The 72089-nt window shown below is 49.0% G+C and overlaps 2 protein-coding genes across 3 annotated transcripts; one reads left to right on the top strand and one right to left on the bottom strand.

Moving 5' to 3' along the window:
- Nucleotides 1–2772: 2772 nt before the first annotated feature.
- On the bottom strand, nucleotides 2773–25844 carry LOC146009948 (uncharacterized). Of its 2 annotated transcripts, XM_083150624.1 has the most exons (4): nucleotides 25686–25844; nucleotides 22364–22443; nucleotides 18470–18581; nucleotides 2773–4661 (listed from the first exon to the last, which is right to left on the bottom strand). In XM_083150624.1, the coding sequence occupies exons 2-4, from the start codon at nucleotides 22382–22384 to the stop codon at nucleotides 3139–3141; spliced, it is 1656 nt and encodes a 551-aa protein (XP_083006750.1). In that variant the 5' UTR covers nucleotides 22385–22443; nucleotides 25686–25844; the 3' UTR covers nucleotides 2773–3138. The 2 variants fall into 2 exon arrangements, 1 of the variants encoding a protein (XP_083006750.1); XR_014444703.1 differs by lacking the exons at nucleotides 2773–4661; nucleotides 22364–22443; nucleotides 25686–25844 and adding exons at nucleotides 6252–6886; nucleotides 19504–20185.
- A 7730-nt stretch (nucleotides 25845–33574) lies between these two features.
- LOC146007429 (uncharacterized) lies at nucleotides 33575–56566 on the top strand. Its single transcript, XM_083145779.1, has 5 exons — nucleotides 33575–34744; nucleotides 34847–35088; nucleotides 35235–35511; nucleotides 37377–37488; nucleotides 53219–56566. Exons 1-5 carry the CDS (start codon nucleotides 33575–33577, stop codon nucleotides 54811–54813), a joined length of 3396 nt encoding a protein of 1131 aa, XP_083001905.1. The 3' UTR covers nucleotides 54814–56566.
- The last annotated feature ends 15523 nt before the right edge of the window (nucleotides 56567–72089 follow it).

Genomic DNA, 72089 nt, shown 5'->3' with positions numbered 1-72089 from the left:
TATATATGGGCCCTAAGTAAAACGTCTCTGCCATAATGGTCAATTTGACTATGAACTAATGGAAATTATCCGATTTCTTCACTGAAATGGACACACCGCTGGCATTGTTAGATAAGGTAGAATGCTACAGTAACCTACCCGTGGTTTTGTGCTACTACCTGTAAGATGGGTTTCTGAAAGGCAAGCTATACCTGCCTTACATTTACTGAAGTGTAAGTATTAGTGCTGGTGTCACATGATCAGACCCCGAACATTCCAGCTGAGTATATGAAGCCCGTCACCCCTCACTGCCATGTCAAAAACATATTCGTATGTAATGCAAGAGGGACACAATGTAACCTGTGTACAGAAAGAATGGAAACCAGCATCTATTATAGAACCCGGATATACAGTATACGGCATGCCCACAACTCTTGTATAACAGCACCGCCAAAAAGAATTGTTAGCAAACGGTAAAACAGACACACATTGCGGAAACCACAGAACCGCTAGAAAAACCCAACCATCCCCCCCCCCCCCCCCCCTCCCCACCCTGCACATCCATCAGAACCAGATACAACATAAAAGAAAAACCAAGGGCAACAGGAACCCAGGGGGTGTAGGGATATTAACCCCTAAAACACTATATCCTAGTAATTGCTCCAGGGAAGAGCGGCTGTTTCCGGTGGACATAGGCATATTGCAGGTATTGAAACGTATAATATAATATAAGAACCAGGCGCATATTATAACCATTTACATTTAGAAGATGGATCAACGTGTTGAACTGAGGAATAAAATACCAATGAAGAATTTCACCAACAACAGAACATTAAATGCTTTCCTCTATCAGACAGGAGCCCGAATTCCTCTGGCCAACCAAGCTTCCGCCTTGTGCGCAGAACTGAAGAAATTAGTGGAGTCCTCGTACACCACTGGCAGACAAGCTGGAGACAGCATGGGGGATTGTATTTGGCGGTCTCTTCATTTCTTCTTAACCTGAAGAAACGGCCATTCATTTTTTTGTACATCCAGGGCAAAGTCAGGATAAGCGGAAATGCGTCATGGTCCTTGTAATGCAGAAAGCGGGCTATAAAAGTGGGCGGAGGAGCACCTGGAATGGGAGCCCTGGATGGCATCCGGTGTACTCTCTCCACAGAGGAGTGGGGACCAAAGGCTGCTCGGCTAACGCTTGACGAGCAAGGTCTCTAGAAGTTGTTCGGGGGATGACCCCTCTACTTTCTCTGGCCAACCAACCAGACGCACATTATTGCGTCTCAGCCTCCCTTCGTTGTCAGATAGCTTTGACTTAACCGCCAGCATCTGTGTAGATCAATCAGCAACTGTATTGTCAGGGGAGTGGTGGTATCCCGTATCTCATCCAAGTCAGAGATACGGCGTTCTGCCTCACCAACCCATTCCTGGATTCTCAATCTGTACCTGGCCAATTTTATCTGTAACGTGCTGCTCTGAGGCCGATATAACCAGTAACATCTGCTGTGTTGTTTGTATAGGGACCTCCAGAGGGGTGGCCTCCGAAGATGAATCACTCCCTTGGAGGGGGGGGGGGGGGTCAGAACATTGTGAGCTCTCCAGCCTGGAAGCTGCAGCATGGTGTCCAGGTTTCCCCATGACACCAGATAAGATGTATATAGAGGTAGGTAGTGGACCACTGGAGAGATCCAGTAAGTAAATGTACCGGGGAGCACATTGGGTTAGCAATCAGTCCCGGGCAGAGTACAGGAGAGAGCTATGCATCCCCCACAGCGTGGATGTCTCTGTCCCCACTTACTGATACAGGGCAGTGTAACAGCCGTCTGCAGGACACACTGCCAGATGGAAGAGGGTGCAGGAGGGATTGTCCGACCACTTACTGTAGTTTACAGGAGAGCCACCCCACTAAGAGCCCGGTGACGGGGGTGGTGAGACAGGAGAGCAGCCAGATGGTCTGATCACGTGTCAGGTCCCTCCAAGATGGCGCTTGGTCACAAGCGTGCTGAGGCCAGCGAGACAGCCCAGGGATCCCACCACTGACGCACCAAACGCCTGCTGCGGCCACAGGACACCTCACTACAAACGGGTGAGTACATACAGGTTAGGGGCGCCTATGTCCCTGCTCACAGGATTGTTAAATGGATGTATCACGGAGCACTCTCACCCTGCAGCCTCCTACATGCTCTGCTAAGCCACGCCCCACCCGAGTGATCTGCTGGAGCCTTATTACACCTTTATTATATTACTAGGTGATTCATCGCACCCTACGGGGGCTCTTCACACCGTCGTAAGGGGCTGCGCCCCCTTAATTTGTGAACGTTTGTACATGAGTAATATGGTTAGAATTGTATGAAAGATGCCCTGTATTGCAACTTGGGTGTCCGCGAATCGCGGGTGGGGGGGTCGCGGGGGGTGCCGCGAATTGCAGGAGGGGGGGTCGCGAATTGCGGGAGGGGTGGTTGCGGAGGGTGGTTGCTGCGAATCGCGGGGTTTGTGTGTCTGTGCCGTGAATCGCAAGAGTGGGGGTTGCGGGGGGGGGGGTTTAGTGACGCGAATCGCCACAAGAAAAAATCAACACAGAAAGGTCAACACATGTAAATGTTGACATAAGTGTGGCACTTCATTGGTGTCCATGTCGACACATGAGAATGAATATGAAAACATTAAAAAAATGAAAAATAAATCTTCAAAAACTCATGTCAACCTTTTTCATTGTCGACCATAGCCGTGCCAGTGTTTTGCATGTGCCATTTAATCCTGGGGCTGCTGCGAATTGCGGGGGGGGGGGGGGGGGGGGGTAGCAGTGCTGGGTAACATGGGAAGGCAGAGGGTGTCTGGCACTGTCTGTGGGCTCACTGGGCTGGTTCTCTGTCACATACCTCCCAACATGACCCTCTCCAAGAGGGACACAATGCTCTGTTTCTAGACTTCCCCTTAATATATGATTGCCATCACCTGTTTTAAACAGGTTAATTTATCAGAGAGGTGTTCAGCACAGATGAAGGCAATCACACATTAAGAGGAATGTCCAGGAACAGAGCGTTATACACACACTCACACACTTTGAGTGACAGATGTAGCCAAATATATAAGAGATTACATGTTAAAATATTCTCATGTTTAATTGTCCGTAGTGCCTGAGGATTGCAGCTAGCCTGTATTATGTCACTCATCTCCCAGATTTTCTCTTGTTCTCTTGTGGATTTTCTGGTGTCTAATAAGATGTGATATCTGTGTAAAACATTTCTCACACTCCAGACATTGAAACGGTTTCTCCCCTGTGTGAGTTCTCTGATGTACAACAAGATCTCCTTTCATCACAAAACATTTTCCACACTCAGAACATGAAAATGGCTTCTCCCCTGTGTGAGTTCTCTGATGTATGACAAATTTTGATTTCTGTGTAAAACATTTACCACATTCAGAGCATTTTAGCAGCTTCTGCCCTGTGTGACGTCTCTGATGTAGCACAAACTCTCCTCTAAAAGCAAAACATTTCTCGCACTCAGAACAGGAAAATGGCTTCTCTCCTGTGTGAATTCTTTGATGTCTGGTAAGTTTTGATTTCTGTGTAAAACATTTACCACATTCAGAGCATGTTAGCAGCTTCTCCCCTGTGTGAATTCTCTGATGTACAACAAGATCTCTTTTCACAGCAAAACATTTCTTGCACTCGGAACAGGAAAATGGCTTCTCCCCCGTGTGACGTCTCTGATGGTTTACCAAATCTCCTTTAACGGCAAAACATTTATCACACTCAGAACAGGAAAATGGCTTCTCTCCTGTGTGAATTCTCTGATGTCTGGTAAGTTTTGATTTCTGTGTAAAACATTTACCACATTCAGAGCATGTTAGCAGCTTCCCCCCTGTGTGAATTTTCTGATGTTGTATAAGATATCCTTTCAAAGCAAAACTTTTCTTGCACTCGGAACAGGAAAATGGCTTCTCCCCCGTGTGATGTCTCTGATGGTTTACAAGCTTTCCTTTAACAGAAAAACATTTCTCACACTCAGAACATGAAAATGGCTTCTCCCCTGTGTGAGTTCTTTGATGTAGGACAAGACCTGATTTGTATGTAAAACATTTCCCACACTCAGAGCATGCAAATGGCTTCTCACCCGTGTGATTTCTCTGATGTATAACAAGATTTGCTTTCTGTGCAAAACATTTCCCACATTCAGAGCATGTAAACGGCTTCACCCCTGTGTGAGTTCTCTGATGTATGACAAGTTTTGCTTTCTTTGTAAAACATTTCCCACATTCAGAGCATGTTAGCAGCCTCTCCCCTGTGTGAAGTCTCTGATGTAGTAAAAAATCTCCTCTATAAGCAAAAGATTTCTCGCACTCAGAACAGGAAAATGGCTTCTCTCCTGTGTGAGTTTTCTGATGTCTGACAAGTGATGCTTTCTTTGTAAAACATTTCCCACATTCAGAACATGGAAACGGTCTGTGACTTCTCTGATGTTTAACTAACTTTGACTTCCACAGAAAATACTCATTACATTCACAACAGGCAAATATTTTGGGAGATGTACTAGGTGTACCAACATCACTGTCATCAGTGGCACATTCCTCACTATCGGCGGGAGCAGGCGATGTATCTGCACTGTGATGGACTGAATGTATAGTTAGAGGAATGCGGTTTTCTCCTGGAGAACTTCCTGTGATGTCATCTTCTATTTTCAAATCTGAAAAACAAAATGGGGTTTATCCATCAGAGTGATTCCTTCTTTGGTGTCCGTGTGCTGGGAATACAATATACGCATGGAAATAGATTTCTTCTTTTTACACCAGGGAATATTTCCGGAGACCCCCTCGCACACTGACAATTGGACGCCCCTGCACTGAAGGGGTTAATACCTGTGCTGCAGCGCCATCTTTACATGAAAGTGGGTACTTGACTCTGCCAGCTACCACTGTAGAGGACCTGGTCTGTGTTCAGTGACCAGTTGGTGACAGGGCAGCTGAAAGCCCCAGTAAATAAGGGTGTGTGGCCAGTGGGAGGGGCATGGCCAACTCGAGGGGGCGTGGTTATGCCCCTGTACAAAAACTGAGAGGCTATGCTGCTGCATCAGCCTGTCATCTCTACTCCCACCGCCCAGCTCCCTGAAGCAGGGAGCGAGACCCAGACGCCACATGGTAGGAGTCTGGTGGTGGCAGCAATATACCCACCCACCGCGCAGTGGGTGGAGTCAGAAACCGGCTCTGTTTCTGACATTAAGGGCAGTATTCAATGTGAAATATTCTCCGTGCATGGCGAGAGATTTTTTCTCTCGCCATGCACTCTCCGTGTTCCGGAGCCTCCCGCTCCCCCTATTCAACGTGTTAAAGACTCGCCGCCACTCGCGGCGAGTCTTAACCCCTGCAGCGGACGAGCGTCCGCGGCAGGGAGCTGTCAGGGAGCCGGGGGACGTAGCAGCCAAGAGAGATTAAAGTCTCTCTTGGCTGCTGCAGGGGATATGGGGAGGGGAGCAGGGCTCCCCTGGACCCAGGCAGCACAGGCTGCCCCCCCTATAGCCAGCGGGGGACCCAGTATTCACTGTACCCGAACGTGCATCGGGTGCAGTGAATATATGAATATCTAATGAGCGGCTCGAGCGCTCCGGCCCCCTGCTGGCTGCACTGTGTAAAAAAAAAAAAAAAAAATGTAAAAAAATATATATTTTTAAATTAAATATATATTCATGTGCTATAGGCACATGAATAAAAATAACATGCCCCTTCACAGAAAAAAAAAACCTGATTTTTTGACACCAAAATTAAAAAAAACACCCTTTTAGTTTAAAAGTTCACATTCCTGCTCTCCATCAAAAGATGGAGAATTTCTACACGGAGAGAGACGGCGAGAATCACTTAGAAAGACGGAGAATATTTCACATTGAATAGGGTGGCTCGCCTTTGGAGAAAAAAAACCTCTCTCCACCGCGTGAAAAGCACAAACTCTCCAGAAATCACAGCGAATTTTTCTCATTGAATACTGCCCTAAGAGGGAATCTCTTTTTTCATTGATTGACAGTCAAATGAAAATGTACTAAATGACTGACTAATTACTGATGAATGCTCCGTATATTTTAGATCAAGAAGTCCATTAAAAAGTTATGTTTTAATGAAATAACCAAACCAAATAAATATACAGAATAATGAGTGCGCCCAAAAAGGCACATTTGTCTTTCGGTTTGCTTCTTGCAAACACCCCCTTCTACTCAGTTACAAATACTGAATGTGTTAGCGCACCACCAATCCAAGACTACAATAATTTTTTTTTTAAATAGAATCTTTTTTATTGGACAAAAGAGAGAAAAAACTGTACAGAACACTGTAGTGCATTGATTAATCACATACAAAGATAATTAAGCATATCCGGAACTATGCATGAATATAGTCTGCATACAAATGTATTAAATATATGATGTTATAAAAATATAAAAATAAAGACAATATTAACCACTTAATGTCTGAGTCCTGTACATTCAAAATATCTAGACCATAATATCAATTTTTAACAATTAAAGAAAGATGAAAAGGGAAAGAGAGAAGAAAAGAAAAGAAGAGGGTATCATGCAAATATCAAGTAGGGGATATATCCCACATACAAAAAATAAAATAAAAACATCACATTGAAACAGTATCTCCTAACAAATAGATAAGTATGATCGGCACGAAATAGTAATAAAGCATTCCTATTTCAATTACTAATCCTTAATGTAATTACTAGAATTCGGGCCCAGTAATATTATGAGTGAGACGAAGAGTGTGGGGATTCCAACCATCTGTTCCAGATTTTGTCAAATTTAGCCATGGTACCGCGGGACATGTATACATATTTTTCACTTTGTACAGTAGTGTTTACCAGGGCCTTCCATTCCACCAATGTAGGTCCCAGACTAGCCATCCAGTGCCTAGCTATCACCACCTTAGCAAGAGAACAGAGATTTATCACATACTGACATTCTGTATTGGTAAGAGGGGCATTTTCCCTACTGCCCAGTACACATAGCTTGGGGGTCAGTGCCTGATCAGAGATCCCAGTGGAAACTATAGTCGCTTGAACACCAAACCAGAAGGAGGAGACCAAGGGACAATCCCACAGTAGATGCCAAAAGCACCCCTGCAGGGAGTGGCATTTAGGGCAGTCTGGGGTGGCACGTCCTCCAAAGGTTACAAGTTTTGTTGGGGTCAGGTATGTCCTATGTAATATGAATAGCTGCACCTGTTGGAATCTTGCAGAGACCGTAGCATGTCTGGGGAGTGCCAACGCCTCCTCCCACTCTTCCTCCCCCAGCTGCCCAATATCTACCTCCCACTTGGACTTCAGAGTGGGCAGGGAATCTTTATGTAAATAGGACAGTAAAAGTGAATATGTCAGGGAAATAGCCTTAGTCTGACCCAGGTTGCTTATAAAGGTCCTTATTGGGGAAGGTGTCAATACAGGGGGACTATTGTTAAATTGTGTACCCAGGGCATGGCGCAACTGAAGGTACCTGAAAAAATAAAATTGAGACAGTCCATACTCCTCCTTCAACTGTTGAAACGATTTTAGCTCGCTGGCCTCATAGAGCTGCCCAATAGTCACCACGCCCCGAGACGACCAGAGCCGCCCACCCGACAAGGACGCGGTCTCAGAGAGTTGCATGGAGTGCCAGAGGGGAGCCTCCGGATCAATATCAGTATAACCCATTATCCGCTGGACCTCCTGCCAGATCCTGACTGCCTGGACAACCAGTGGAGGAGCACCTCTGGGCATCTTGCCGCCCAACAATAACTGTAGGGGTGTCACCATGGGGCATATGTGATGTAGGAACACAGCGGGAAGTGATGACCGATCATTATCCTGTACCCAAAGCCTAATATGGGAGAGTTGACAAGCATGATAGTAAAGTCTAAAAGCCCCCATCTGTCCTTGACCTGGTAAGCGTATTAATACTAATCCTAGGGCGTTTGTTCGCCCAAATTAGAGAGGACAGCAAACTATTTAGATGTCTAAAAAAGGAGACCGGGACATAGACTGGTGCCTGCTGTAACACATACATCACCTTAGGTTGTATGATCATTTTAGTCAAACTAACCCTACCAAGAACGTTTAGGGGGAGTCTACTCCAGACTGAGGTTTTGTCTTTAATATAGGATAGAATCGGAGTTAAGTTCTGGGGAATGAAATCACGGCTATTATTAGTGATTAGGATTCCCAAGTATTTAAACTGGGAAACCCAACGAAGTGGAAGAGGGATACCCGGGTCAAAAGGTGGGGACCCACGCAGGGGCATAATGGATGATTTGGCCCAGTTTATGGTAAGGCCTGAGAATCTACCAAATTCCTCCATTATCTGTAAGGCAATTGGCATAGATAACCTGTAGTCCTTTAGAAACAGTAATAAGTCATCTGCATAAAGCACCACAGTATCAGTTCTCTGTCCCAATGTTAGTCCAACTATATCAGAATGGTGTCTGAGCACACATGCCAATGGCTCAATTGCTATGGCAAATAGACCGGGGGAGAGCGGGCATCCCTGCCTAGTACCCCGCCCCAGCTGAAAAGGGAGTGACGTGTGGCCATTGACAGAAATCCTGGCCATCGGGTGAAGGTATAGCAACTGCACCCATTTCAAAAACCGAGGGCCAAACCCCATAAGCTTCATTACCTGCCACAAATAAGGCCACTCGACAGAGTCGAAGGCCTTATTGGCATCGAAAGAGACCACAACTGAGTGCTCCTCCTCTGTATGGATAGCCTGAATATGTGTGTACAGGCGCCTCAGGTTAGCACAGGTGGACATGCCCGGCATAAAGCCGGTCTGGTCTGGATGAATTATGGATAAAATTACACCATTGAGCCGAATAGCCAGGATTTTTGCCAGAATTTTAGCATCTGTCGTAATTAGAGAGATAGGCCTATAAGAATCAGGGTATTCAGGGTCTTTCCCGGGCTTAGGGAGGACTACTATGACCGCTTCTGACATAGAGTCTGGCATGACATTAAGGTCGAAAAGACAATTAAATAAATCTAGCAGTTTGGGGGCAAACAGGTCTAAGTTTGATCTATATAACTCCACCGGTACGCCATCGGTGCCCGGAGCCTTACCCCCGGAAAAGGATCGGACCGCCACCTCAACCTCGGCCACAGTAATAGGGGCATCCAGAGAAGCTCTAGCCTCAGTGGACAGCAGGGACAATTCAATACATCCCAGGTATCCACAGAGGTCCCCCTGTGAACACTTCAATCTAGAACCATATAAATCCTGAAAAAAGTTAAAAAAGACTTTGGCTATATCCACAGTAGAGGTCTGTAGTACACCATCCGGTCTATAGATCTGGGCAACTGAGTTTGCGGGACGGTCCGAATGCACCAAGTGTGACAAAAGACTACTTGTCTTGTCGGCACTCATATATATACGGTGGGATCTAAACAGTAGGTTACGGGCATTTCGATCCTCTAGGTGTGAGACCCACTCAGCCTGCGCCAGGTCCCACTCCACTCTAGTCTCCTCCAGGCCATTGTTTAAATATCTAATTTCCAGGTCCCGACATCTCTCCTCCAGCTCCTCACCCCTAGCCCTAGCAGATGTCTTGAGGGAGGCGATCTTAGATATCAAGGTGCCTCTCATATATGCCTTAAATGATTCCCAAACCATTGGAGCAGAAGCCGAGCCCACATTATCATTAAAATACCCCTCCCATAAATTTTGGAGATCCGAGGTTTCACCGAATTGGAGCAACCATGAGGGATGCAGTTTCCAATGGGACTGTCCCCTCCGGCACTCCATATCTACCGTCAGCATGAGAGGGGAATGGTCCGAGACACCTCTAGCCTTGTAGCATACATCCACAATTCTTGGTAACAGGGACAGGGAAACCAGAGCTAGGTCAATTCGCGAAAACGAGTGGTGAGTCCTGGAGAAGCAAGAGAACTGGGTAGCGTCAGGGTGTTTAACACGCCACACGTCCCTCAGGCCAAGTGACGTAATGTAATTTGCAAAATTAAATTTGATGGGCAGTCATTGAAAGGGACAGAGCCAGGAGGCCTCCACTTATCTAAGCCATGATTCATTAGGTTATTAAAGTCCCCAAGGCATATAACTGGCGTGTCAGGTGACTGGGCAACAAACGCAACCGCATGGCTCAAGACCTCGTAGTTAAAGGGAGGAGGAATATAGACTGCCAAAACAAAAAAGGGTTGGGAATGTAGTTTACAGTGCAGGAAAACGTATCGTCCCAGGGGGTCTGTTTTAACCGAAATTAGTACAAACTGTACCGTTTTTTTAATTAGAATGGAAACCCCCCTGGAGTATGTGGTGTGAGAGGCGTGATAAGCCCAGCCCACCCAAGGCCTACGCAATGAAAGTAACCTATTTCCCTCCAGATGGGTCTCCACCAAGCATGTAACATCTGAGCCATATTGTGTGATCAACTTAAGTATTAGGGAGCGTTTGATCCTGTCATTGATTCCCCGGATATTCCAGGTTAGCACAGTGAGGTGCGTCATCATGGAGGGAAAAACATAACACAGTGATAACAATCGTCACCTCGACAATCCCCTTGAGGCACGAGGTGCAGCACCCTCACCCAACCATGAATTATTGAATCCCCCCGATATAAGCAAAACACAGTAAAATAGAATGCATGATACACTACACAGTAAAGACAAAAAAAGAAGAAATAGAAAGAAAAAGACATAACTAAGAAGATTCCCCAGTAACTCACCCCCTCCCTGTATACCTCCCCGAACAATGGCATACTTGAATCCCTAAACTATGAACTTATCGGAACAGAGTAGAAAGCTCCCCCAATAAACTCTGAGGGCAATTAAGTAATAACTACCAATACAAGCAAGGGAGCCCCCCAGACATATATTAGTAAATGTGAACCTTAAGTAATTCCCCCCTCCCCCCCCCTCCCAGAGCATAGATTATAAAGAGCCCCACAGACCCAACAGGGACCACATTCCTTATATAAGCAAACTGATAACGGCAATATCAAAAATATGTATGGCAACATCCACAGCTACTGATCTTGAAAGTCTCCCCAACCCACTTGCAATAAAGAGGAACCTTTGTGTCATTTTCAAGATGTGTGTAACCACACTTTACCACATAGTCATACGGAGAATCAGTCCGGGGCCAGCTGTCTAGCACCGGGTGCAAAGCGATCCAGCCATGCCGCCGCCTCACGAGGACTGCTGAAGAACTTTGTTTCGCCATCCGCTACCACCCGCAATCTGGCTGGAAATAACATGGAGTACGGGAGGTTCAAATCTCTCAGCCTGTGTTTCACGGGCACAAACAAAGCCCTTTCCTTTTGCACCTCCATTGCGAAGTCGGGAAATGTAGAGATGGTCACGCCATTCCTAGTCATGGGACCCCTGGTGCGGTTCAATCGCAGTACTGTGTCCCGGTCTTTGTAGTGGAGAAATTTCGCAATAAATGTCCTAGGAGGGGCCCCAGGTGGGAGAGGCCGAGTAGTGAAAGATTCTGAGGAGTGAAAGATTCTTTACCATAGGTTGTTAGGAGCCATTCCTCCAGGAACGTCTCAGGTGCTGAGCCCTCCTCCTTCTCTGGTAGGCCGACAAACCGCACGTTGTTTCTCCTCAGGCGGCCCTCCATGTCCATTAACTTGTTCTGGACAGTAGAGACCTGTTGTGTCAGAGTAGTCACCGTGGTTTTCAGGGGATCGATCGCATCCTCAACTGTAGAGACACGAGTCTCGACCTCCCCCACTCGTTCACGGATGCGCTGCACATCCTGTCGGAGCAATGACAGATCACATTGCACTTTTTCGATCTTGTCCGACAGCCTCTTTTCAGTACCGGATATAGCATCTAGGATTTGCTGTAAGGATGCAGGTGCAGGAGGTGCATCAGCACCCAGCTCCTTGGGGTCAACTGGATTTTCAGAATCGGGCGTGTCCTCCACATTAGATGCAGACTGATTCTGCGCCCCAGGGCCCCTCGCATATTTTGCCAGCTTGGCCGCAGGGGTACCATGATTTTGTTTTCCCATTATAAGTGGAGGCAGGAGTATGAAACCTCCCGTATACCCGCTAGGTAGGTTCTGTAGCAGTGGACAGGACGAGGTTAAGTTGCAGTATTATGTAGTGCGGCACAAGGTTAAGTTGCAGTATTATTCAGTGCAGCACAAGGTTAAGTTGCAGTATTATTCAGTGCAGCACAAGGTTAAGTTGCAGTATTATTCAGTGCAGCACAAGGTTAAGTTGCAGTATTATTCAGTGTAGCACAGGGTTAAGTTGCAGTATTATTCAGTGCAGCACAAGGTTAAGTTGCAGTATTATTCAGTGCAGCACCAGGTTAAGTTGCAGTATTATCCAGTGCAGCACAAGGCTGTGTGCTGAGGGACAGTGATCAGAAAGTGTGGCAGACAAGGGGTTAAAGTCAACTAGCTGCATGCAGGTAGACAGTCTGCAGCCACTGGCATTCACCACTCCCCACCCAGTGCATGAATAACTGTGCCTTCGGGCAGAATCACACAGCCCGCCACCTCCAATATGGCCGCCGGAGCTCTAGAACTGAAGGGTGCCTTATTGGCAGCCAGATCTGGGGCCACCACTTGAGTGCTGCAGGGGTAAAGTCTGCCACTTAGCAGGGGGGAAATGCCTGCCCCAGCCCCACCAGCCGCCGCTCACCTCCGCCTCTCCGTCCGCAGCAGCATCCACACACAGCAGCAGAGGTCGCGCCCGGCCAGAAGTGCCGGGGACGCCAAGGAGGACAGGCCACAGACCTCACACCCGGCTCCAGAAACGGCACCCGCGGGTCTCAGTCGGCTCGCCAGGTACAGCGGGGGCTACAACAGGTACGCGGGGGGGTCAGGGGAGCAAACCGCTGGTGCAGGATTTAATTTTCAGGAGAGGTGTCCAGGGAGCCCCAGCACGCCACGTCCTATCCTCTTGCCGCCGTAGCCACGCCCCAAGACTACAATAATTTAACAAAGTAGTCCAACATATTGGTCACTCCGATGTTTATTGTAAAATGCAATAAATTCATGTTTTAAGTCTGTGCGGATCCACACCCCCTCTCTTTGTACCACAGAATCTCTTTTTTGCCAGGTCCTGTCAGACCACAATCCGCTATCTGTGGGCCCAACTGATTGCCTGCGAAAACTCGGTCTCCCGGTGTGGGCATCGTGTCAGGGCCCTGCCAGGGAGAGTTATGTAATAACAGCTGCCAGGTGCTGACAAGAGATGGAGGCGTGTCAGGTGGGCGTCGTGCTCTCCCGCCATTGTAATGTAAGGCTCCGACTTCAGGCTGTAAGTCCGGCACTGGGGGCCATTTGTACTGCAGCCGCCGGGTGCTGAGACATTAGTGGTTTATTGCTATGTGTCTGGCAGTGATCGGCTATTTGTGATCTCTTGTTAATGTGCCGGCAGCGTCTGCACCTGAGAAGAGGAAACGCCAAGTCTCTGACTTGTGATAGTGATTTCTAGCTCCCAGGATAATACTTTCTGTGAGGAACAGCCGGCAGCTGTATCTACTCAGCCTCATCTATTGCATGAGATACTGCAGGCCTGGCCAACCTGTGGCTCTCCAGCTGTTGTGACACTACACATCCCAGCATGCCCTCACACAATTCTAGCATTCCCTAATAGCGATGCTGTGGCAGGGCATGCTGGGAAGTGTAGTTGGAGAGCCACGGGTTGGCTAGGCCTGAGTTAATCGAATGAAGAAATCCTCCGTGTCCCAAGAGAAATGTTTGGAGCTGCAGGACCATAAGAGGTCTGGTTTTAACTATGAAGGTGCGGTTTCTTCAGATGAATTATTGGAAGATGATTGAGAAGAAATCTCCAGTGATCATTCAGGAGAAATTAAGGAGGAGGATAATAGAATGTGTCATATCAATATGGTTGAAAGTTAAAAACCATTTATAAGTCCATGAATTCTAAATATACGGTGGATCCTTCAGAGTCAAGAACTTTTATTTGCAGATAAAGGCAAAAGAGATGTTTTCCCAGAAAAAGGAGATGTTTTCCAATACATAAAGTGAAGGAGTTAATCTCCAAGGACTGGCAACACTTGGGTAAGAGACCAGTAAAATTAGCGAGGGTCGAGCATATGTATCCTATTAGAGATGAACATTTCCTGAACTGGTATACTATACCGAAGGTGGGTGCTGCTGTTGCCTAACGAACGCCAAGAACTAATAACCTTTGTCCTGTAATGACACTATGGATAGAAGAATGGAGAATTCTTTCAATAAACGGAACTTGTGTTTTGCTGTGGCCCTTACATTGGGTGTATCTCTAGCCTCGGTGTCTAGGGCTCTCAGGCTCTGGGGCTCTAATAGGCAGAAGAGGTTCTTTTGGAACATTACGACATTGCTTTCGGCAGTCATATAGGAAGAATCCAAGGCAATGATAACAGCAAGTCCCACAAGGCTGCAGCATAATATTTCTACAGTATCTGAAAGGAAACAGAGTTTTGGAGTAAAAAACAAAGAAGCGTGTAGGAGGATCTGAGGCACCTGAATACATTTCTCAGGGTAAGAAAATTTCGGATGGAGACATTAAAAAAACCAAAGTGGCAGGTCTCAAAAAGAAAGGATTTCCTGAGATCAATAGATCTGAAGGATGCGTACAACCATATACCAGTCAGTCATGAAGACAGGAAGGCCTACGATTCTGTATCCAGGACAGACACTACCAGTTACCGGCCTATCCCCTGTCCTAGGGACATTGCCAAGAGAGCAGCGTATTCCGATGTGGCCATATCTAGATGATATCCTGACGGCAGCCGGCTCAGAAGAGGATGAGAAAGGACCTAAGTTATCTAATACACTTCCTGCAGCTTCACGGATGGATCATAGACTGGGAAAAGCCAGTTACATCCAACACAGAGCATCGATTCCTGGGTTTACAGACAGACACCAACATTTTAAAGGATAGGAAGACCGGTCCTTAGAGCAGTGATTCCCAAACTTTTTTGAATCATGGCACCCTAGAGCATCAAAATATTTTCAAGGCACCCCTAGGCCAAATGCTTCTTATAGAGAAATTCAGAAAAAAAATATTAGATTAAGTGCATTGTGTTTATATGTCACAGTTATGTGGTGAGGGGCAGCATTTGCTTCTGTTTGTCCACATATGTTAAAATTGGCAGCCACAAGCACTGGTTTTGCCTGGTACATTGACCATAAATAATATGAATTGATCTTGATCCACCAACCCAAGGCACCCCTGCAAGTGTCCTGAGGAACCCCAGGGTGCCTAGGCACACAGTTTGGGAACCACTGCCTTAGAGGGAAGTCTAATATGAGCAAACTTAGGAAAGGCAGAGGATGTCTGGGGGAAATAGGTTACTCCAAAGAACAGAACAAAAACTCGTCTCAGGGTCTTATCAGACAATGTTACGGTCATAGCATCAAGGGGGAACCAAAAGTAGGCCAATAATGGAGACAACAGCAAACATTATGTCCTGGGCAGAGGGAAAACGTGAGGTCCTTAGCAGCAGTTTATGTTCTCGGAGGGAAGAAGACATCGGGAGACTTCCTCAGTAGAAGCAGAGTCCTTCCTGGAGAATGGGACTCGAGCTTCAGAGTTTTCTTACGTATTGTAAACAAGTTTGTGCAGCCTCACGTGGATCTGACGGCAACTCATGTCAACACAAATGTAGACATTCAAGATCTCTAGAACGTCGGCAGTGGACATCATCTGAAGTGGACATCTGAAGAGATCACTCAATGACGGCGCAGGCCCTACAATTCTTGTGCAATGGTTTCTCACTAGGACTAGCTGTTTCCACCCTTATGGGATAGATATCGGCATTAAGTGTGGTCCTGGATAGGAGATTAGCGGACAATAACCTAATTAACAAGTTATGCAAGGCCATTAAACAACGCGTCCACCCATCACATCCATTGTGGCTCCTTCAGACTTGAATCCAGTTCTCAGATCATTGATGAAACAACCATTTGAACCGTTACTAGAAACTCCTCCCATATTCCTGACTTGGAAGATCGTATTTCTAGTAGCAGCTACGTCTGTGAGGAGAGCGAGGGGCAGATTTATTAAGATCAGTCAAGAGATAAACTGTCTGTTTTCTATCACCGGCCAATCAGCTCCTACCTGTGAAGTTACAGGCTTGGTTTGAAAAATGACAGGTAGGAGCTGATTGGCCGGTGATAGAAAACAGACAGTTTATCTCTTGACCGAGCTTAATAAATCTGCCCCTGAGTTACTGGCTTTGTGGGTGGAAGAACCATACTTACACGTTTCCGTATATGGTGGTACATAGGACTTGTCCTTACTTTCTACCCGAGGTGGTTGCTGCTTTCCTTCTGAATCAGGAGATATTTCCTGCTTCTTATACTGAACTCAATAACAAGAGGAGGAAGATTGGAAAACATCTAGTCAGAGGTATTAACATTTACCTCAAGAGACTAAAGGACATTCGTCATCCCAGAAGGAAGTCAGAGAGTCGGGTTTGTGGGAGCACAACCTATCTCCAGATGGCTGAGAGACCTGATTACATTCATATACAAGAACAAAGGACGAGATGTTCCGGATGTAATTAATGCAAACTCGACCAGGGCTATGGTGACATCATGGGCTAGGAAGGCACGGGCGTCTATAAAGGACATTAGTGATGCAGCAACCTGGTCGCCTATACATACGTTCTCTAACCGCTACGCTTTATATGTCTCTACTGCCCACTGTGGGGATCACGTCTTGCATCGTGCCCTTGCTAAATAAACCAGATTATATTATTCTGCTTTGGTTTGTCCCATTGTTATGGCCGCCATTAGAATCATAAAAGGAAGCAGCGATAATTCCAGCTCTTCTCAGAGATCCCATGGCAGCCATCACATCGCCCTCTCCTTGTAGAGTTTCTCCAGGGACCTAAATACAGAGGAGGGGGCGGGGTAAGAGATTAGGGCAGTGACAGAGGAGGGGGCGGGATAAGAGATTAGGGCAGTGACAGAGGAGGGGGCGGGATAAGAGATTAGGGCAGTGACAGAGGAGGGGGCGGGATAAGAGATTAGGGCAGTGACAGAGGAGGGGGGCGGGATAAGAGATTAGGGCAGCGACAGAGGTGGGGCGGGATAAGAGATTAGGGCAGTGAAAGAGGAGGGGCGGGATAAGAGATAAGGGGCAGTGACAGAGGAGGGGGCGGGATAAGAGATTAGGGCAGTGAAAGAGGAGGGGGTGGGGATAAGAGATTAGGGCAGTGACAGAGGAGGGGGGGCGGGATAAGAGATTAGGGCAGTGACAGAGGAGGGGGGGCGGGATAAGAGATTAGGGCAGTGAAAGAGGAGGGGGCGGGATAAGAGATTAGGGCAGTGAAAGAGGAGGGGGTGGGGATAAGAGATTAGGGCAGTGACAGAGGAGGGGGCGGGATAAGAGATTAGGGGCAGTGACAGAGGAGGGGACAGGATAAGAGATTAGGGCAGTGACAGAGGAGGGTGGGCGGGATAAGAGATTAGGGCAGTGAAAGAGGAGGGGGCAGGATAAGAGATTAGGGCAGTGAAAGAGGAGGGGGTGGGGATAAGAGATTAGGGCAGTGACAGAGGAGGGGGGGCGGGATAAGAGATTAGGGCAGTGACAGAGGAGGGGGGGCGGGATAAGAGATTAGGGCAGTGAAAGAGGAGGGGGCGGGATAAGAGATTAGGGCAGTGAAAGAGGAGGGGGTGGGGATAAGAGATTAGGGCAGTGACAGAGGAGGGGGCGGGATAAGAGATTAGGGGCAGTGACAGAGGAGGGGACAGGATAAGAGATTAGGGCAGTGACAGAGGAGGGGGGGCGGGATAAGAGATTAGGGCAGTGAAAGAGGAGGGGGCAGGATAAGAGATTAGGGCAGTGAAAGAGGAGGGGGTGGGGATAAGAGATTAGGGCAGTGACAGAGGAGGGGGCGGGATAAGAGATTAGGGGCAGTGACAGAGGAGGGTGACGGGATAAGAGATGAGGGCAGTGTCAGAGGAGGGGGCGGGATAAGAGATTAGGGGCAGTGACAGAGGAGGGGGCGGGATAAGAGATTAGGGGCAGTGACAGAGGAGGGGGCGGGATAAGAGATTAGGGGCAGTGACAGAGGAGGGGGCGGGATAAGAGATTAGGGCAGTGAGAGGAGGGGGCGGGGTAAGAGATTAGGGCAGTGAGAGGAGGGGGCGGGGTAAAAGATTAGGGCAGTGAGAGAGGAGTGGGTGGGATAAGACGTTAGAGGCAGTGACAGAGGAGGGGGCTGGATAAGAGATTAGGGGGAGTGACAGAGGAGGGGGCGGGATAAGAGATTAGGTCAGTGACAGAGGAGGGGGCAGGATAAGAGATTAGGTCAGTGACAGAGGAGGGGGCAGAATAAGATATTAAGGCAGTGACAGAGGAGGGGCGGGATAAGAGACTGATGTAGTGACTGCACATATGCAGCTCTTTGTATACGTAGGGGTAGATGTACTGAGCCTTGGAGAGCAACCAATCAGCTCCTATCATTTATCAAACACAGCCCATAACATGGCAGCTAGGAGCTGATTGGCTGGTACTATACCACTCCCCTTATATTACTCACCTGTGCTGATACCTGTAGGGATCTCCTCCTCCTTACACGGCTGATCTCCCCTCACATACGTCTCCTCTTCTCCTTCTAGGTTCTCCTCTTTAATATTAGTCAGAGCTTCCTCCTATTACCCCACAATACAATGAGATACAGGAGTAATGGTCAGTAATGCAGAATACACAGAAGTCTATCAGTAAGACGCACACAGCCGCTGTACAGCAGGAAGTCACTGGTGTGTGATGGGACCTAATCTCTATCTATGTGATACATGTGCAATGTCATGTATGATCTGTGCACATAACACGGGTCTATGTTACACATAATTACTATGTACAGGCTTTAGTAAAGGGGACATTGGTTTGCAGATTGGGGAAGAGATGGTATTTCCCTGTGTCTGGTTATTACTTAGGCCTAGGTCCTACCTGCTGCCACCCTCGGTCCTATCCCAGCTACAGCACTGGGGATCACATGCCTGTGTTCCCCTGTGGTAGACGCCTGCCCCGGGGAGCGCTGTCACCTCGGGGATTATATTCCCCCGGAGTACGGCCATCGGCGTGGAGGACCTACATGACCGCCATATATCCATCAGCGTGATTCATTGTAAGGGGACCAGTGGCAGTTTTACTACCGGACCTTCCATCATCCACCACCAACAGACCCCGGAGATCCTGACTCTCTGATATGTGATGTCGGGTGGAGTGGACGACGTGTAGCGTGACCTAGATCTAGTGCGTGACCTCCCAACATCGGTCCAGGTCCCAGTGAGCCTTTCATTCAGCCATCTGGGAGGTCTCGTGGGTCCTCTGCTTGCCCCTGCTAACATGTCCCGTAGTGTTATCCTTGTCTCCCCGGTGCCTCCTGTCCCTCCTCATCATACAGCCTTCCCTGTACTCATCTGTAAGGGGGATATTCTATCATCCCCGGTGCCTCCTATCCCTCCTCATCATACATGATGCCTTGATAAAGCTGGTGTAAGGCCAGCGAAACGCGTAGGTGCTGTGCTATTGTTTGGTTCCAGATCTAAGGACTAACATTGGAGGATCTACCTGCTCAATCCACTGCCCACGTCATCTCCCTTCATTGGATGTCACCGGCTTAATTTCCAGAAGAGTGAATACTTCAGCCACGAGGTTGTAGGTGAGCCCCCAACAACTGGCTCCTCCCTCGTTTGGCCCACTCGGATTACAAATCGCCGTTCTTGGGACTCCAGCTCGAATTGGGACCAATTGGAAGGACAGTGCAGGTTCAATCCAACCATCTTTTGCCTTGGGACTGCCCCCATAACGTGAGATCTGGCTACCATTCGTTTTTAAATCTACATTTTTTTATATATATATTTTTTGTCCATTTTATTATGTGTTTGAAATGCCATACCTTAATTGGTATTAATAAATAAGTGTATTTTACCCTTTAATTTTGATTCACTCATCTAATTTTGAGCGCTGCTATCACTACGTATTTTTTCTTGCTCCTCATCATACAGCCTTCCCTTTACTCATCTGTAAGGGGAATATTCTATTATCCCTGGTGCTAATTTGGATGATGGAAAAGAACGAATATCAGAAACGAGTTGGTGATGCAGGTGGACGCTGTACAGTCCTGAGGGAACTGTACTAAGATGGTAGTTAAAATTTACATAGGATGTTGCTATAGGCAACCAAGGCTCCTGTGTTCGTAATAGATATGTCTATTACAGTGATGTCACTGTGATGCTCGCAGACCCCCTCACCTCCCCAGTCAGGTCCATGTGTCAGTAATAGAGATAAGAGTGATGTCACTGTGACGCCCCCAGACCCCCTCACCTCCCCAGTCAGGTCCCTGTGTCAGTAATAGAAATAAGAGTGATGTCACTGTGATGCTCCCAGACCCCCTCACCTCCCCAGTCAGGTCCCTGTGTCAGTAATAGAGATAAGAGTGACGTCACTGTGACGCTCCCAGACCCCCTCACCTCCCCAGTCAGGTCCCTGTGTCAGTAATAGAGATAAGAGTGATGTCACTGTGACGCTCCCTGACCCCCTCACCTCCCCAGTCAGATCCCTGTGTTAGTTATAGAGATAAGAGTGATGTCACTGTGACGCTCCCAGACCCCCTCACCTCCCCAGTCAGGTTCCTGTGTCAGTAATAGAGATAAGACTGATGTCACTGTGATGCTCCCAGACCCCTCACCTCCCCAGTCAGGTCCCTGTGTCAGTAATAGTGATAAGAGTGATGTCACTGTGACGCTCCCAGACTCCCTCACCTCCCCGGTCAGGTCCCTGTGTCAGTAATAAAGATAAGAGTGATGTCACTGTGACGCTCCCAGACCCCCTCACCTCCCCAGTCAGGTCCCTGTGTCAGTAATAGAGATCAGAGTGATGTCACGGTGATGCTCCCAGACCCCCTCACCTCCCCAGTCAGGTCCCTGTGTCAGTATTAGAGATAATAGTGATGTCACTGTGACGCTCCCAGACCCCATCACCTCCCCGGTCAGGTCCCTGTGTCAGTATTAGAGATAATAGTGATGTCACTGTGATGCTCCCAGACCCCATCACCTCCCCGGTCAGGTCCCTGTGTCAGTATTAGAGATAATAGTGATGTCACTGTGAGGCTCCCAGACCCCATCACCTCCCCGGTCAGGTCCCTGTGTCAGTAATAGAGATAAGAGTGATGTCACTGTGACGCTCCCAGACCCCCTCACCTCTCCTGTCAGGTCCCTGTGTCAGTAATAAAGATAAGAGTGATGTCACTGTGACGCTCCCAGACCCCCTCACCTCCCCGGTCAGGTCCCTGTGTCATTAATAGAGATAAGAGTGATGTCACTGTGATGCTCCCTGACCCCTCACCTCCCCGGTCAGGTCCCTGTGTCAGTAATAGAGATAAGAGTGATGTCACTGTGACGCTCCCAGACCCCCTCACCTCCCCGGTCAGGTCCCTGGGTCAGTAATAGAGATAATAGTGATGTTACTGTGACGCTCCCACACCCCCTCACCTCCCCGGTCAGGTCCCTGTGTCATTAATAGAGATAAGAGTGATGTCACTGTGATGCTCCCTGACCCCTCACCTCCCCAGTCAGGTCCCTGTGTCAGTAATAGAGATGAGAGTGATGTCACTGTGACGCTCCCAGACCCCCTCACCTCCCCGGTCAGGTTCCTGTGTCAGTAATAGAGATAAGAGTGATGTCACTGTGATGCTCCCTGACCCCTCACCTCCCCGGTTAGGTTCCTGTGTCAGTAATAGAGATAAGAGTGATGTCACTGTGACGCTCCCAGACCCCCTCACCTCCCCGGTCAGGTCCCTGTGTCAGTAATAGAGATAAGAGTGATGTCACTGTGACGCTCCCAGACCCCCTCACCTCCCCAGTCAGGTCCCTGTGTCAGTATTAGAGATAAGAGTGATGTCACTGTGACGCTCCCAGACCCCCTCACCTCCCCAGTCAGGTCCCTGTGTCAGTAATAAAGATAATAGTGATGTCACTGTGACGCTCCCAGACCCCCTCACCTCCCCAGTCAGGTCCCTGTGTCAGTGATAGAGATAAGAGTGATGTCACTGTGACACTCCCAGACCCCCTCACCTCCCCGGGTCAGGTCCCTGTGTCAGTAATAGAGATAAGAGTGATGTCACTGTGACGCTCCCAGACCCCGTCACCTCCCCAGTCAGGTCCCTGTGTCAGTAATAGAGATAAGAGTGATGTCACTGTGACGCTCCCAGACCCCCTCACCTCCCCAGTCAGGTCCCTGTGTCAGTGATAGAGATAAGAGTAATGTCACTGTGACGCTCCCAGACCCTCTCACCTCCCCGGTCAGGTCCCTGTGTCAGTAATAGAGATAAGAGTGATGTCACTGTGACGGTCCCAGACCCCCTCACCTCCCCGGTCAGGTCCCTGTGTCAGTAATAGAGATAAGAGTGATGTCACATGTGACTTCTGACCTTGTATATTACCGCTTCCATGATGGCGTCTATACAGTCCTCTGTATAACGTGTTGTGCGCGTCTCGCAGCGTAATCCCTCTGCCAATAGGGGAGCATAAACACATGTAAACGGAAGTAAAAGAACGGAGCCGTAGCACAATGTGCATAAAGTGACAATAAGCAGCACAAAGTCCCCTAATACCGGGAACACAACCCCCCCACGCTGCATTCTGTAGTAGGGTAGAGGGACTATGGCCGGCGCTAGCGTCCAGTGAGGATGTAATAATACCACAGATACCCCCATTAGGATTAATAACGTATGTACCAATAATTACCCCAAATTACAGGACATAAATGTAAACAAGTTATTGTATACAAACTACATACATAATACACACATACATAGTGATAGCAGGGGCGGTGACAAATAGCAGCCTGGCATCAGGTGTGGGCGCTGCGGTGGGATTAGGAACCGTGGGTGGTCCCGGTATTAGTGGCTTGGCGCCATCCTAATGTGTTTTGTACACAGAGACCCTCCATCCTGTACGGAGAGCACGCGCATTACAATCCGGGGTATTTATACATCTTACAGGCTCTGACTGCGCCACTGGGGAAATCCCGTTAAAACAGAAATAACGCATCAATAATTCTATGCTTTTGTTATACTCTGTTTTCTCAAATACTGTTATTATTGCTGCTGATGGTGTTAGCTTGTTGCACAAGGTACTAGCCGCAGCGTATGAGGCCTACCCGTTAGAAGCAGCAACCATTTTGGCAATCATGACTTGCATAAAAATATTATAAAATGGCTGAAGACACAGAACGGTGCTGTAAAAGTAATTTCTTATGGAGAATTGTTTTTGGTTTTAGAAGCTTAAGAATGTGATGTAGACAGTATAATGGAGCAAGGACAGACAGCTAGTCTCCACAAACTTAATAATATGGGAACAGGGCCACACATGCGTAGACCCCAAGGCCACTGAATCTTTGCCTAGTAACAAGGAAGTTGGGTGTTGGGTTAATTATGACATCATGATTGAAAGCAGAGCTTGCCAATAAGACTCAATGCTTATGAGAAATTAATTAATGTGATTAAGGTTTAAATATCAGAGTTAGAGAAGGAAGAAAGACAGTTGAGGAAGAACAAGCCAACAGGGGGCTAGAGGTAACTATGAAGGAGGTTTAATCATGGCTGATCACTGTCCTTGAAAGGTGTCCATTTTGATTTGATTTAGAATTACTGTTTAAGTATTAGCTAGTCAGTTTTATGTTTCTTGTGTTAGTCTGCATTTGCAGATACCTGTAATGAAGCTATTCTTAAAGCAAAGCTTTGTCATACATTTTATAACAAGGTTGTGTGGGTGTGCAATCATTTCAGCGTTGCCGTTATATTTAAAGGTTATAAAGTAAATATACATAAGTTTGAGTTATCAATCATATCTAGGCAGTATCAAAGCGTTATCACCCCGATAGGCCCTACTGATTCTTAGGCTCTTTTCCATGTGGGCGTGGCCTGTGGCCCCGGCGTCAGTTTCTATATCGGCAGTATTAGCTGACCCGGCCGGCTGCAGCCTGCGCTGTATCTGGAATCTGGGATGACGATCAGCGGGGGGAGGAGTGGAGCTGCAGCTGCGGATTAGAAGTACTGGGCTCCGTCAGGGACAGTAGTACAGCATCACTGATCTCACTACCTGGAAGTGTCAGTGTGCACTGCTGACGCCAGCGGGAGTCCAACTAGAGTAACAGATGTCAGAGCACAGCAGCATTTATCTGTGTAAGTATCGCACGCAGGGGGGGGGGGGGTTGTGAGTACCTACGACCCCTCCTGATGGACCACTTTTTTTTTTATGCTGACACCCGCTGCCCGTGATTGTAGCTTCACCCCCCATGGCATTTTACTGCAAGCTTGTGGGGCGATGACAAACGCGATATGCTATTTTCATCAAGTTAACTTGGCTCCGCCTCCCCATAGGCCAGCAAATTGCTGCCAAGGGCGTGGCCTAATTATGTAAGACGCTTGGTCACTAGTGGTGTAACTATAGATGGTGCAGGGGGTGCACTGGCTGTGGGGTCCAGCTGTTCCAGGGGCCCACAGGCCCAGCAAACCACCCCCTGCACCACGCTCTCACTTCCCACCAGCTGCTGCAGCAGGACAGCACTGAGCCGGCGGTACCAACATGGAGCATTCATCACCCACCAGTCCCCCCTCCCCGACAGCAAGCTGCCCATGCACACCAACAGCTCCATGATCCGGCAACAGAAGGGGGAGCCATCGGGTGAGCTGGCTAGTGGCCTTCAGTGTGCCTGGTCTCAGGAGTGGGGTGGAATGTATATATGTAAGGGAGCAGTGCATGCATGTTTGTACGAACGGGAGCGGCAGGGCATGCATGTATGATTGGGAGCGGCAGGGCAGGCATGTACGGCGGAGCGGCAGGGCACGCGTGTACGAATGGGGGCGGCAGGGCACGCGTGTATGAATGGGGGCGGCAGTGCACGCATGTACGAATGGGGGCGGCAGGGCACGCATGTATGAATGGGGGCGGCAGGGCACGCATGTACGAATGGGGGCGGCAGGGCACGCATGTATGAATGGGGGCGGCAGGGCACGCATGTATGAATGGGGGCGGCAGGGCACGCATGTATGAATGGGGGCGGCAGTGCACGCATGTACGAATGGGGGCGGCAGGGCACGCATGTACGAATGGGGGCGGCAGGGCACGCATGTATGAATGGGGGCGGCATATATATAGATGATGCATTTTTATCAAGAACAATATTGTTCTTGATAAAACGCATTAAGCGTTGAAACGTTGAACTCTAAAACGTCTCCTGTTTATCTTACTTGAAGTCCCGAATCCTGCCGCATCGCATCGCCTCTCTCTCTCTATATGTGTGCGTGTAAGTATAGATTGTAAGCTTGCAGCAGGGCCCTCCTACCTCCAAGTCAGTCTGTTGTTACCCAGTTTGTCTTATCACTGTCTACTATTGTAAAGCGTAACGGAATCTGCTGCGCTATATAAGAAACTGTAAATAAATAAATAAATGTAATGGACAAAAAGTTTCTTTTAGATTTTAGGTATTCCAGATGTCACGCCCATTTCTGATTCAGCCACGCCCATTTATGAGAACACGCCCAATTTTCCGGGAGCGCAGTACCACGGGGTTGATATATCCAGGAATCAATTGATGGTGGAAAGTTATACACTTCACCACAATCGATGTAGCAAGTCTCGGGCATCATACCATCGATGATCGAGGCCTAGGCCCTCCCTCCCCCCTAACCTGTAATAGGGACTGTGCGGGCTCCTTCTTCCCATCCACCGCACCCAGATCATCCTCACCCCCAGTGTCGCCTCTCCCCCCGCCGGCAGCCGCTCCCTGGGGCTCTGAGTCTGACTCACACACACTGGGCCCCGCCGCCGCTGTCTGCTGCTTTCTTCTGCCGGAGACTACAGGAAAATGGCCGCCGCTAGTTCTCAGTGAGGACACATGTAACTGCATTTACCATCACTCTAGTAATTGAAATGCTACAAACGTAATGACGTCACTTCCGTTTATTCTGCGACTCCGACGGATGCTGACGTTTGCTACCTATGTGCTATGCACCAGCGGCCATTTTCCTGTAGTCTCCTCCTGCAGAGGTCAGCAGCGGCGGCGGGGCCCAGTGTGTGTGAGTCAGAGCCCCGGGGAGCGGCTGCCGGCGGGGGGAGAGGCGGCATTGGGGGTGAGCATGGCGGGGGATGGGAAGAAGGAGCCCGCACAGTCCCTATTACAGGTTACACGTGTGTGGGGGGAGGTAGGGCCTGGTCCTCCATCATCGATGGTATGATGTCCGGTGCTAGAAACTTGCTACATCGATGGTGGAGAACTGTAACTTTCCACCATCGATTGTACTATCAGTGGGCTGATGTGATGGTAGCTCCCCCCACCACCACCAGTGTGTATGTGTACCAATGGTGTGTGTGATCCGGTGGGATATATCTGACCAATCGGGAGCTTGTAAGATGTATAAATAACCGTGACGTGCGCGCTCTCCATACAGGATGATGGGTCTCTCTGTATGAAACGCGTCAATATGGTGCCAAACCGCTAATACCAGGACCCCCGTGCTTCCTAATACAACCGCAGCACCCACACCTGGTGCCAGGCTGCTATTGGTCACCACCCCTGCTATCACGGGTGTGGATTATCTATTAGACCACACTTAGGTTGACATGGGCCAAGGTCGACAGTCATTAGGTCGACATGAGTTTTTCACTGTTTTTGACCCGAATGTCGACACAGTTGACATGGACACAGTTGGAGGTGAACCGCAGCCCTTCGCATCGCTTTATTCCACCACCACGCGCTAGTGCAGCGGTTCTCAAACTGTGGGTCCTGACCCCAAAGTGGGTCCCGGCCTTATCCGCATGGGGTCGCGACTCCATGTTGCTGACCATCAGGCTACTTATTTTTCTAATCTCAGTCAATGATTCAAGGAGTCTGAAAAGTCTGTTATGTTAGACTCCTCCCATCACTCTGTGCCTCCACAATGCTGCCATGTGTGTGCTGTCTGCTGACTACACATGTGATGTGATGGCCTTCTGCAGTCACTTGCTGGGGGTCCTGTCATTATTTTTATCATCTGATGGGGTCCCAGAGCAAAATAGTTTGAGGACCCCTGCCCTAGTGGATGGTAGGGCATGAAATACCGCCTGTCGGCTCAACAAACAGTGAAAAACACATGTCGACCTAAACACATGTCGATCTTGACCCATGTTGACCTATAACCCTGTCGACCTTGGCCAATGTCGACCTAATGACTGTCTACCTAAGTGGTCTAATAGATGACCGTTTCCCGCTATCACTATGTATGTGTGTAGTTTGTATACAATAACTTGTTTACATTTATGTCCTGTAATTTGGGGTAATTATTGGTACATACGTTATTAATCCTAATGGGGGTATTTGTGGTATTATTACATCCTCACTGGACGCTAGCGCCGGCCATAGTCCCTCTACCCTACTACAGAATGCAGCGTGGGAGGGGGTCGTGTTCCCGGTATTAGGGGACTTTGTGCTGCTTATTGTCACTTTATGCACATTGTGCTACGGCTCCGTTCTTTTGCTTCCGGTTACATGTGTGCTTATTCTCCCCTATTGGCAGAGGGATTACGCTGCGAGACGCGCACAGAGACGTTACACAGAGGACTGTAGAGATGCCATCATGGAAGCGGTAATATACAAGGTCAGAGGTCACATGTGACATCACTCTTATCTCTATTACTGACACAGGGACCTGACTGGGGAGGTGAGGGGGTCTGGGAGCGTCACAGTGACGTCACTCTTATCTCTATTACTGACACAGGGACCTGACCGGGCTGGTGAGGGGGTCTGGGAGCGTCACAGTGACGTCACTCTTATCTCTATTACTGACACAGGGACCTGACCGGGGAGGTGAGGGGGTCTGGGAGCGCCCCAGTGACATCACTCTTATCTCTATTACTGACACAGTGACCTGACTGGGGAGGTGAGGGGGTATGGGAGCATCATAGTGACATCACTCTTATCTCTATTACTGACACAGCGACCTGACCGGGCAGGTGAGGGGATCTGGGAGCGTCACAGTGACATCACTGTTATCTCTATTACTGACACAGGGACCTGACTGGGGAGGTGAGGGGGTCTGGGAGCGTCACAGTGACATCACTGTTATCTCTATTACTGACACAGGGACTTGACCGGGGAGGTGAGGGGGTCTGGGAGCATCACAGTGACGTCACTCTTATCTCTATTACTGACACAGGGACCTGACCGGGGAGGTGAGGGGGTCTGGGAGCGTCACAGTGACATCACTCTTATCTCTATTACTGACACAGGGACCTGACCGGGGAGGTGAGGGGGTCTGGGAGCGCCCCAGTGACATCACTCTTATCTCTATTACTGACACAGTGACCTGACTGGGGAGGTGAGGGGGTCTGGGAGCATCATAGTGACATCACTCTTATCTCTATTACTGACACAGCGACCTGACCGGGCAGGTGAGGGGATCTGGGAGCGTCACAGTGACATCACTGTTATCTCTATTACTGACACAGGGACCTGACCGGGGAGGTGAGGGGATCTGGGAGCGCCACAGTGACATCACTCTTATATCTATTACTGACACAGGGACCTGACCGGGGAGGTGAGGGGGTCTGGGAGCGTCACAGTGACATCACTCTTATCTCTATTACTGACACAGGGACCTGACCGTGGAGGTGAGGGGGTCTGGTAGCATCACAGTGACATCACTCTTATCTCTATTACTGACACAGGGACCTGACCGGGGAGGTGAGGGGGTCTGGGAGCATCACAGTGACATCACTCTTATCTCTATTACTGACACAGGGACCTGACCGGGGAGGTGAGGGGGTCTGGGAGCGTCACGGTGACGTCACTCTTATCTCTATTACTGACACAGGGACCTGACTGGGGAGGTGAGGGGGTCTGGGAGCGTCACAGTGACATCACTCTTATCTCTATTACTGACACAGGTACCTGACCGGGGAGGTGAGGGGGTCTGGGAGCGTCACAGTGACATCACTCCTATCTCTATTACTGACACAGGGACCTGACTGGGGAGGTGAGGGGGTCTGGGAGCGTCACAGTGACATCACTCTTATCTCTATTACTGACACAGGGACCTGACTGGAGAGGTGAGGGGGTCTGGGAGCGTCACAGTGACATCACTCTTATCTCTATTACTGACACAGAGACCTGACCGGGGAGGTGAGGGGGTCTGGTAGCATCACAGTGACATCACTCTTATCTCTATTACTGACACAGGGACCTGACTGGGGAGGTGAGGGGGTCTGGGAGCGTCAGTGACATCACTCTTATCTCTATTACTAACACGGGGACCTGACTGGGGAGGTGAGGGGGTCTAGGAGCGTCACAGTGACATCACTCTTATCTCTATTACTGACACAGGGACCTGACTGGGGAGGTGAGGGGGTCTGGGAGCGTCACAGTGACATCACTCCTATCTCTATTACTGACACAGGGACCTGACTGGGGAGGTGAGGGGGTCTGGGAGCGTCACTGTGACGTCACTCTTATCTCTATTACTGACACAGGGACCTGACTGGGGAGGTGAGGGGGTCTGGGAACATCACAGTGACATCACTCTTATCTCTATCACTGACACAGGGACGTGACTGGGGGGGTGAGGGGGTTTAGGAGCGTCACAGTGACGTCACTCTTATCTCTATTACTGACACAGGGACCTGACTGGGGAGGTGAGGGGGTCTGGGAGCGTCACAGTGACATCACTCTTATCTCTATTACTGACACAGGGACCTGACCGGGGAGGTGAGGGGGTCTGGGAGCGTCACAGTGACATCACTCTTATCTCTATTACTGACACAGGGACCTGACTGGGGAGATGAGGGGGTCTGGGAGCGTCACAGTGACATCACTCTTATCTCTATTACTGACACAGGGACCTGACTGGGGAGGTGAGGGGGTCTGGGAGCGTCACAGTGACATCACTCTTATCTCTATTACTGACACAGGACCTGACCGGGGAGGTGAGGGGGTCTGGGAGCGTCACAGTGACATCACTCTTATCTCTATTACTGACACAGGGACATTGGTTGCCAATAGCAACATCCCATGTGAAATAAAACTCCCTTCTTAGAAACATGTTGGTGATGGAGGAAGGAGGACTTACAGTCTTTGGAGGAAATTTACTGACGGTAGTTCGTTTTCATCATCCAAATTAGCATCAGGGATAATAGAATATTCCCCTTACAGATGAGTAAAGGGAAGGCTGTATGATGAGGAGGGATAGGAGGCACCGGGGAGACGAGAATAACACTACGTGACATGTTAGCAGGGGCAAGCAGAGGACCCACGAGACATCCCAGATGGCTGAATGAAAGGCTCACTGGAACCTGGACCGATGTTGGGAGGTCACGCACTAGATCTAGGTCACGCTACACATCGTCCACTCCACCCGACATCACATATCAGAGAGTCAGGATCCCCGGGGTCTGTTGGTGGTGGATGATGGAAGGTCCGGTAGTAAAACTGCCACTGGTCCCCTTACAAGGAATCACCCTGATGGATACATGGCGGTCATGTAGGTCCTCCACGCCGATGGCCGTACTCCGGGGGATATAATCCCCGAGGTGACAGCGCTCCCCGGGGCAGGTGTCTACCACAGGGGAACACAGGCATGTGATCCCCGGTGCTGTAGCTGGGATAGGACCGAGGGTGGCAGCAGGTAGGACCTAGGCCTAAGTAATAACCAGACACAGGGAAATACCATCTCTTCCCCAATCTGCAAACCAATGTCCCCTGTACTAAAGCCTGTACATAGTAGTTATGTGTAACATAGACCCGTGTTATGTGCACAGATCATACATGTCATTGCACATGTATCACATAGATAGAGATTAGGTCCCATCACACACCAGTGACTTCCTGCTGTACAGCGGCTGTGTGCGTCTTACTGATAGACTTCTGTGTATTCTGCATTACTGACCATTACTCCTGTTTCCTTGTCAGGGTCCATGGGTCCCACAGGGGACATCGGGGTTGTAGGCGGATCCAGGGGGTCCGAGGCACCAATCAGCGAAGCTCTTAAAGGTTTTACCCAGCATGCCCGGGCCCTCTCCCCTACAACCCCGCCTCCAGGCTACTGCCGCCAGTTTTTAGTTGGTGCCTGCAGGAAGCAGACGCACCTGTAATCAGCAGGAATCACCTCTTTGAGGTGATTCCAGAAGAAGCTTTTTATTTTTAAAACTGCCGCTCCGACGGCAGAAGCCGCTTTGCGGCAGAGGACGCTCCCCGCTGTCAGTGATTGACGGCGGGGTGAGTGTCGCGCCGACCTCCTCAGAACATCTTGAGGCAGACGGCGGGGGTGACGTCAGCGCCTAGCACCGCCGGACGTCTCCCTCCTGACAGCGTGGCCGGACCAGGAGCAGGTAAGGCTTCCTATGGAAGCACAAACCGCTGTCTTACCGCGGTGCGCTGGGAGACGCCCGCGGTAGCTGGCGTGGGCACTCGCTGCGGCCAGGGACCCCACTAGACCACCGGGGACAGAGCGGCAGGCTAGGTCTGGGGGGACCCATTTTATCATTGGCTCTTACGCTCCGGTGGGGGAAGTCCAGCAAGGGGAGGTGGCGCTTGGCCTGCAGTCCCTCCCCCAGCTTTGGCGCCAATCTCCACAAGATCTGCCGTCCATTAGCTGAACCCGTTTGTGCCCGCCCCCCCTCTCTTGGACCAGCGCCATTACAGCAGCACGCAGGTCTCCAGAGGTCGGGCACATCTCTCTCCCCTGTGAAACCGGCTACAGGCTAAGTAGTACTTTTCACAGCCACCCTCATTCCCCCTTTGCTCCATAGAGTACTGTGGTTGATCTAGGGTATGTTAGCTCATCTATATTGCCTAATATAGTGTGTATGTGACTTTGTGCTAGCACTTTTCTTTTTCTCTGTCAGTTTTTTTCTTAAACTATCCACTTTATTTCTAAGTGAGGTTTTTACCTCAGAGGTCACATACTGTCAGTGGATCACTCTAGGTCCTCTTCTACTGAGTTACCTACTGTGCACTGTATCCCCCCTATTGGGAGTGTTCACACTATGTCCAAAAGGGGGCGCAACCAGACAGAATCTCCCTTGCTCTTGTCTTGCAAGAGCTGCGCTGCAGGTCTGTCTGACATGGATGTCATCCAGGATGGGCTATGTGTCAATTGCTTTACCCCTTCTGACCAACCCCAGTCCTCGGGGGCCCCTCAACCACCATGGGCAGCTTTTCAACAGCTGTTGGGCACCTTGGTGGATCGTCTCCCTAATGCGGTAGCACCCCCTGTAGTACAGCCCCCCCTCCATGGGTGGATGCTCTGTCGACCACGGTGCAGACCTTGCAGCAGACTACGGCAGCTATGCAGAAGCTACTGCCACATGCTGCACAACCCAGTAGATCCTTGATAAATCCGTTACTACCGGTAACCAGGGATGGCTCTGATGACACAGACGATGGCGGGGATGACCCCGATAATGCAGACCCTGATAATGCAGATGACATCATACCAGATGACGATCAGGATGACCCTATGCATACTGATCCTCCCACCTCTCAGGCTGAGACCCCTGACATAGCAGGCCTTATTTATGCTATCCGGGAGGTTCTTCTGTCAGACACAGATGAACCTGAACCCACTGCTAAGACCAGGGACGTCTTCAAAAAGCAGAAGGTAGTTAAAGCCCAGTTCCCTCATTCTGATCATTTATCAGAAATCAGGAGAGATCAATGGGAGGCTTTGGGGAAGAGAGCCAATATATCTAAAAAGATGTTGGCTAGATACCCGCTCCCTCCAGAGGATAGTACCCCATGGGAAATCCCTCCCACAGTGGACGCACACGTGTCCAGGCTGGTTAAACCGTCAGTGCTCCCGGTAGCCTCAGGGTCAGCCCTGAAGGACCAGACAGACAGGCGACTGGAAAATGCTCTCAAGGCAGCATTTTCTTATGCAGGGGCAGTTCAGAGGCCTACCATTGCAGCCACTTGGGCGGCAAAGGCCATTTCACCTTGGTTACAAGTAATAGAGGATGAATTGGCCCCAGTCGCATCCGAGGATGCAAGGCTGTGTATGCAACACATTAAACATGCAGCAACATACATCATGGATGCTATGTCGGACGCCGGCACTCTAGCTGCCAGAGCCTCCGCTAGCTCAGTGCTGGCACGCCGGATCATCTGGCTTCGGTCATGGAAGGCGGACCTAGAGTCAAAAAGGACTCTGGAACTCTTACCCTTTAAAGGGGAAAACTTATTCGGGGAGGAGTTAAATAAAATTGTGGCTTCCTTGGCGTCAGCTAAGACAGCCTGCCTCCCTACGGCTCTACCTCAAAGGCCTAGGACCCAGTCCTTTCGCCCACAAGGCAAGGCCAGAGGCCAGTCCTACACCAGACCCTCGCCCGCTCATAAGACTGGCAAACCCAAGCCCAAGCAGCCTTGGGCCGCCAGACAGGCTCCCCCCAAGGCTGACAAGCCTTCCGCATGACGGGGCCAGCCTCCCACAGGCGGACCCCCAAGTGGGAGGCAGACTCCTGTACTTCGCTCACCAGTGGCTATCCACTACAAAAGATGCCTGGGTGAGGGAGGTAGTGTCGCAGGGGTACGCCATATCCTTCTCAAAGCCCCCCCCCCAAGAAGGTTCTTCTGCACAGGTCTCCCAAAAGACCCATGCAAAGCAGAACATATGAGGATCATCCTACAGAACTTACTTCGGTCGCGGGTCATTGTTCCCGTGCCAGGGCACCAGAGAGGCCTCGGCTTCTACTCAACCTTGTTTCTGGTGCCAAAACCAAATGGTACGTTCCGTCCCATTCTAAACCTCAAAGCTCTGAACAAGGTGGTAAAAGTCACAAAGTTCAGGATGGAGACCTTGAGGACCATCATCCTGGCCCTAGAGGAGGGGGATTTCATGGTCTCTCTAGATATCAGAGACGCATACCTCCACATCCCCATCCTACCGGCCCATCAGAAGTATCTGCGTTTTGCGATTCTGAAGAGCCACTACCAGTTTCAGGCCCTTCCATTCGGCCTAGCAACGGCGCCAAGGATTTTTACAAAAGTGATGGCAATAATGGCAGAACTCCTACACAAGCAGGGAATCAGGATCTTCCCCTACTTGGACGACCTGTTGCTTGTAGCCAAGTCACCAGAGGTCCTAACATCTCACCTGCAGACAACGATCTCCATGTTACAGGCTCACGGGTGGCTCCTAAACTGGGAGAAATCTTCCATGATCCCCTCCCAAAGAATGCTGCATCTGGGAGCACTACTGGACACCAGAGCCTTGCGTCTGTTTCTCCCAAACGCCAAGGCCAGGGATCTAATACAGAGAAATCAGACCTTTGCGCAGAGACCAAGAGTCTCGGTGCACTGGGCCATGAAAATATTGGGACGGATGGTGTCCACATTCGACATGGTCGAGTGGGCCCAGTTCCACTCCCGTCCACTCCAGGGTCTTGTCCTGGCGAAATGGGATGGCTTACCACAACACGTCAAGTCGACGTTTCTCTCCCTAACACAGGAGGTCAAAGATTCACTCCTGTGGTGGGAACAGATGGACCACCTAAACCAGGGGAGACTATTCTGGTTCAGGGAATGGATAGTACTAACCTCAGACGCCAGCCTGCGAGGCTGGGGGGCGGTAGTAGGATCCCGGTCCTTGCAAGGCGTGTGGACCGCACCAGAGTCTCGCTTATCCATCAATGTTCTAGAGATTCGAGCAGCCTACAATGCCCTACTTCAGTCTCAGGATCTGTTACAGGGAAAACCTGTTCAGATCAGGTCGGACAACGCCACGGCGGTGGCATACATAAACCGCCAGGGAGGAACACGAAGTGTCGCCGCTCTCCGGGAGGTCTCCAGGATTCTCACCTGGTCGGAGGAACATCTCCTAGCCCTGTCGGCAGTCTTCATCCCAGGAGTCCTGAACTGGGAAGCGGACTTCCTGAGCCGACAGGATATCCACCCGGGGGAGTGGTCCCTACACCCGGAGGTGTTTGTCAGTCTGACACAAGTCTGGGGCACGCCAGACGTAGACCTCATGGCGTCCAGACACAACTTCAAAGTCCCATGCTTCGGAGCAAGGACCAGGGACCCTCAGGCCTACTTCACGGATGCCCTGTCTGTACCGTGGAAGTTTCACCTCCCATACGTGTTCCCTCCGATAAACATGATCCCCAGGGTGATCAGAAAGTTCAGGCAAGAAGGAGGAACCCTCCTTCTCATTGCGCCAGACTGGCCACGCAGACACTGGTACGTGGACCTACAACAACTGTCACATCAGCCCCCCTGGCCATTGCCTCTTCGTCAAGATCTGTTGAGTCAGGGGCCATGTCTTCATCCAGACCCTCAGCGCCTGTCTTTGACGGCGTGGCTCTTGAAATTGCCTTATTAAAGAGCAAGGGTTTTTCTGACAAGGTGGCTAAGACGATGATCCAGGCTCGCAAGCCGGCATCTTCAAAAATATACTACCGGACTTGGCATTCCTTTTTTACTTGGTGCAGTTCTAATAAATACGACCCCAAGATTTTCAAAACAGCCAGGATATTGGCCTTCCTTCAAAATGGATTGGACTTAGGACTAAGACTGGCTTCTCTGAAAGTCCAGATCTCAGCCCTTTCAGTATGGTTTCAGAGAAAGATTGCATTCTTACCTGACATACGCACATTCTTACAGGGAGTGGTACACATACAGCCTCCCTTTGTTCCCCCCCACGAATCCGTGGGACTTATCTTTAGTACTTCAAGCTCTAACCAAACCACAGTTTGAACCACTATCATCAGTGGAGCTTAAATGGCTGACAGCCAAAACTGTCTTCCTCCTGGCCATTGCCTCCGCACGCAGGGTGTTGGATCTATCCGCACTTTCGTGTAAATCACCCTTTCTGGTGTTTCACAGTGACACGGCAGTGTTGCGGACTAAGGCCCTTATTCTAATCGGTGCGGAAATTCCCGCATGCGGACGGACCGCCGATGTTGATCGTCTGCGCATGTGCAGAGGTCACTCTGCGCATGTGCAGGCGATTTCGCCGCACGGATTCTTTATACGCCGCACAGGGGGTGTAGAGGGGCGTGAGGGGCTACTTAGCCTCATTACCCTATGCATACGCCCCGCGTTTCATGGGCGTTCCCATGCAAACGCGGGGCGTATGCATGGTAATGAGGCCGTGACGCGTGGGTACGGGGCGGGCATCTGACATCGCCGGATGTCAGCTGCCCGCCCCCATACATGATTTCACACGGACAAGTGTCCGTGTGGTCTTGTGTTGCGGGACCTGGTGAAGCGTGCGGCCCTGCATTCGATGTTCGGCGACCATCGAATGCAGGGGCTGCTCCCAAGACGGAGGAGGCGTATCCCCGTCCAATTTCATGCGGATCGCCACAAATCCGCATACGGACGGCAGGTGGCGATCCATATGGAAGGCGGGGATTCGCCTGCACGGTTGCGGCCGCATATTCTGATCGGGCCGCACCGATCAGAATAAGGGCCTAAGTCTTCCCACCTGCCCAAGGTTGTGTCAAAATTCCACGTGAACCAGGAGATCGTGGTACCTGCATTCACTTCAGATGATCTCTCACCAGATGAAAAGTTGCTCGATGTGGTCAGGGCTCTGACCATCTATATAGACTGCACTAAATCGGTCAGGAAATCAGATTCCCTCTTTGTGTTATATGGTTTTCACAAAAAGGGTTGGCCAGCGGGTAAACAAACCATTGCCCGCTGGATCCGCATGGCTATACAACAGGCATATCTTCAGTCTAACAGGCCCATTCCGGTTGCAATCAAGGCACACTCTACTAGAGCGGTTGGTCCTTCATGGGCAGCAAGCAGAGGTGCTTCTGCCGAACAGCTGTGCAAGGCTGCAAGGTGGTCATCCGTCCAGACCTTTATTAAGTTCTACGCCTTTGACACATTCGCCTCCCAGGATGCCTCCTTCGGTCGTCGGGTTCTGCTGACACCTCAGACAAATTCCCTCCCTTAATTACGGCTTGTAACATTCCCGATGTCCCCTGTGGGACCCATGGACCCTGACCAGGAAAAGGAGAGTTATGGTAGACCTACCTTTGTTAACTCCCTTTCCTTGAAGTCCATGGGAACCACAGGGCGCCCACCCTTTTAAATTTGCCACTGAGGTTCACCTTTATGTGATGTTCTGATATTGTGACCCGGTCTGACCATTCCATATTCTTGCTATGTATGTATGAGTTCTGGGCATATGTGTTCTCTGTCCTCTTCTCTTCTCCGCTTCCTGCTCTCGGCTTGTTACCAAAAACTGGCGGCAGTAGCCTGGAGGCGGGGTTGTAGGGGAGAGGGCCCGGGCATGCTGGGTAAAACCTTTAAGAGCTTCGCTGATTGGGGCCTCGGACCCCCTGGATCCGCCTACAACCCCGATGTCCCCTGTGGTTCCCATGGACTTCAAGGAAAGGGAGTTAACAAAGGTAGGTCTACCATAACTCTCCTTATCTCATTGTATTGTGGGGTAATAGGAGGAAGCTCTGACTAATATTAAAGAGGAGAACCTAGAAGGAGAAGAGGAGACGTATGTGAGGGGAGATCAGCCGTGTAAGGAGGAGGAGATCCCTACAGGTATCAGCACAGGTGAGTAATTTAAGGGGAGTGATATAGTACCAGCCAATCAGCTCCTAGCTGCCATGTTATGGGCTGTGTTAAAAAATTAGAGGAGCTGATTGGTTGCTCTCCAAGGCTTATGTGGGGTACACACCACGACGACTCACTCACGATGCACATAGTGAGCGGGTCGTCAGTGTTTCTTCAGACCCACTCACGATGATGCGGGGGGGCACGACCCACTCACGATGTGCACCGTGAACGGGTCCGATCCGATGGCGACCCGCACCCGGCTGTATGGTCGTTATTCAGATCCTACCTGCTGCAGGTAGGATCTGAATAACGACCGACCGACCCTCGGGACCGCGAATCGAATCGGTATCGGTCCACATCAGGACAGAAAAGGGCCCAATCACCACACAATCTACATCCAATTGGTCGGAATTGGATCTAGATTGATGGGATCGGGCCCTAGTCGTCCTTATGTGTACCAGGCATTAGTACATCTGTAGTGTTCCCTCTAGGAATTTTTTGGGGCAGGGCACCGCTACACGGGGGCAGCGCAATGGGGGCGGACCAGGCCTGCTGATGTCATCGTTGTAGACGTGCCCGGGCTGCCGCGTGACTAAAGGGGGCCTGCCCGGGCTTCCTCCATAGAAGACCCTGAGCTTCCGGGTAAGCCAAGTGCCGCCAAGATTGTGGTGCCTGGAGCTTCCCCGGGCACACCAGCAGGTCAGGCAGCAGTCTCTTTTAGCGGGGAGCTGCTGGAGGGGCAGGGCGCATTTTGCCCTTTAGAAATCGGGCAGGGCGCAGCCTAGCGGGAACACTACATCTGCCCCTACATATACAAAGAGCTGCATATGTTCAGTCACTGCCCTAAATCAATCTCTTATCTCGCCCCTCCTCTGTCACTGCCCTAATCTCCTATCCCGCCCCTCCTCTGTCACTGCCCTAATCTCCTATCCCGCCCCCCTCCTCTGTCACTGCCCTAATCTCCTATCCTGCCCCCCTCCTCTGTCACTGCCCTAATCTCCTATCCCGCCCCCCTCCTCTGTCACTGCCCTAATCTCCTATCCCGCCCCTCCTCTGTCACTGCCCTAATCTCCTATCCCGCCCCTCCTCTGTCACTGCCCTAATCTCCTATCCCGCCCCCCTCCTCTGTCACTGCCCTAATCTCCTATCCCGCCCCCCTCCTCTGTCACTGCCCTAATCTCCTATCCCGCCCCCCTCCTCTGTCACTGCCCTAATCTCCTATCCCGCCCCCCTCCTCTGTCACTGCCCTAATCTCTTATCCCGCCCCCTCCTCTGTCACTGCCCTAATCTCTTATCCCGCCCCCTCCTCTGTCACTGGGCTAATCTCCTATCCCGCCCCTCCTCTGTCACTGCCCTAATCTCTTATCCCGCCCCCTCCTCTGTCACTGCGCTAATCTCTTTTCTCTTTCAATGGTCCTGGTGACACAGCTTCACATTGGGATGTAGGAGGGTCCGCAGGAGCCAGGCACCTATACCAAAGCTTTTGAGAGGTAGGCTCCTCCCACTGCATCCCAGAATCCTCAGTTTCGTTTAGGTGCCCACTGGAGTGGGTGCTATACTGAAGAGGCTGCTGCGCAGCCGAAGATTAGAGATAGATAGGTGTTTTTTATTTTATTAAATTTACACTTATTAGGTAGGATACAGTGTGAGGATTCTCACAGAATCCTCACACTGCCAGCGCAGCAGGTACTGACCGAACCGTGTCCTGTCAGAGTTCCTGCGCACAGAGCGGACGCTGTCTGGTCTCTCTGTGCGGCGCTGACAACTTCTTTTAAGAAGTTTCCTGGGCTCCGGAGCATTCCTGAACCGGCTTCACGCAGGTGGGGATCATGGGGGACGGGCGCTCCGTGATGGCGGCGACCATTTTATGCGGAGCTTTCAAGCTGAGCTCCTTATTGAAAAGATTGCTAGTAAAAAGAAGGTAGGCGGCGCTAAAGGACACTGAGAACACACAGTTTTGTAAAAAAGTACAAATTTAATTAACAATAATCATAATAACAATTATAAAACTGAAAGCACCGGCCGGTGACTTGAAAGGTTAAGAAACCTATTGGTGCATAAGCAACGATCTTATAATATCTCCAGATGTAATAGATGCAATTTGCATAGCCCAGTAGAGATTATATTTGTATCTTCATATAAAGCACATATATTATTGCAAAGCTTTATCAACAGTTGAAGCACATATATTATTGCAAAGCTTTATCAACAGTTGAAGCACATATATTATTGCAAAGCTTTATCAACAGTTGAAGCACATATATTATTGCAAAGCTTTATCAACAGTTGAAGCACATATATTATTGCAAAGCTTTATCAACAGTTGAAGCAGGCATAGAGTTAATAATTGGCAGTCTTTTGTGCAAAGTGCTGTTAGCCTGATACCAGAGGCTTATATAGCGTTTTGAGCAGACACACTTCTGTTAGGCACAATCAAGGGTTAGTTTTCAGCCAGACATTTTAACTCAGTCAATAGAGCCACATATAAAGCTTGAAGGTGTTAGAAAGCTTGTAAATGAAAAGATGCAAAGATAAGTATACTTATGCTCCGTTTGTAATCCACTGTTTAGGGGAGTTTATTCAGTCGCCCACGCCTGGAGAGGGTTCACGGCTGTTTGCGCTGTCAGCCTTGTCTCCGAACACGCTGCTCCGGCTTCCGGGTCTCCCAGCAGGGTACTTTCAGAGTGTCAAATGACGCGTTTCCCCGCCTCTTGAAGTGTCAGCGGCTTCCTCAGAAGACGGCAGCAAGGACACAATAACTTTTCCAGCGCTCTGCTATCTATTTCTTCCTTATTGAAAAGGACAGTAGCTTGTCACAGGAAGATTCCAAGTGGTCCCCAGGCGAAGGGGAGACACTAGGAATAGGAAATCCAACAGTGGGAGCGGCTGACTGGGGGTAGTTGGCGCCAAAACGCTACAGACCCTGCAGCAGCAGGGACAGATGGTCTCTTCCCTCACTCTGCTTGGCGCCGTTTTGGGAGACGCTGCTGTGGCTGAAACGCTGTTTCTTGCTGAGTGACTGGATTTCCTGGGCATTGCTACCCCTTTCTTCTGGAGAATTCCGGAGCTTCAGACAGATAAGTGCTGTTATACATTGACTCTGTATAAAACGCCTGTCATTTTACACTGTGTGAATTTACATGATCATGTCAGAGCAACAGTCTGTAGCTTTGGTGAAGGGAGCCCCACTTGCATTGAGTGTGTGCAGAGGTTGTACACTTCAAATTTCCCCTGAACAGATGGCCTTGGGGGAATTGTGCCCGGCTTGCACAGTTGTGAGACCCATGGGCAGTGTACCCCAGAGGGTAGAGCAAGCAGAATCTGCGTGGGCTAGTGCCCTGGGCAGGTCGGTGAATGCTTTAGTGCAGTTGTTGGACAGGCAGAGAGATGTTTTGGTGTCTTCCCCTAAACCTATGTCATCCTCTCAGCAGTCCTCAGGCGCCTTGCCTCTGACCCAAGCAGATCCGGGCCTGTTGCAGGTGATGCAGGATACTGCAAAGGGGATTAGCAGGTTTAATGAACTGCTGGATAAGTATGATAATGATACTGAGGGGACCTCCAAAAGGCCTTACCCGGTACCTGTATTGACTGTGGAGTTAGGAGAGGAAGGAGAATGTGCATCAGACATGTCCTGGGATCAGGGTGATGATTCTGAGGATTCCTCAGCCCCAGGGGTAGAGGATTTGATTGCTGCCATTAAGCAGGCTTTGAATTTGTCAGAGGGAGACAAAACTCCTGTCAGAGGAGTGTTTAAGAGGCAGCGCAGAGAGGCTGTTACCTTCCCAGCAGATGAAGGTTTAAAGGATATTTTGGAAGGGGCTTGGAAAATGCCCGACAAAAGGCTGCAGATGCCAAAGAGGTTAAGTCTTTATCCTATGCCAGAGGAACATACAGACCTCTGGGAAAAAAGTGCATGTAGTGGATGCTTCGGTAGCAAGGCTTTCTAAAGCAACTGTGCTACCTGTCCAAGGGGGCGCGGCCTTTAAGGACCCCGTAGGCAAGAAGCTTGAAGGAAACCTCAAAGCCATTTATTAGGGGGTGGGGTTTACACTCAGGCCCCTTATAGCGTCAGCCTGGGTCTCAAAGGCCATGATTGCTTGGGCTAGTGATTTGTGCACCATATTGCATGCTGACCCGGGTGTGCTGCTGCCGGCTGAAAGGCTGAAAGCTGCTGCTGAATATGTACTTGAGGCAGAGGAAGAAGCTTTAAAGATGGCTTCTAAAGTGTCCACTGTTTCCATCAATGCCAGAAGAGCCCTGTGGCTCAAGGCATGGGAGGCAGATTCTGATTCCAAAAAGGCCTTAGAGGCGTTGGCTTTTAAAGGCAAACTGCTGTTTGGGTCTGAACTAGAGGAGATTATTAAGCAGGCCACGGGAGGCAAAAGTACATTTCTGCCCGCTCCCTCGGCAAAGCAATCCTCCAAGTTTTCAGCATTCCGGCCGTCCTTTCGGCCCTCCCCTAGAGGGGGTGCGTCCTTTCGAGGACAGTCATTCAAGGGAAAGTTCCAGTCATCTAAGGGAAATGCCCCAAAATCTAGATTCGGTTCTTTTCACAAGAACCCGAACACCAAAAGCGACGATAAGTCCTCAGCATGACTGCCTGGGGAGCCCTCCATCTGTAACCAAGGTGGGGGGTCGTCTTTTATGGTTCAGGGAAGCTTGGGCAAAGTTGGACATGGACCCTTGGGTGTTGGGAATTGTTTCAGAAGGCCTTCCTCCGAGAAGGTTCTTGCCAACACCACTCCCAAAGGAGTCTCGTCTCCGAAAGGTTCTGTTGGGGGCAGCCCAGTCCCTCCTAAAAAAAAACGGGGTGGTGATCCCGGTCCCGCGGGAGGAATGGAGGAAAGGCTTTTACTCCATTCTGTTTTTAGTGTCCAAGCCAGACGGTACGTTCAGGCCAATCCTGAACTTAAAATCTTTAAATCTCCATTTGTGGGTGGATCACTTCAAGATGGAGTCTCTACGGTCCGTGCTCTCAGTCTGGACCAGGGAGAATTTTTGGCATCCATGGACATACAGGATGCATATCTGCATGTCCCAATTCACCCGGAGCACCAGACGCTCCTGAGGTTTGCCATAGGGGACAGGCCTTTTCAATTCCAAGCGTTACCCTTTGGTCTGGCTACGGCTCCAAGGGTTTTCACCAAGATCATGTCAGTGATGGCGACTGTCCTCAGACTGAGGGGTATCTTTGTGATACCGTATTTGGACGATCTGCTGTTCAAAGCAGATTTAGCAGAGACATTGCAGAGACACCTAGCAGAGGTTATTCAGTTTTTGCCAGGTCACGGTTGGCTTTTAAATTTGCAAAAGTCTCACCTAGTCCCATCTCAGAGGATCCAGTTCTTGGGAGTTATCCTGGATACCCCATTTACATCAAGTATTCCTACCGGAGACAAAAGCAAAGGACATGTCCCGTTTGGTGAGGTCGATGCTGGAAACATCAAATCCCTCGGTTTGGAAGTGCCTAAAGTTGTTGGGCAAAATGGTAGCGACTTTCGAGACGCTATCGTTTGCCAGGTTTCATTCTCGGACTTTCCAATGGAACATCCTGACATCTTGGTCGGGGAACACACAGACCATGAAGACGAAAAAGCTGAAGTTGAATGGGGTCTGTCTCTTCAGTCTTGGGTCTGGCTGGTAGTCACTACCGATGCCAGTCTCAGGGGCTGGGGAGCAGTGGTTTTGGACCTGAGGCTTCAGGGTCTATGGACTGTGGAGGAGACAGCCCTGCCAATAAACATACTGGAGCTCAGGGCTGTTTGGAAGGCATTATCCCTGGCAGAGGACAGACTAAGGGGTCTCCCCATAAAGGTCCAGTCGGACAACGCCACAACTGTAGCGTACCTGAACCATCAGGGAGGTACACGCAGCAAGTTGGCTATGTGGGAGATATCCCGGATTTTCAATTGGGCGGAGCAGAATGTGCCGACCCTATCAGCTATATTCATCCCTGGGGTGAAGAATGTCGAGGCCGATTTCTTGAGCAGGGAGGAACTGCTAGAAGGGGAATGGATGCTGAATCAACAAGTGTTCCATCAGATTACAGCTCGATGTGGGACACCGGAGGTGGATTTAATGGCGTCCAGGTTCAACCATCAGGTCCCCAGGTTCTTTGCCAGGTCGAGGGATCCCTTGGCATCGGCTGTGGACGCAATGACCGTTCCCTGGACAGGGAACCTGGCATACATTTTCCCACCATTTCCAATGATTGCAAGGGTTCTGAAGAGAATCAGGTCTCAGGGAATTCCAGTAATTCTAATAGCACCAGAATGGCCAAGGAGGTCTTGGTATTCGAGTGTCCGGAAACTGTCAGTGGAATCGTGGCGTCTACCTCTAAGGCCAGACTTACTAAGCCAAGGACCGTTCTTCCATCAGGATTTAGCTCGGCTAGCTTTGACGGCTTGGCTATTGAAACCGCCATTTTAAAGAATAAAGGTTTCTCAGAAGCTGTGGTGAATACCATGATTAAGGCTAGGAAGTCGGTGTCTTCGGCCAACTACTATAGGGTCTGGAAGACGTATATTAGGTGGTGTGAGCGGCAGAAGTCTCATACGTCAAAGTTCCGACTTTCAAAGTTACTTGAATTTCTTCAGGATGGATTTTCTTTGGGACTCCAGTCTCTTAAAGTGCAGATTTCTGCATTGTCCATCTTCTTTCAGAGGTGCAAACTTTTCTGCAGGGAGTTTCCAGATTGAAACAACCATACAAACAACCAGTGGCACCCTGGGATTTGTCTTTGGTATTGGAGTGTCTTCAAAGGCCTCCATTTGAGCCATTAAGGTCGGCTGACCTTAAGTTCCTTACTTGGAAAATGATCTTTTTATTGGCCGTTTCCTCTGCGAAGAGGGTTTCGGAGTTGGGAGCATTATCTTGTAAGCCTCCTTACCTTATTTTGCATGATGATAGGGCTGTTCTTAGAACAGTTCCCCAAATTTTGCCAAAAGTTGTTTCTGAGTTTCATTTGAATCAGGAGATTGTTCTGCCTGTGTTTCAACCCCCAGAGGGTTCTAAGAAAAGGGACAAATTGAGGAATTTGGATGTGGTTCGCGCGTTGCGCATTTATGTGGACAGAGTAAAAGGTTTTCGTAAGACGGATTCCTTGTTAGTCTTGTATGACGTACACAAGATAGGCTGGCCTGCTTCTAAACAGACAATAGCCAGGTGGTTGAGATCGGTTATTGCATTTGCGTATACTAAGGTTGGTAGGCCGGTTCCGGCCAGGATAAACGCACATACCACCAGGTCTGTTGCCACCTCTTGGGCGGTTCGCCATGGGGCTACAGCTGAGCAAGTTTGCAGGGCCGCCACTTGGTCATCTGTTCACACTTTTGCCAAATTCTATAGGTTCCATGAGTTCGCGTCGGAGGACGCATCATTCGGGCGAGCAGTGATGAGAGCTGCAGACCTGAGTGTACCCACCCAAAGGACCGGCTCTGGAATGTCCCAGTGTTGAGCTGTGTCACCAGGACCATTGAAAGAGAAAAAGGGATTTTTGTAAGAACTTACCGTTGGAATCCCTTTCTCTGATATGGTCCTGGTGACACAGCGATCCCTCTCTTACGCTCAGTAAGTATGCCAGTGTTCATGATGCATCATGTTGTTATTGGTAAAATTGATGTTTGTGCATATAATATGTTTAGGCGTTTGTACTGAGTTGATGTATTCCAGTGGCTTTGACAAATAAACTGAGGATTCTGGGATGCAGTGGGAGGAGCCTACCTCTCTAAAGCTTTGGTATAGGTGCCTGGCTCCTGCGGACCCTCCTACATCCCAATGTTGAGCTGTGTCACCAGGACCATATCAGAGAAAGGGATTCGAACGGTAAGTTCTTACAAAAATCCCTTTTTTTATTCAGCTTTTAAGTTTTGTCTATCACATAAATGGACATCCATGTGTACTATTGATACCACTGGCTTAGCCCATTATTTTAGTTATAAATACATTTTTGTACTAGATTTACCAATCTGCATCACTTTTAATTTTTCAGCTTTTTATTTATATTTTTTACTTGTAGCGCGGCTCACTTCTATTGTGTATAATGTCTGCTCCTGGCTGGGGTGGTAACAAAAACACCACCTGGTGCACACCGGGCACCGCAGCTGGGTACTAAGTAACTTTCACCTACACCAGGGGTTCCCAAACTTTTTGGAATCACGGCACCCTGGAGTATCAGAATTTTTTTCGTGGCACCCCTAGGCCAAAATTTTCTTATTGAGTACTTTTAAAAATATATATATATATTAAATTAAATAAATTGTGTTTATATGTGATCCTTAGGTCCATTTATGTTGTGAGGGACAGTATTCACTTCAGTTTGTTCTCATATTGTATGATTGGAAGCCATAAGCACTGTTTTTGCCAATTACATAAATAAAATTAATTGTTCCTGGACCACCATCCCAGGGCACCCCTGCATGTGCTCTGAGGCACCCCAGGGTGCCGCGGCACACAGTTTGGGAACCACTGACCTACACTCTTATGGATACTTCACAGCTTCTCTTCCTCTGATTTATCTGTGACCCTTGTTCCCTGCCCCATTCTCCAGCTCAGTCCTGATGCCCCCATTCTGTGTGATCTCCTTCTGTACCCTACTCCTCTGTCCTGCCGCTGCCCCATTCTCCAGCTCAGTCCTGATGCCCCCATTCTGTGTGATCTTCTTCTGTACCCTACTCCTCTGTCCTGCTGCCCCATTCTCCAGCTCAGTCCTGATGTCCCCATTCTGTGTGATCTCCTTCTGTACCCTACTCCTCTGTCCTGCCGCTGCCCCATTCTCCAGCTCAGTCCTGATGCCCCCATTCTGTGTGATTTCCTTCTGTACCCTACTCCTCTGTCCTGCCCCATTCTCCAGCTCAGTCCTGATGTCCCCATTCTGCGTGATCTCCTTCTGTGCCCTACTCCTCTGTCCTGCCCCATTCTCCAGCTCAGTCCTGATGTCCCCATTCTGTGTGATCTCTTTCTGTACCCTACTCCTCTGTCCTGCCCCATTCTCCAGCTCGGTCCTAATGCCCCCATTCTGTTTGATCTCTTTCTGTACCCTACTCCTCTGTCCTGCTGCTGCCCCATTCTCCAGCTCAGTCCTGATGCCCCCATTCTGTGTGATCTCCTTCTGTACCCTACTCCTCTGTCCTGCCCCATTCTCCAGCTCAGTCCTGATGTCCCCATTCTGTGTGATCTCCTTCTGTACCCTACTCCTCTGTCCTGCCGCTGCCCCATTCTCCAGCTCAGTCCTGATGTCCCCATTCTGTGTGATCTCCATCTGTACCCTACTCCTCTGTCCTGCCCCATTCTCCAGCTCAGTCCTGATGCCCCCATTCTGTGTGATCTCCTTCTGTACCCTACTCCTCTGTCCTGCCGCTGCCCCATTCTCCAGCTCAGTCCTGATGTCCCCATTCTGTGTGATCTTCTTCTGTACCCTACTCCTCTGTCCTATCGCTGCCCCATTCTCCAGCTCAGTCCTGATGTCCCCATTCTGTGTGATCTTCTTCTGTACCCTACTCCTCTGTCCTGCCGCTGCCCCATTCTCCAGCTCAGTCCTTATGCCCCCATTCTGTGTGATCTCCTTCTGTACCTTACTCCTCTGTACTGCCCCATTCTCCAGCTCAGTCCTGATGCTCCATTCTGTGTGATCTCCTTCTGTACCCTACTCCTCTGTCCTGCCGCTGCCCCATTCTCCAGCTCAGTCCTGATGTCCCCATTCTGTGTGATCTCCTTCTGTACCCTACTCCTCTGTCCTGCCGCTGCCCCATTCTCCAGCTCAGTCCTGATGCCCCCATTCTGTGTAATCTCCTTCTGTACCCTACTCCTCTGTCCTGCCCCATTCTCCAGCTCAGTCCTGATGTCCCCATTCTGTGTGATCACCTTCTGTACCCTACTCCTCTGTCCTGCCCCATTCTCCAGCTCAGTCCTGATGCCCCCATTCTGTGTGATCTCCTTCTGTATCCTACTCCCCTGTCCTGCCCCATTCTCCAGCTCAGTCCTGATGTCCCCATTCTGTGTGATCTCCTTCTGTACCCTACTCCTCTGTCCTGACGCTGCCCCATTCACCAGCTCAGTCCTGATGTCCCCATTCTGTGTGATCTCCTTCTGTACCCTACTCCTCTGTCCTGCCCCATTCTCCAGCTCAGTCCTGATGTCCCCATTCTGTGTGATCACCTTCTGTGCCCTACTCCTCTGTCCTGCCGCTGCCCCATTCTCCAGCTCAGTCCTGATGTCCCCATTCTGTGTGATCTCCTTCTGTACCCTACTCCCCTGTCCTGCTGATGCCCCATTCTCCAGCTCAGTCCTGATGTCCCCATTCTGTGTGATCATCTTCTGTACCCTACTCCTCTGTACTGCCCCATTCTCCAGCTCAGTCCTGATGTCCCCATTCTGTGTGATCTTCTTCTGTACCCTACTCCTCTGTACTGCCCCATTTTCCAGCTCAGTCCTGATGCCCCCATTCTGTGTGATCTCCTTCTGTACCCTACTCCTCTGTACTGCCCCATTCTCCAGCTCAGTCCTGATGTCCCCATTCTGTGTGAGCTTCTTCAGTACCCTACTCCTCTGTCCTGCCGCTGCCCCATTCTCCAGCTTAGTCCGGTTGCCCCCATTCTGTGTGATCTCCTTCTGTACCCTACTCCTCTGTCCTGCCCCATTCTCCAGCTCAGTCCTGATGTCCCCATTCTGTGTGATCTCCTTCTGTACCCTATTCCTCTGTCCTGCCCCATTCTCCAGCTCAGTCCTGATGTCCCCATTCTGTGTGATCTCCTTCTGTACCCTACTCCTCTGTCCTGCCGATGCCCCATTCACCAGCTCAGTCCTGATGCCCCCATTCTGTGTGATCACCTTCTGTACCCTACTCCTCTGTCCTGCCGCTGCCCCATTCACCAGCTCAGTCCTGATGTCCCCATTCTGTGTGATCTCCTTCTGTACCCTGCTCCTCTGTCCTGCCGCTGCCCCATTCTCCAGCTCAGTCCTGATGTCCCCATTCTGTGTGATCTCCTTCTGTACCCTACTCCTCTGTCCTGCCGCTGCCCCATTCTCCAGCTCAGTCCTGATGTCCCCATTCTGTGTGATCTCCTTCTGTACCCTACTCCTCTGTCCTGCCCATTCTCCAGCTCAGTTCTGATGTCCCCATTCTGTGTGATCTCCTTCTGTACCCTACTCCTCTGTCCTGCCCCATTCTCCAGCTCAGTCCTGATGCCCCGTTCTGTGTGATCTCCTTCTGTACCCTACTCCTCTGTCCTGCCCCTTTCTCCAGCTCAGTCCTGATGCCCCATTCTGTGTGATCTCTTTCTGTACCCTACTCCTCTGACCTGCCCCATTCTCCAGCTCAGTTCTGATGTCCCCATTCTGTGTGATCTCCTTCTGTACCCTACTCCTCTGTCCTGCCCCATTCTCCAGCTCAGTTCTGATGTCCCCATTCTGTGTGATCTCCTTCTGTACCCTACTCCTCTGTCCTGCCCCATTCTCCAGCTCAGTCCTGATGCCCCCATTCTGTGTGATCTCCTTCTGTACCCTAGTCCTCTGTCCTGCCCCATTCTCCAGCTCAGTCCTGATGTCCCCATTCTGTGTGAGCTTCTTCTGTACCCTACTCCTCTGTCCTGCCGATGCCCCATTCACCAGCTCAGTCCTGATGCCCCCATTCTGTGTGATCACCTTCTGTACCCTACTCCTCTGTCCTGCCCCATTCTCCAGCTCAGTCCTGATGTCCCCATTCTGTGTGATCTCCTTCTGTACCCTACTCCTGTCCTGCCCCATTCTCCAGCTCAGTCCTGATGCCCCCATTCTGTGTGATCTCCTTCTGTACCCTACTCCCCTGTCCTGCTGATGCCCCATTCTCCAGCTCAGTCCTGATGTCCCCATTCTGTGTGATCATCTTCTGTACCCTACTCCTCTGTACTGCCCCATTCTCCAGCTCAGTCCTGATGTCCCCATTCTGTGTGATCATCTTCTGTACCCTACTCCTCTGTACTGCCCCATTTTCCAGCTCAGTCCTGATGCCCCCATTCTGTGTGATCTCCTTCTGTACCCTACTCCTCTGTACTGCCCCATTCTCCAGCTCAGTCCTGATGTCCCCATTCTGTGTGAGCTTCTTCTGTACCCTACTCCTCTGTCCTGCCGCTGCCCCATTCTCCAGCTCAGTCCGGTTGCCCCCATTCTGTGTGATCTCCTTCTGTACCCTACTCCTCTGTCCTGCCCCATTCTCCAGCTCAGTCCTGATGTCCCCATTCTGTGTGAGCTTCTTCTGTACCCTACTCCTCTGTCCTGCTGCTGCCCCATTCTCCAGCTCAGTCCTGATGCCCCCATTCTGTGTGATCTTCTTCTGTACCCTACTCCTCTGTCCTGCCCCATTCTCCAGCTCAGTCCTGATGCCCCCATTCTGTGTGATCACCTTCTGTACCCTACTCCTCTGTCCTGCCGCTGCCCCATTCTCCAGCTCAGTCCTGATGTCCCCATTCTGTGTGATCTCCTTCTGTACCCTACTCCTCTGTCCTGCCCCATTCTCCAGCTCAGTCCTGATGCCCCCATTCTGTGTGATCTCCTTCTGTACCCTACTCCTCTGTCCTGCCCCATTCTCCAGCTCAGTCCTGATGCCCCCATTCTGTGTGATCTCCTTCTGTACCCTACTCCTCTGTCCTGCCGATGCCCCATTCACCAGCTCAGTCCTGATGCCCCCATTCTGTGTGATCACCTTCTGTACCCTACTCCTCTGTCCTGCCACTGCCCCATTCTCCAGCTCAGTCCTAATGTCCCCATTCTGTGTGATCTCCTTCTGTACCTTACTCCTCTGTCCTGCCCCATTCACCAGCTCAGTTCTGATGTCCCCATTCTGTGTGATCACCTTCTGTACCCTACTCCTCTGTCCTGCCCCATTCTCCAGCTCAGTCCTGATGCCCCCATTCTGTGTGATCTCCTTCTGTACCCTACTCCTGTCCTGCCCCATTCTCCAGCTCAGTCCTGATGCCCCCATTCTGTGTGATCTCCTTCTGTACCCTACTCCCCTGTCCTGCCCCATTATCCAGCTCTGTCCTGATGCCCCCATTCTGTGTGATCTCCTTCTGTACCCTACTCCTCTGTCCTGCCGCTGCCCCATTCTCCAGCTCATTCCTGATGCCCCCATTCTGTGTGATCTCCTTCTGTACCCTAGTCCTCTGTCCTGCCGCTGCCCCATACTCCAGCTCAGTCCTGATGTCCCCATTCTGTGTGATCTCCTTCTGTACCCTAGTCCTCTGTCCTGCCCCATTCTCCAGCTCAGTCCTGATGTCCCCATTATGTGTGATCTTCTTCTGTACCCTACTCCTCTGTACTGCCCCATTCTCCAGCTCAGCCCTGATGTCCCCATTCTGTGTCATCACCTTCTGTACCCTACTCCTCTGTCCTGCCGCTGCCCCATTCTCCAGCTCAGTCCTGATGTCCCCATTCTGTGTGATCTCCTTCTGTACCCTACTCCTCTGTCCTGCCGCTGCCCCATTCTCCAGCTCAGTCCTGATGCCCCCATTCTGTGTGATCTCCTTCTGTATCCTACTCCCCTGTCCTGCCCCATTCTCCAGCTCAGTTCTGATGTCCCCATTCTGTGTGATCTCCTTCTGTACCCTACTCCTCTGTCCTGCCCCATTCTCCAGCTCAGTCCTGATGTCCCCATTCTGTGTGATCACCTTCTGTACCCTACTCCTCTGTCCTGCCGCTGCCCCATTCTCCAGCTCAGTCCTGATGTCCCCATTCTGTGTGATCTCCTTCTGTACCCTTCTCCTCTGTCCTGCCGCTGCCCCATTCTCCAGCTCAGTCCTGATGCCCCCATTCTGTGTGATCTCCTTCTGTACCCTACTCCTGTCCTGCCCCATTCTCCAGCTCAGTCCTGATGTCCCCATTCTGTGTGATCTCCTTCTGTACCCTACTCCTGTCCTGCCCCATTCTCCAGCTCAGTCCTGATGCCCCCATTCTGTGTGATCTCCTTCTGTACCCAACTCCTCTACCCTGCCGCTGCCCCATTCTCCAGCTCAGTCCTGATGTCCCCATTCTGTGTGATCTCCTTCTGTACCGTACTCCTCTGTCCTGCTGCCCCATTCTCCAGCTCAGTCCTGATGTCCCCATTCTGTGTGATCTCCTTCTGTACCCTACTCCTCTGTCCTGCCCCATTCTCCAGCTCAGTCCTGATGTCCCCATTCTGTGTGATCTCCTTCTGTACCCTACTCCTCTGTCCTGCCCCATTCTCCAGCTCAGTCCTGATGTCCCCATTCTGTATGATCTCCTTCTGTACCTTACTCCTCTGTCCTGCCGCTGCCCCATTCTCCAGCTCAGTCCTGATGTCCCCATTCTGTGTGATCTCCTTCTGTACCTACTCCTCTGTCCTGCCGCTGCCCCATTCTCCAGCTCGGTCCTGATGTCCCCATTCTGTGTGATCTCCTTCTGTACCCTTCTCCTCTGTCCTGCCCCATTCTCCAGCTCAGTCCTGATGTCCCCATTCTGTGTGATCTCCTTCTGTACCCTACTCCTCTGTCCTGCCCCATTCTCCAGCTCAGTCCTGATGCCCCCATTCTGTGTGATCTCCTTCTGTGCCCTACTCCTCTGTCCTGCCCCATTCTCCAGCTCAGTCCTGATGCCCCCATTCTGTGTGATCTCCTTCTGTACCCTACTCCTCTGTCCTGCCGCTGCCCCATTCTCCAGCTCAGTCCTGATGTCCCCATTCTGTGTGATCTCCTTCTGTACCCTACTCCTCTGTCCTACCCCATTCTCCAGCTCAGTCCTGATGTCCCCATTCTGTGTGTGATCTCCTTCTGTACCTTACTCCTCTGTCCTGCCCCATTCTCCAGCTCAGTCCTGATGTCCCCATTCTGCGTGATCTCCTTCTGTACCCTACTCCTCTGTCCTGCTGCTGCCTCATTGTCCAGTTTCCTTACATTTAGCATCTTAGTCACATCACAGTTGTGTCCTCATGCCCCGGGCATCCATACGCCATGTGATACGAGATGCCCGGTGGCACCACGAGAGGAGTAGTGCCCCATATGTTTCCTTACATTTAGCATCTTAGTCACATCACAGTTGTGTCCTCATGCCCCGGGCACCCATACACCACGTGGTGCGAGATGCCCGGTGGCACCACGAGAGGAGTAGTGCCCCATATGTTTCCTTACATTTAGCATCTTAGTCACATCACAGTTGTGTCCTCATGCCCCGTGCACCCTTACACCACGTGGTACGAGATTCCCAGTGGCACCACGAGAGGAGTAGTGTCTCATATGTTTCCTTACAATAGGCATCTTAGTCACATCGCAGGTGCAGAGAAAAGCCTCTGATTGCACTACAGACTCTGGGCTGTGACTTGGTGTCGCACACGTACAGTCACAGATGACGCACAACAGAACGTGTGATATATACGCTGCCGGAACTGCATTGTGGTGCTTTGTGTACAGATTCAGCCTCAGTCCCACACTGATGTACAAATGTCGCACACACCAGAGATCAGTGTACACTAGCAATGTCGTTCTTCCACCTCTGTCTGTTTTACTTCTCCAAATAAGATGCACATTTTGGGTGAGAAAGATGCTCTGTGCTGCTGTGAGCCACGGGGCCTGGCACGGCTGAGAGGGGCTATTTGGTGCTGCTGCAGTAATTAAGGACCCATCTGTGGAAATGCTCCACGTTGTAACACAAGATCTCTCTTTCCATGCGTGTATTGTATTCCCAGCACAAGGACACCCGAGAAGGAATAATCCTGATGGATAAACCCCATTTTGTTTTTCAGATTTGAAAATAGAAGATGACATCACAGGAAGTTCTCCAGGAGAAAACCGCATTCCTCTAACTATACATTCAGTACATCGCAGTGCAGATACATCGCCTGCTCCCTCCGATAGTGAGGAATGTCCCACTGATGACACCGATAATGAGGAATGTTCCACTGATGCCACCGATAATGAGGAATGTACCACTGATGACACCAATAAGGAGAAATGTCCCACTGATGACACAGATGTTGGTACACCTAGTACATCTCGCAAAGTATTTGCCTGTTCTGAATGTGATAAGTGTTTTCCATGTAAGTCAAGGTTAGAAGCACATCAGAGAACTCACACAGGGGAGAAGCCATTTTCATGCTCTGAGTGTGGGAAATGTTTTAAAGTAAAGTCTCATCTTATTGTGCATCATAGAACCCACACAGGGGAGAAGCCGTTTTCATGTTCCGAGTGCGAGAAATGTTTTACACATAAATCAGCTCTTGTCCTACATCAGAGAACTCACACAGGTGAGAAGCCATTTTCATGTTCCGAGTGTGAGAAATGTTTTGCTTTGAAAGATGATCTTGTTAAACATCAGAGAACTCACACAGGTGAGAAGCCATTTCCATGTTCTGAGTGTGGGAAATGTTTTGCACAAAAAAAAGATCTTGGGAGGCATCAGAGAACTCACACAGGGGAGAAGCCGTATGCATGCTCTGAGTGTGAGAAATGTTATACGCAGAGAGGACAGCTTGTCCGACATCAGAGAACTCACACAGGGGAGAAGCCGTATGCATGTTCTGAGTGTGGGAAATGTTTTATATATAAATCAGAACTTAATAGACATCAGCTAAGCCACACAGGGGAGAAGCCGTTTCCATGTTCTGAATGTGGAAAATGTTTTATATATAAATCAGAACTTAATAGACATCAGCTAAGCCACACAGGGGTGAAGCGGTTTCCATGTTCTGAGTGTGAGAAATTTTTTGCACGTAAATCACATCTTGTTGAACATCAGAGACATCACACGGGGGAGAAGCCATTTCCATGTTCTGAGTGCGAGAAATGTTTTGCAGCTAAAGGAGACCTTGTTAAACATCAGAGAACTCACACAGGTGAAAAGTTTTTATGCTCTGAATGTGGGAAATCTTTTACACAAAAACAAATGCTTTGTGCTCATCAGAGATCTCACACAGGGGAGAAGCCGTATGCATGTTCTGAGTGTGAGAAATGTTTTCCACATAAATCAGCTCTTGTTGCACATCAGAGAACTCACACAGGGGAGAAGCCGTATGCATGTTCTGAGTGCAGGAAATGTTTTCCACATAAATCAGCTCTTGTTGAACATCAGAGACATCACACGGGGGAGAAGCCGTTTCCATGTTCTGAGTGCGAGAAATGTTTTGCAGCGAAAGGAAGCCTTGTTAAACATCAGAGAACTCACACAGGGGAGACGTTTTTATGCTCTGAATGTGGGAAATCTTTTACACAAAAACAATCGCTTTGTGCTCATCAGAGAACTCACACAGAGGAGAAGCCGTATGCATGTTCTGAGTGTGGGAAATGTTTTATATATAAATATCATCTGGATAGACACCAGAAAATCCACACACAGGTGTAATGTAATACCCGGTAGATAAGGGACATGGTACAGGCTGGTTACATTACTCTGACAATAAAAGGAGAAATGTTGGCATAAATATGATGTATTCACTTATACCAAATTGTCAGGCGCTGTTTGATCTTAAATATTCATAATTTAACCTTATTATTAATATCGGTCTCTATAGGATTTTTCGTGTCAGTGCATACACGAGTAGTCTAAGGGGGACATTTACTAAGATGTGTATTCTGCTTCACATGTGATGTTGCTATGGGCAACCAATCAGAATCTACTTCCTACCTGCCACAGTGTCACTATCGCGCTGCGGGGTCTTCCTCAGCGTTCGGCTCAGGTGTCCCTTTGATAGTCAGATATGAGCTCTCCCGGGGAAGCAGGAGGCTGACATCTCAGTGTTTGAATATTGGCTTCTTTATCCGGGATTAGTTGTAGATTCAGAGCATTTTCTACTTTGTCTCTCATTCGCCATTCAATGTGTTAAATAAGACGGTGGACAGCAGAAGGCAATTGTGAGGGTGAGAACTAATGCTGCCCATACACTTTTGAGTTATTACATGCAATCATTTGATTTTGACCACATCTGGCTGATAGATGAAATGATCGTATGCATTTTAATGGGACCATTTAAAAGGATGCGCGGGCACGCCTTTGAACGCTGCACCGATAGATCGTATGTGCTGCACATCATTTCTGTTGAATTGCAGGAGCGATTGCATGTAGTTTTTAGAATTGTTTAAAACACTGGGCAGCCCTCTGATAGGCTGAGACAGCTTAGCCAATCAGAGGGCTGCCCAGTGTTACAAACAATTTTGCCACCACTGCTGACGCCCGCTAGCACTACACTACAATGCGGTCCTCTGCCAGCACCTGATGTGCCATCTCAAGATGGCATGGACATCGGGTGCTGAAAAGGGGCACTTTTTACACCGCAAGATGCAATCAGGTTTGATGGACATCGCACTTCGATGTTGCATCGAATCCGATAGCATAAGTGTATGGGCAGCATTACTTTTGATATATGTATATATTCCCTATTTTCTTAAGGCTGTCTCATCCTGTGGTGGTGAGTGTCCCTGCAATGCCCATTATGTATCAGGGGCCATCTGCACCAATGCACAGAAAAGCAGAAGCGTTCTCTTTTCATTTTCACTCCAACTTGCTGATGACCAAATGCTCTCATCTGTTGTGATCATATTACTGCCATACCTCACTGTGTCCCCTAGTCTCCTCCCACCTTAGAGGCTAAGCAGTGATTGGTCTGGTCAGCACCTGATTAGGAGACTACCAGGGAATACCTGGTGCTGTAATCTCTCAGACAGCAGAAGCGCAGGAACTATTCCCAGTGGAGTATTCTATACAGTCAGATCTGTTCTGTTTCTCTGCATCTCTCATCTGTCAGCCTTTAGGACGCTAACTGGTGCTGAGCAATATTATAAATGTATTCACTGGAACCTATGGATACTAAATATTGTATCTATTGCTGAGTACGGAATGTTCTCATTCAGTGTCATGCGTTATAACTGACATTTCCTTGCCGATGTCACTGATCATATTATATCTTAGCCACCTATTGTAGTGACTTACATCTTATTACCGGTGGTGGCCATTTATAGGAGATAATCCGTAGTGTAACCATTGTATGTGATCACAAAGACCTTTCCTATCATTATAAGGATTTCTGCATTTATATGTATTGATTATGTCTTTCATGTTTGTCTTTATTGCTAAATATATGACGCTATTTTAAACTATCTTCTGAATAAAAGTTATTTTAATTAATTCACCGATCATTTTATCTATATCTTTATAAAGTGTGTCCCAAAAACCCTGTTGTTCTTCTTTGGTTTTCTACGACTGACTGTTGTTATCAGTTATTGCACTGAACTACGTTGGGAGCACCGCCAACCTGATACCACATGGGATTAAACCATTAATGTGGTTTTGATGTTGGTAAAATTTGATTATTTACTTATGTTATACTTCAGTGCCTGTGCGAATCCTCCCCCACAGTGTGTATGGTTGCAGACCCATCAGGTTGTTTTAAAAATGTGTCAGATAAAAGGAACAGGGTACATACAACACAATACTGTCCCTTACACATTATAACACACATTAGTGTTACACATAATGAAACAAACGGTAGTGCTGCTTATACACATACCACAAAGTAGTGCCCCTTACACATTATGACACACAGTAGTGTTTCTTACACATTATTATTCTTTATTTATATGGTTACACAAAGGATCCCCAGCACCCAGACGCATAAACGAATATGCAAAACAGGGACTTACAGTTGAACACAACAGAGGACAAGTATAGGGTACATAAAAATAGCTGCATCAGCAGAGGACACTGGAATAATTATCAGAAAATTGCAGAATTTGGTGCCATCAAAGATGGTTTTTAAGTAATAGAAGGAAAAGCACATGAGGGAAAAGGGCCCTGCTCGTAAGAGCTTACATTCTAAAGAGGAGGGGCAGACAAATAGGGGTGACACAGATGGGACAGACAGCAAGCATGGAACAGAGAGGTGAGATTTGGTTGGTGTTTGGTGAAGAAGATGGTCCTGAGAGCCTGTATGAGAGGTAGAGAATTCCAGAGGTAGATAGCAGCATGTGAAAAGTCTTGGAGGTAGGAGTGGGAGGAAGTAATCCGTGGGCAGGAGAGGCTGCGTGCATAAGCAGAGCGAAGAGGGCGGGCAGTAGTGTAAAGGGCGATGAGGTCAGAGATGTAAATGGCAAAGGAATGGGTGAGGGAGTGATGGAAGCTTAAATTGGATTCTGAAAGGGAAGGGAAGCCATTGAAAGAAACAATAATATTCTTGTAACCTTTGTTCTGTAACAATGGGCTTTGAAGTTTGGACCTGGATTAAATATCTAAATCTTCGTTCTGGTTTTCTGTGTTTTTCCAACCCAAGCCCGAGAGGCAGGTTACCATTTTCTTTATGTATTAATAATTTTTTGTGCATGTAAGAGTCAGAGCTTGCCCTGGTCATTGGCATACACACGGTACTCTACCTCGCATGTGGTAAATCAAATCGGTTACTGCCACCAGCCAATCAGTAAGGTGTCACGGGCAGCGATTCTCAGATTGGCATACCTGGAGACTTGCCACGCTTACAATAGTAGAATTTATCACCCTTTCAGACGTGACCTCTGACAGACTGATTAAAAGAGAATTACAACGAATTGAACTTCAAAAATAAAAAATTCCTTAGGGACAGATTCAATATACCACCCAGAGACAAGAAGAAACCAATTAAGACTTTAGAGAAAGAAACATTGAAGAGCAGTTCAGTATACAAAAGACTCAACCTAACATACCAGCAGTATATGACATCACTACATACCAGCAGTATATGACATCACTACATACCAGCAGTATATGACATCACTACATGCCAAAGCAAGACAAGAAACAGAGACCCCAGCAGAAAACAATATTCTAGCTGATGAGACAACGAATACATCGATAGCTGAACAATCGTTAGAAGAAAACACACATTACGACCATCTAGCTAGGATTTCACTAGAACAAGGGTGGGAATCAAGCAGAACAGAGGGACATACCATCAGATTCTCAATATTAAAAACAGAATTCACAATACATCGGGGTACACCTGAGAGAGGATCAGAACTAGAATCAAACTTGGACCAAAGAACATCTAAACAACATCAGACCTCACCAAGTGAGACAACAAGCACCCAGACATGTGACGACATAGCACCTCTTTTTTAGGGGTGAAACACACAGCACCTCCAAGAAAACAAGGAGCTGGAGAAATGTAACAAACAAAATAAGAGGACTAGAAGAGGGTGCAGAGGAGGAGGTGGCAAGAAAGAGAGTAAGACACAGGAGGGGGAAATAGGGAAAGGAATATTCATTTTACGCAACCATATCATGATAAAAGAACATACAAAATTACTAGGTAAAAAGCTAAAGTTCACTTCTACCAATCAATGAGACAAGTTCCAGACGTAACTTGATTTACATAATTTTACAGGAAAACTCACATAAAAAGAAGTTTTTTGCGAATGCAACGCCAGCACCAATAAGAAACACCGGTAATGGGGACCAATACAAACATACACACCAAAAACCAGCATCGACTTTCTACCCCAGCTACATGAAAGGCGCACAGATAGACCATTTCACCAAGATGGTAGAAAAAGATCTAGAAAAACTAGACATACACAATCATGACAAGAACCTAACTAGAAAAGAAATCGCAGCATTACAGGATCTACAAAACAATTACTCAATAATAATAAAACCAGCTGACAAAGGGGGAGGGATTATAATTCTTAACAGTTCTCAATGCCGGTCCTCAGGACCCCCCCCCCCCCTCCCAACAGTGCATGTTTTCCAGGTCTCCACAGAATCACAAGTGAAGTAATTCGCTCCACCTGTGGATCTAAAGTCGGTCAGTGAATAATGAGTGCACCTGTGCACCTGCTGGGTGACCTGGAAAATGTGCACTGTTGGGGGTCCTTGAGGACTGAGGTTGAGAACCACTGACCTAGAGGAATCACCCAGAATTTTGGGGGATACAAAAACATACCCAACCAATAAATTCAAACAAGAGTTAGACGAACACTTACAGGAAGGACATACAATGGGGATCCTGAACCAAAAAGAATTACAATTCATACAGATGTTTTACTATCTCCCAAAAATATACAAAAACTCTGTAAAACCACCTGGTAGGCCATTCATTTCGGGATCAACTCATTAACATCAAACCTCTCACGATACTTGGATACCTTTTAGCAGCCATATGTTGAAAAACAGAGATCATTTCTAAGAGACACCACACATATACTAGACAAACTTCAAAATACCCAATGGGACCAAGACCTCTGGCTGGCCACATCCATTGTTACATCATTATATTCAGTGATAGAACATGAGCAAGGGCTAGAAAGTATTAAATACCATCTCACACAGGATAAAGATTTAGCAACAGAACAGATACAATTATTATCATCAGCATAGATTTCATTCTTAAACAAAATTATGTCTGGTTTGAGAATCATTTTTTCTTGCAGTCCACAGGAACAGCAATGGGAACGAGATTTGCCCCCAGTTACGCCAACCTCTTCATGACTTGGTGGGAGGACCACCACATATGGGGGGAGGGGTGGTGGCTGGAGGCGAATCTCGTGCTACGGACAAGGTACATAGATGATGTGATCTTCATCTGGAGAGGGGATGAGCAGTCATTAAAATAATTCATTTCACACAAACAATAACAAGAACAATCTAATTTTCACAACCACTTATAGCAGAAAAGAAGTAAATTTCTTCAACCTAAACGTTTAAACAGACTAATCTAGGATTCAAACAAAAACATGAAAAAAACGGTAGATGTAAACAGCTACATACTGTCAACCAGTTGGCATCACCCAAACTGGATGAATTCAGTCCCCAAAAGCCAGTTTATGAGACTAAGATGAAACTGCTCCAAAATTTCAGAATACATAAAACAAGGGAATGAACTGGCCAGACAATTCAAAGAAAAACAATATGAAGAAAACAAAATCAGTGAAGCCTTTCAACAAATTCAACAGACCAATAGAGAAGACCTATAGAAATACAGAGATAAAGGAGCAGATAAAGATCCAATCCTTAATGAGGTACCTTTCATCACACAATACTCCAAACAATCAGGACAATTCTAATCAAACACTGGCCAATACTATTAGAAGATGAAGTTCTGGCAGACCATCTCCCTCAAATACCAAAACTTATATTCAAAAAGACACCTGATTTAAAACAAAAGTTAATAAACAACCATATCCCCCCAAAACCTGCCATGCAAACAACAATAGCTCAGTACCCCCCTAACAAAAGATTTCTTCTATTGTGGAAACTTTACCGGTTGTAACAACCAAAAAAAGAAGCACCAGACCCACCACAGACTTTAAATCCTTTGTCAATGACGAAACATTTAAAATAAAGCAAGAAATAACATGTGACAGCAAAGGTGTCATTTATCTCCTGAAATGTGGGTGCAACAAATAATGCGTTGGCAGAACTACCAGACAACTAAAAGAGCGTATATACGAGCACTTAAGGAACATAAAAAGAGGGTACAAGGAACACAATATCTGAAGAAACTTCACCATGATAGTGACCAACAATTAGGGAAGCCAATCCCAGGGCAATTTTTCAATCCCGGGATTGAAAAATGCTCAATGCCCTGCATGTTTTCTTACATGGGCCTGGTGATGTTGCCGGGAGGGTGGGCGTGGAGCCGGGAGGGGTCGCCGGGAGCCGGGTGGGTAGGCGGGGTCTCCGGGAGCCAGCCAGCATGTTGTCTAGGACAGGAGCAGGCAGGAAGCCGGGTGGGGGAGAGTTCTCAGTGAGCCAGGTGGGTAGTGGAGTCTCCGGGAGCCAGCACGCAGGACACTTCTTAGGCTGTCTGTGCGGCCTGTGCAGCTTGACCTATGACCTCGTCACACTGCGCAGGGCCGCACTGCCGGGTGCAGGGGAAGTCTGGCAGCGTCTGAGCGATGCTCAGACGCTGCCCAGCATTCGACTGCGCAAATCCCGAAATCCCGGGATTGGATACACCAATCCCGGTGTTTTGGGAGCCAAATCCCGGGATCCCGCCGATAATGATCCCGGGATTGGCCACCCTACCCACAATCATTGAAAATTGTGGGTATAGAATTGTTACATCCAAACTGGAGGGGGGGAGACTATACACATAAAATCAACAAAGCAGAATTAAAATGAATGTAAAAACTTAAAACATTTGCACCAAGAGGGCTCAACCTACACAATGAGGTTAAATCAATCATTGGCAAAAAAAATAGAGCACAAAGAACAAATCTAAACATGGAGTGTACACATGTGCAACACCTTCACCATCTGGGGGCTATCAGTTGAGACGCCGGCACCCCTAAGCTGCACCAGTCCCTCTCCTCTGAAAACCTGCAGCAACCAACCAGCGGGCTTTTAAAGGGGTACCCGAAGACATAATTTATCTGATAAGCGGGACGCCGCATTTAGATAACATACTTAACTTTTAAAGAAACTGTGGACAGAGATTTATTTCAACTGGGAACAGATTGGACACTGTTCCTAACTTTCACTCACAGATCAGGAGATCGTTGCCATTGAGCTGACACACGCGCTCAGGGCCCGGTGTACAGACCATAGCACGGGACTACAGATCTGTCAGTCTTAAGGAAATTCAATTTGTTTATGATACTGAATTGTTGTATGCATTATCTATCACTTATTTTACTTAGTAAAAGCATTTAAAAGTGTACCACTGCGTTAATTCTACCATCATTCATGTACAACATATTTTCCCCCATACCCAACCAAAGACAAAGCGCAATCTACAATTTCTTTACGCCTAAAATAGTGACAAACTGGTCATTTGGCACATAATGTCACACAGTAGTGCCCCTTATCACATGCCCCATGGTAGTGCCCCTTACACATTATGCCACATAGTACTGCCCTTAATACACATTAAACCACATTATAGTACTCCTTACACATGTCACACTAGCCCATATACACATGCACAACAGTATTGCCTCTTTCACATTATGCCACACATAGTGCCCCTTATACCACACAGCAGTGCCCCTTACACATTATGCTGCATAGTAGTGTCTCACACATTATTCCACACTGTAGTAACCCTTACACATTATCTCACACACTAGCACTCCTTATAGACATGCCATACAGTAGTGCCCCATATACACATTATACCACACAGCAGTGCCCCTTACACATTATGCTGCATAGTAGTGTCTCTTACACATTACTCCATACTGTAGTACCCCTTACACATTATCACACACACTAGCACTCCACATGCCACACAGTAGTCCCCCTTATACATCATGTGACACTAGTACCCCTTAAACGAATGCCATACAGTAATAACTGTAGAAGGGAAATTATTTTTAAGCATGACAAGATATTTGTCGCAGATGCAAGCTGCATCTATTAGCATAGCGAACCTCTGGTGCGGTTATGTGCACTTTATCACTTTTAAGAGAGTACAATAGCATATACTGTTGTATTGTGGTCCAACGCACAGATTTAATTAGCAAAGTAAAGATAACAGCAAAGTATGTATAGGACAGCCAACAGATAATTACAGCAAAGAGAGAACCACAACCTACATATACATACATACATACATACATACATACATACACAAGTGCCCCCTGGATCCAGGATGTCCTTCGTCAAGTAGAAGTCTTCAGAGTGTTACCAAAACTGATCCAAGTGGCAGATATTTATACACTGTCTCCAAAAGCAGATAATGTATCAGGTAAAGTCTTCTCTCATTGGTCCAAGGGTCACACCCTCCAAGTATTTGACGCCCATAGGCTAGCTCACATGAGGATGAGGGCTTTGTTTTTCTTCACAATCATGCAGCCTTGCCTTTGGAATCCCCCTGTTAAAGCCTCTGGGAGATCTCAACAGCCACCCTGTCAAAGCCAGATGCCGCAAATCCGGGTGTAGACCCGGTCCCTGAGAGAGCATGTCTGTGCCTAGAGGTAGACGGATCAGAGGGGTCACTGACAGGGCCTGCATATTCGAGAACCAGATTCGTCTGGGCCAATATGAAGCCACTACGATCAAGGTGTCGCCCTCCACCTTCAACTTGTGAATTACCTGCAGGATGAGGGAAATCGGAGCCGACAGTGCGTCCACCATGCAAGCCCCTGGATCCGTACAGGGTATCCTTGTGGTTGTGGCATGATGCCATCAAGTCCACCTCGGGCCTGCCCCAATGGCGCACCAGTAACTGGAACACCTATGGATGGAGGGCCCATTCGCCCACATTCAGGGTCTGATGACTCAGGAAGTCCGCTTCCCAATTGAGGACTCCTGGGATTAAGATCACTGAGAGAGCAGGAATCTTTTTCTTCGCCCATTGGAAGATGGGGCATGACTCCACCATGACAGCCCGACTGCGAGTGCCAGTGGTTGATAAGCCACCTTCGTTGCATTGACTGACTAAGCCAGGGTTCCGCCAAGTAAAGGGCCCAGAAGATTGCCCTCAGTTTGAGGACATTGATGGAAATCTGGGCCTCCAGCGTGGTCCAAAGGCCCTTAAATGACCTTTGGCAAGTGAGGAGGGTCCACCAGAGGATCCAGAATGGTCTTTCCACAGTGATGTGGTGGTCCATGAGAAACATACAGCTGATGATAAGGCTAAAGGTTAGGGAGTAGCCTCGGGAGACAACATCCCTAAACCATGCATCCACCGTGGATTGCAGCCAGATGGCCGAAAACCCCAACAGATGGCCGCCCACCTTGGGATCCCCCAGGTGGAGGCCCACCCCGTCATGTGGAGGGTTTGCCCTCTGACTTAGGGACAAGGCACCTGGTGGCCCAGGGAAGCTTACCCTTAGGCTTGAAGGATCTGGCCCCTTAGGGTTGGTATCTAGAGAAGGCCTGTCCCTTAACCCAGCCCTGAAAGCAAAAGTACTGTAAGGCAACCTGGGGATAAGTAGGGGTGGATGGCAGGAAAGCTACCTTAGAAGCTGCCACCGCAGTTACAGAGTAGCAAAAGGGAACCATCAAAGGGAAGTGCTTTTAAAGTTTTAGGGTCCACCATCCAAGAGCACAGCTACAAGGATCTGCGGGCAGCCACAGCCGAAACTGACACCCTAGAGGTGAGGGTGGCAGAATCAAGGGCTCCCTCCCCCAAATAGAGTGCAGCCTGATTTACCATGTTAATAGTAGGTAGCAGGTCACTTGCGGGCACACCCTCGGCAGCAGTGATGTGGTGGTCCATGAGCCACCAGGAGAGTGAGAGACATACAGCTGGTGATAAGGCTAGCATCTGCGTCCGGATATTGTGGTAGGACCCTGACCACTTGGTGAGTATCTCCCGCTGCAGAGAGCGGGAGTGGAAGTGGGCAAATTCCACCATGACGAAGGTCGATAACATTGACCTCATGACCCTCATACAGGCATACACTGACACCTGTCTGAGCAAGAGGAGATGCCGGATGCGGGACTCCAGAGTAGATTCTCTAATGAATGGTATCCAACCTGGCTCCTAGGTGGATCATGGACTGAGCTGGAAGCATGGAGGACTTGGGCCAATTTATGACCCAGCCGTGACATTCCAGGAGCATCACCACTATGGTCAGATGGTCCCAGAGAATCTCTGCGGAGTGCAGAATTAGCAGGTCACCCGGATAGGGTAGTATCCGGACACCCTGGCTGCGAAAGCAGCTGCCCATCACAGTCGAAAGGGCTGAAAGGCAGGGCCAGAAACTGAAAGTGACAGTCCTGAAGTATGAACCGCAGAAACCAGCGGTGGTCTGGCCTGATGGGGATATGCAGTTATACATTCTGGATGTCCAGGGAAGCCATATAGTCTCCCGGCTCTAGGGCCAAGACTATGGATCGCAGTGTCTCCATCCTGAACTTTGGGACACAAACAGACTTATTGCCTTGAGCCTTTTTAAGTTAAGAATGGGATGGTTTGGATTCTTGACCAGAAAGAGGCTGGCATAGAAACCCGAGCCCTGTTGGGCCGATGGGACAGGTGCTATGACTCCTGACTGAAGGAGCTTCTGGGTGGTAATGTTCCAGAGTCCTGAACTTTTCCAAAGCTTTTGGAAAAGAATGAGTTTGGTGGGCGATGCCAAAAGGTTAGGGAGTAGCCTTGGGAGACAACATCCCTAAACCATGCATCCACCGTGGATTCCAGCCAGATGGCCGAAAACCCCAACAGATGACCGCCCACCTTGGGATCCCCCAGGTGGAGGCCCACCCCGTCATGTGGAGGGTTTGCCCTCTGACTTAGGGACAAGGCACCTGGTGGCCCAGGGAAGCTTACCCTCAGGCTTGAAGGATCTGGCCCATTAGGGTTGGTATCTAGAGAAGGCCTGTCCCTTAACCCAGCCCTGAAAGCAAAAGGACTGTAAGGCAACCTGGGGATAAGTAGGGGTGGATGGCAGAAAAGCTACCTTAGAAGCTGCCACCGCAGTTACAGAGTAGCAAAAGGGAACCATCAAAGGGAAGTGCTTTTAAAGTTTTAGGGTCCACCATCCAAGAGCACAGCTACAAGGATCTGCGGGCAGCCACAGCCGAAACTGACACCCTAGAGGTGAGGGTGGCAGAATCAAGGGCTCCCTCCCCCAAATAGAGTGCAGCCTGATTTACCATGTTAATAGTGGGTAGCAGGTCACTTGCGGGCACACCCTCGGCAGCACCAGCCATGAAAGTAGTTGCCCACTCTGTTAAGGCCTTAGCCACACAGGCTGATGCCAGGGAAGGCCTAGCCCCTGCACCAGCAGTGATGTAAATGAGTTTTAGGAAGTTTTCCAACTTCCTATCAGCAGGGTCCTTAAGAGACGCGGTTGGAATGGGTAGCGTGGTGGATCTCACCAGCTTCGCCACATGTGCGAGTACCTTGGGTGGCATTTCCCAGTGGACTCTTTCCTCCTGGTGGAGGGGGTCAAAATAAGGAACTCTTTTAGGCAAGTTAAACCTCCTATTTGGCACCTCCCATGCCTAAGTGATGACTTTGGTCAGGTTTTCCGACTTTGGGAATAAAGCCAAATTGCGCTTAGGGGTCCTCTAATTTAAGGACCTCTTTTACTGCTGTAACCAAGGCTGATACATTAAGACGGGATGGGGGGGGGGGGTCCGCCCTATCTAAATTGTCCCCCACATCCACTGCATCATCTACGTCTTCCTCATCATCTTCCTCCTGTGTCAGTGTCATGCTGACGGAAGGGCTGGGATGTGGGGGGAGTCCCTGATGAAGGCCCTGCGTCTATCGGGCCCACCCTGCTGAGTAGCGGCAGATACCGACCCCACCCAGGGAGTATCCAATGCGGGGGGCCACTCTGACAAAGGTGAGGGTGGCCTCAGGGGTGGTGCTGCTGAGACTGTATCAATTATTTGTGTAAGTGATGAGGCCCAAGCAGGCTCCTGAGAGGAGGCTGAAGGCATGGGCGGTGCCTGTGTATTGTAGCAGTTTACGCATAAGCAATCCTGTATATAGTCCTGGGGGAATAGGCCGGCATTACAGACTGTACATGACAGCAATGCTGGTGCCCCTGCCTTGTTGGATTTACCCTTAGACGCATGATCAGGGACTGCAGTGAGTCAGGACTATAAAATATACAGGCAGTCTATATGGTACAGCAAACACAATATCTTCTGCAGGCAGTTATAGTGTTAATACAGTACACAGCAAGCATACAAAAGGCAAACAATGTAGAAAAAATGGCACTAACCTTTTTTGCCGCAGCTACGGTTGGCTGGAGCACAAAAACTGTAGCCTTTGTCCTGTAGGAGATGCATCCTGGCAGTGAAGGAATGGAACCCCGGGTGGCTCCATGTGCAGCAGGAAGGGAGCAGTGGCGGGAACTGCATGAGTATCCTTTCCTATTGTCCCCAGCGGAGTGGCTGTGTGGGGAGAGACCACTCCCCCTGCTAACAAATGGCCGCCAGGAAAAGTATCTCATGCAGTGCCGGTAAAATGGTGGGTATCCCTCATTTGCCGGGCGGCACCGCTACCGGTGCTATAGACCGCACTATCTCTCCCGTGCAGGGCTGCTTACAGACGCTTATGCGCCATCACAGAGAGCGTGTTACCTTCTCTGTCAGTTCCTGGCTGCCGCCACCCGGAGTGCCCGGGGCCAGCTGCGGCCACACACCCTTGAGTGGTGCTGCAGCTGCTCGGGCCCGGGTGATGGAGCAGCAGTGCTGGTGTCTGACGCTGCTGCTGTCACTGACACTTAGTGTAAATATAGAATGATAAATGTAAATGAAGTAAGGCTGCATATAGCAGCTCCTCTGTAAAGGTGCAACTGGCTCCTGCCCAGCACCAAAAAACTGAAATGCCTGGCCTGGAGGTGGGGTAGAGGAGGAGAGGAGAAGTTTAACCTCTTAGGTGCTGGTAAAGTCTCACTTCCACTCCACTACCCACTGTTAAGCCTGTGGTCCCTGACATATACCGAATAAATAGTCTTTCATATTCGTCTTTTCATATTTCATGTTATCTTATGAAAGTGTCAATGTTTCTGTTTGTGTCTCAGGGCTGCCGCACAATCTCAGATTTTTCGACAACTCAATTTGGTGTCTAACATATGCCCTTTTTTTTTAGCTCAGGGCCAACTCCTTATAGCGTCGATCCATGTCTGCAGGACTAAATAATCCCACGCCGTGACGGGACCACCCACACTTGTGGCTGTTGTCATGGAATGTCAATGGCCTGAATACCACCATAAAGCGTAAGAAGGTAATCACTCACTTAAACAAAAACATAGGCCTGATATTGCTATGTTGCAGGAGACACATTGGTTAAGGGACAGCGATTCCATATTAAGGGCACGTTGGATTGGGGAATGCTTCTCGGCCTCGTATAGAACCAAAAGCAGGGGTGTGGCCATTCTACTCAATAGAAATCTTAGATATCAAGTCCTCCACACTGTGGAGGATGTGGAGGGTCGCTTCCTGCTCTTGGATGTAGAGATGGAGGGAATGAGATTTACCCTATTAAATTTATATGCTCCTAACGTTTCACCTGAAAGATTTCTGTCCAGGATCTCCCAAATTCTGGCGGGCCGCATGGTTTACAAGTTGATAATGGGAGGGGATTTTAATTCAGTAGATAGCCCCACGCTGGATAAATCCCTGTCTTTATTGGGCTCATTACCCCCCTCCTGGCTCCATATCCAGACTTTAAAAACCAACCTACAGCTGAGTGATCCTTGGCGTTTGATACATGATACAGAGAAATCATTTACGCATCTATCAGGGGCGCACCATACACTGTCCAGGATAGATTATTTCTTGGTATCTGATCAGTTAATGTCTGCTGTACGCCAAGCGGACATACACGATATTCTCATATCGGATCATGCTCCGGTGTCACTGAGTCTGTGGTTGGGCTCTGGGGAGGGAGCGGACCACCTTTGGAGATTTCCAGGCTACCTGGGAAGCTCAGAGGACTTTAAAAACTTCCTCAAACAGTCTTGGAACAATTTCCGTGACGACAATTTAGAGCATTGGGAAGAAATAGTTTTGTTCTGGAGAACCTCAAAGGCGGTAATGCGAGGTCAGGTGATACAATATGTTGCGTAACGTAAAAAAGACACCGCAAAACAGTATCGGGATTTACAACAAGAGGTAACTCGCTCTTTTAGGAATTATCAGGATCTCAGCTCTGCTTCAAATTTAGATAGCTATTTAAACAATAGAAAATTTCTTGAATCCTTTTTAACAGCTCAAGCACGACCCAAATTAGATTACACGAAACAAATGTTTTATAAATGGGGTAACAAATCGGGTAGGCTGCTCTTCCTCATATCACAACCTTATAGAAAAAAATCCTTCATTATGGCTATAATGGACCCAGCCTCCCATAGAACTTTGTTTGAAACAAAAGACATACTTGCCCACTTTGAAGAATACTTTAAAACTTTATACAGAGAATTCCCCATTAACATAGAGAAACAAGAATCTTTGTTATCAGCAGCTAATCTTCCCCCACTGTCCCAAAATCAGAAAGAAATCGTCATGAAGGATGTAACGTCAGAGGAATTACATGAAGTCTTGATTAGTCTACAACCTCATCAATCCCCTGGTCCGGCGGTACATGTTGAGGACTCTTTCGGGGATCTACCGATTGAGCTAAACAATTAATTAGGAAATGTTCTTGTCTGGTACTTCGTACTAAGGGCCCCAGGAAGTAATAAATGTATAAACATTCACTCATTAATAAGAGGCATGAGAGACACTTATTGTATGCTGGTCATTGTATTTATTTGTATTGACACTCCACATTATTCTTAAAACATTGAACAATGATGTTAAATTTTCATCTTTGGATCTACTTTGTCACAGACAATTTATATGAATATACACTGTAAGATGTCATTTCATGGTGTTTCAATAAAACATTTAATTGAAAAAAAAAAAAAAATTGACACCATAATACCTATTACATGTTAAGCCACACACCGTAATGTCCATTACCTATTATGCCACACACCATAATGCCTATTAAAATTATTCTACATAAATATTTAGGCTGTGCACTGATTTTAAGAAGATTTATACGACCAGTAACAGTGAGGGGGAGCTTCTGCCAAATATGAACCTCCCTCTAAAGTTCAGACGTAACCTGATCAATATTGTGCTGGGTGAAGGTTTTAACATCTGGAGTGATCCATAATCCAAGGTATCTGAAATGGAGGGACCACTGAAGTGGGGAGGCAGGGGGCAATATCATGGGGATAACTCCCAAAATGGGGAGAATACTAGATTTGTCCCAATTAATTAGTAATCCTGAAAAGGACCCAAACAAATTCACCACTTCAAGCAAGTGAGTGGCCAGCGTCATTTAAGATAAGGAGCAAGTCATCAGCATACAAAGCAATGACATCGATGTGATTGCCAATGGTGTTACCCTCAATATGGGAAGTTTCTAATAAGACAGGCCAGAGGTTCGATTGCTAGGGTGAAAAGGGCCGGTGACAGTGGGCAGCCCTGTCTAGTCCCTCAACCCAGGAGAAAGGGGGACGTGAGGAAGCCATTTATAGATACCCTAGCCTATAGACAGGCGTATAATAACTGAATCCAGCTTATAAAACACGCACCATAAGTAAGACCATTCTATTGAGTCAAAGGCCTTGGCAGCATCCAGGGATACCACCACTGCCTCCGACCCATCGGCACCATCTCCCTGCAAATGGCAAAACATCCTGCACAAATTCTAAATGACTGATTTACCCGGCATAAATCCTGTTTGATCCCTGTGTATAATAGGGGTGATGCCATGGTTCATACACATTGCAAGAACTTTTGCTAGTATTTTATATCAGTAGATAATAATGAGATTGGAGTCCTCGGACACCACTGGCAGACAAGCTGGAGACAGCATGGAGGATTGTATTTGGCGGTCTCTTCGTTTCTTCTTAATCTGAAGAATCGCCCATTCATTTTTTGTACATCCAGGGCAAAGTCAGGATAAGCGGAAATGCGTCACGGTCCTTGTAATGCAGAAAGCGGCTAAAGTGGGCGGAGGAGCACCTGGAATGGGAGCCCTGGATGGCATCCGGTGTACTCTCTCCACAGAGGAGTGGGGACCAAAGGCTGCTCGGCTAACGCTTGACGAGCAAGGTCTCTAGAAGTTGTTCGGGGGATGACCCCTCCACTTTCTCTGGCCAACCAACCAGACGCACATTATTGCGTCTCAGCCTCCTTCGTTGTCAGATAGCTTTGACTTAACCGCCAGAATCTGTGTAGATCAATCAGCAACTGTATTGTCAGGGGAGTAGTGGTATCCCGTATCTCATCCAAGTCAGAGGTACGGCGTTCTGCCTCACCAACCCGTTCCTGGATTCTCAATCTGTACCTGGCCAATTTTATCTGTAACGTGCTGCTCTGAGGCCGATATATAACCAGTAACATCTGCTGTGTTGTTTGTATAGGGACCTCCAGAGGGATGGCCTCCGAAGATGAAGAGGAATCACTCCCTTGGAGGGGGGGGGGGGGTCGGAACATTGTGAGCTCTCCAGTCTGGAAGCTGCAGCTTGGTGTCCAGATTTCCCCATGACACCAGATAAGATGTATAGAGGTAGGTAGTGGACCACTGGAGAGATCCAGTAAGTAAATGTACCGGGGAGCACATTGGGTTAGCAATCAGTCCCGGGCAGAGTACAGGAGAGAGCTATGCAGCCCCCACAGCGTGGATGTCTCTGTCCCCACTTACTGTAGTTTACAGGAGAGCCACCCCACTAAGAGCCCGGTGACGGGGGTGGTGAGACAGGAGAGCAGCCAGATGGTCTGATCACGCGTCAGGTCCCTCCAAGATGGCGAACAGTCACAAGCGTGCTGAGGCCAGCGACACAGCCCAGGGATCCCACCACTGACGCACCAAACGCCTGCTGCAGCCACAGGACACCTCACTACAAACAGGGGTGAGTACATACAGGTTAGGGGAGCCTATGTCCCCGTTCACAGGATTGTTAAATGGATGTATCACGGAGCGCTCTCACCCGGCAGCCTCCTACATGCTCGGCTAAGCCACGCCCCACCCGAGTGATCTGCTGGAGCCTTATTACACCTTTATTATATTACTAGGTGATTCATCGTGCCCTACGGGCGCTCTTCACACCGTCGTAAGGGGCTGCGCCCCCTTAATTTGTGAACGTTTGTATATGAGTAATATGGTTAGAATTGTATGAAAGATGCCCTGTATTGCAACTTGGGTGTCCGCGAATCGCGGGTGGGGGGGTGCCGCGAATTGCAGG

Source organism: Crinia signifera, chromosome 6 (assembly GCF_055691185.1).
Source record: "Crinia signifera chromosome 6, ASM5569118v1, whole genome shotgun sequence".
NCBI lineage: Eukaryota > Metazoa > Chordata > Amphibia > Anura > Myobatrachidae > Crinia > Crinia signifera.
Note: the sequence above shows the minus strand (reverse complement) of the source record. Positions and strands in the feature narration are given on the sequence as shown.

Coding starts and splice junctions, on each gene's coding strand:
- LOC146009948 (XM_083150624.1), bottom strand. CDS start 22,384: ATGGAAGCGGTAATATACAAG. Junction 18,582..22,363: donor TGGAAGCGGTAATATACAAG/GTCAGAAGTCAC, acceptor GTGGGGTAATAG/GAGGAAGCTCTGACTAATAT. Junction 4,662..18,469: donor CCCTACAGGTATCAGCACAG/GTGAGTAATATA, acceptor TTTGTTTTTCAG/ATTTGAAAATAGAAGATGAC.
- LOC146007429 (XM_083145779.1), top strand. CDS start 33,575: ATGAGGATCATCCTACAGAACTTACTTCGGTCGCGGGTCATTGTTCCC. Junction 35,089..35,234: donor AGGGTGATCAGAAAGTTCAG/GCAAGAAGGAGG, acceptor GTCTTCATCCAG/ACCCTCAGCGCCTGTCTTTG. Junction 35,512..37,376: donor TCCAGATCTCAGCCCTTTCA/GTATGGTTTCAG, acceptor GTGGGGTAATAG/GAGGAAGCTCTGACTAATAT.